Below are 72,089 nucleotides of genomic sequence, written 5' to 3' on the forward strand. Positions count from 1 at the left end.
CTAGCACACTCTCGAGCTCAGCTTTGCGAACACAGAGACTTGGTGCTCCGGCACCTAGCCCGTTTGGGCCTTCGGGTCAACCGGGAAAAGAGCAAACTTTGCCCCGTGCAGAGGATCTCTTTTTTCGGCATGGAGATAGACTCGGTCGCCATGTCCGCGCAGCTCACGAACGAGCGCGCGCACTCACTGCTGACTTGTCTTCGACAGTTCGAGGGCAAGAGTGCGGTTCCACTGAAACTATTTCAGAGGCTCCTGGGGCATATGGCATCCGCGGCCGCGGCAACGCCGCTCGGTTTGCTTCATATGAGACCGCTTCAGCTGTGGCTTCGCGATCGAGTCCCGAGGTGGGCATGGCATCGCGGCTCGCTCCGAGTTCCAGTGACTCCAGCGTGCCGCCGAACCTTCTTCCCGTGGTCGAACCTCAGCTTCTTACGGACCGGCGTCCCTATTCTGCGAGTTTCCAGGCATCTCGTTGTCTCCACGGATGCATCTACCACGGGTTGGGGTGCCATGTGCAATGGGCATGCAGCCGCCGGTTCCTGGACAGGAGCCCAGCGCCTCATGCACATCAATTGCCTCGAGCTGTTGGCAGTACGGCTCGCCCTACACCGCTTCCGAGCGTTGCTCAAGGGCCAGCATGTGCTTGTCCGCTCAGACAACACTACGGCAGTAGCGTACATCAACCACCAGGGGGGTCTACGCTCACGCCAGTTGTCGCAGCTCGCCCGCCACCTCTTGATATGGAGTCAGAAGCACCTGAGGTCCCTTCGTGCAGTTTACATTCCTGGAGACCGGAACTGGGCAGCCGACGAGCTGTCCCGGGTCCGCCCCATCTCCGGCGAATGGCGACTCCATCCCCAGTCGGTCCAGCTGATTTGGGACGAGTTCGGGGAGGCACAGATAGACCTGTTCGCCTCTCGGGACTCGTCCCACTGCGCCCAGTTTTATTCTCTGACCCGCGGCACTCTCGGCTCGGATGCGCTGGCGCACAGCTGGCCACGGGGCCCACGCAAGTATGCGTTTCCCCCAGTGAGCCTCCTTGCACGGGTGTTGTGCAAGATCAAGGAGGACGAGGAGCAGGTCTTGCTGGTAGCCCCCTACTGGCCCACCTGTGGTGGCGGCAACCATCACTTCCGCAAGAGCGTCGTCCACGAGACACCTTTATGCGTTGAAGTGGAACCTCTTCGTCAATTGGTGCTCTTCTCGCGGAGAAGACCCCCGGAGATGTTCGATCAGTGTCGTGCTTTCCTTCCTGCAAGAAGGGTTGGAGCGCAGGCTGTCGCCCTCCACCCTTAAGGTTTACGTCGCGGCCATTGCCGCTTCTCATGAAGCAGTGGAAGGTAAGTCCTTAGGGAAGCACGACCTGGTCATCAGGTTCCTGAGGGGAGCGAGGAAGCTGCATCCGCCTCGTCCTCCCCTCGTACCCTCTTGGGACCTCTCGGTAGTTTTAAGTGCTCTGCAGAGGCATCCCGTTGAGCCTTTGCAATCGGTAGAGTTAAAGTTTCTGTCCATGAAGACAGCACTCCTGGTTGCATTGGCCTCCATCAAGAGGGTGGGGGACCTGCACGCATTCTCCGTTGACGAAGAGTTCGGGCCGGCTTACTCTCACGTGATCCTGAGACCCCGGCCTGGATATGTGCCCAAGGTTCCCACCACTCCCTTCCGGGACCAGGTGGTGAACCTGCAAGCGCTGCCCCCGGAGGAGGCAGACCCAGCCTTGGCACTGCTCTGTCCGGTACGTGCTCTCCACACCTATGTCGACAGAACGCAGTGTTTCAGGACCTCAGACCAGCTCTTTGTCTGTCATGGAGGGAGCCAGAAGGGAAGGGCTCTCTCAAAGCAACGGCTGTCCCACTGGATTGTGGATGCCATTGCTTTGTCTTACCAGCAGCAAGGCCTTCCGTGCCCCCTTGGTGTGACGGCCCATTCCACTCGGAGTGTGGCCTCCTCTTGGGCTTTAGCGCACGGCGCCTCGCTAACAGACATCTGCAGAGCTGCAGGCTGGGCGACACCCAACACCTTCGCCAGATTCTATAATCTGCGAATTGAGCCGGTATCCTCTCACGTACTCGTTTCGGCCAGTTCTGGATCTGCTCAGGTGTCTTCGCTTGCTCGCCACTCCACTCCCCGGACTGGATAAGTGCGATATTTCCTCAGTTCTTCCATTGAAGCCTTGAGTCCTCCAGCACCGACGATGCGGGCACCACTGCTGTGGCTCTGGATGCTGGCTAGGTGCCTCCATGCGTACGGTTCCCCCTTGGTAACCGTCTCATGTGTATTATCCACTGTAAGCCTCTCTGAGCATGTGTCTTCCCTTGGCAAGCCATCTGCCACCCCTGGAGCTGAAATTAGTAGCCACCTGCGGTTGGTGCTCCAGTGATTCCATATGTGTTCCTATGTGGCCATATGTGTATTCGTAAGTCCTCCCTTCGGTAGGCAGCTGGTAGCATGTCCCCTTCGGGATATGTTTCCCAGTGTACCTTGGTAATCCTGTGTCTAAGTCGGATCCCCTAAGGAAAACAGGTAAGGCTCGGGGGTTTAGACTTTCGCAGGGCACTGGAAGACAGCCTGAAGTTGGCGTGATGGCACAGACCCCCAATCTCCGTCACTTCTGACGTAACTCGAAGTGACTACGAAAGGGAACGTCTCGGTTACGTATGTAACCCTCGTTCCCTGAGTAGGGAACGGAGACGTTACGTCTCCCTGCCACTTCTGCTGTATCGCTGGGTAGATGCCGAGTTCAGTCTCGGCTCCTCAGCGAAGACATACTGCGGTTGCGTTCACTTCCTCCTTTTATACTCACGGAGTAGGGCGGAGTACGCTATGCAAATTTCCGCAGCCCCAAGGCATTGCATGCCATTGGCTCGTGTTTAAATACTCGAAGAGGATTGGCTTTCTATGCGAAACCCCCAATCTCCGTCACTTCTGACGTAACGTCTCCGTTCCCTACTCAGGGAACGAGGGTTACATACGTAACCGAGACGTTTCCCATATATTGACATGTAAATATCGCATTATATTTTGAGGTATATTCCCATATATTTTTGTTCCGTAAGTGTCATGGAGCGTGACTGTCACTGAGCACGCCTTCACCTCTCTCCGGTCTCACCCGCTCCTTGTCACCTGAGTTCTAGAACTGCAATTAACACCATTCCCCTCTGCTATAATTTTGATACATCCCTGCCTAGTTTCTCCATTCAGTATCATCACTTCCACCTGTTAATCATCACCTACCCTTTGTCTGGACTGCTCAGTTCTTTGTTCCTTGTGAAGTCTTGTTTTGCCATGCTGCATGTTGCTACGTGTTTCTTTGATGTTTCATGTCAGTGATTCCTTGTTTCCTTACGTGTTTCAATAAAGTGCTGCAGATGGATCCGACTGCCTCTGCCCAATCATTACAGTAAGGGTCCTAACTTGCCGATTTTTAAGAAACTTTAAAAAAATAATGTGGTATCAGTCCTAATTTTAGGACTCTAATTTTTTTTGCTCGAAGAGTAATTCACAAAGCATTTTAGCACTAAAATCTATGAAAAGTTAGGAGTAGTCCGGAGGACTCCAAATTCACTAAAATCAAATCATAAACAATCCTAAAATGGCTGTTGTCGGCAATTCGCCCAAAGACACTGTACAACATTGTATAAAACTTGATTTATAGATTTTAATCTGGGATGACAAATAAAGGTTCATTTATTTGGGCAAAATGCATTGAATGGATAATAAAATATTGCGGTGAAGTTTAAAATAATGTGCTATCATCGGCTCTAGCCTTGTGAGCAGCTCGTGTGACCAGAGTTCGAGTTCCAACTAGTGAACCTTACCCTCTTTCCTCTTTTAGTGAACCTTTCTCTCTCCCACTTCGCTTCTTGTCTACTCACTACCCCATCCAAATAAAAGGCAAAAACACCAAAAACAAATCTTTAATAAATAGCCTAAATAATGTCCGATTACCTGTGACAGTTGTTTTCACGAGTTCTCACTTACAAATGATCGAATAGAGCAAAAGAACACAATAATTTGGCGTGTTGTCCGAAGGGAGGCTCCAAGCTCGGAATTTAGTCAGGGGGGCAGAGGAATGCCAAAAACTGTCAAGGTAACTAGGGAGTCGGCATTGTATGCCTCCTCTCGAGCTGGTTAGATAGAGCATTTTAACGTCAAAATTCCCTCACAAACTTTTTTTATAAAACATAATTTGTTGCTCGAATTCTGCATTCAGAGGAGAGGCTGGTAATTAGCTAAACATATAGGCTATTGTTTAAGTTAACCCTTCCCTTTCCATTCACTTAAGACTTCTCTCTATTCTTAAAATATCATCATGGCAATAATTAAGAAGTTCCAATCAACTGGAGATGTTATGAATCTGATTGGAAGAGGACAACTGTCTATAGTGTCTTAATGCACGGCATGAGGTTTGGAATGCCAGGTTCAGGCATGTATACAATGGTCCAAAACAAACATAAAATCAACCTAAAAACGAGTATACAATTAAGGTTCTGCAATGACCATCCACTGTAAACCCAAACAGTATAACTAACCTATAATGGAAAGTACCTTTTACTCAAAATGTGCCAAAAAGTTTAACTAACTAGAGTTTGAGAATTTATGTTTTTATGTGAGAAGTTTTTACAACATGCTTTGCCGATGGCACTCGAAAGGGAGAGTAAATGTTAAAATTAAGTGTAATATCATGTTTTTTTGTTTTTTGTTTTGTGTATGATTAATGTTAAGCGGGAGATTAGTGACTAATGTTTTATTATGCTAATTTAGAAGAATTTCTGTTAATGCTGATTTTAGGACAATGTTAGAATATTTTAACATAAATAAGAATATATGTCTTAATTGTGCTGCACTCATACAACAAATGTTGTACTGTTAAAATGTTAGCAAATGAGCAAGTGACCTTCAGTCAGGATGTTTATTCACATATACTTTACATTTTTAAATTTGCTTAACCAAGTTCCAGCATCTGTTCAAACGCTTTTGCATATCTGACAATATTTTGGCTTTGTCACCTAAGAGTTGTCACATTATACCACCAATGTGGTATATGTAGCAATATGAGGGAGAGAGGGAACAGGTGAGAGAATCATGAGCCATGCACATTGCCATTTGTGATCAGCTGTGAGTGGCTGCCACATGGAAAGGGAACCCAAGTCCTGACCAATTTTCCAAAACATCACTAAACTTCCAGGACTCGACAGTCCAACCATTTCACTCGCATTTTCAACTAAAAATAGATGTGTGCGAAGTAGGGATGGGACGATAACCGGTTTCACTATAAACCGTGATAAAATGTACTGACGGTTAGTATTATCGTTTAAAATTTAATTATCATTAAAACCGTGTTTGATTATCGCGATTTTTATAACTCACTGAATCCTGTCGGCCAGTCTGACGCAGGCGCGCAACACGCAATATTTTTTTTAATTACTATTCGAGAAGGAATGGCGGAAGGCAGTGACCGTGCTCAGGAGGTTTTTCAGCCTTTTAAGAGGACCAAATCTGAGGTGTGGTCATATTTTGGGTTTTACAAAAGTCCTGAGGGAAACTTGATCGAGGATGGTCACCCTGTCTGCCGAACAAAAAGTCACTACAATAGAAACACTTCAAATCTGCCGAGTCGTCTTGTGTGATCATCACCCGAACGCAAGGCAAGTTAACTTTGACCTTAATACCAAAACTACGTCTGGGAAACAATTGGGCACGAAATGTTGTTTTGAGTTGAAACATTTCATGTCACTCACTTGAAATAGACGTGAAGCTTCCACGAAGAAAAGTTCGTAGCAAGTGGCTTTGAGCCAAAGACGAACAAGCAACTTCAAACAAGACTATTATTAAGAGTGATATTTTAAGGGATAGTAAAGTATAGATACATCACGTATTAAACCGATTTTATTTTTACCACATAATTACGGGGACATATTGAATTGATAACGAGATTAGCTAATGTTTTAAATCTTACCTGTTTATGAATTCATTTTGTAAAACAATCGTCCAGACAAGATATATCACACCAATATTATCAAACTATGTAAAAAATAAATCAACTCTGATTTCATTTTTGCAATACAATCAAAAACCGGAGACGCAAGACGGCAAGTTGTATTTGAATGAAACAAGAGCGCGCGTCCGTTGTGAATGTTATGGATGTGCGCTGTGTAATAATGTGTTGCTATTGACGACTGGCATTATAAAGAAGCAAATGCCATAGAATAGAATCTTGCTTAAAAAACTGCATAGAGAGACTTGTTTTATTTGTTGTTTGTTGATTTTCAATTATAAAATGAAATGAAATGTTTTCAGTGTAAGCATCAGTTCTTTTTGAGCACTTTCATAAATTTTTAACAAAAACCGTGATAATATTGATAATCACGATTATTTTGGACACTATAATCGTGATATGAAATTTTCATACCGTCCCATCCCTAGTGCGAAGTGCGAACTGTAAAATGTAGTTTGGAGCATGTGTGCGGAAAAACAAACAAACAAAAACGGATCGGTTTTCTTAAATGTAAGATCATAAAAAGTATTCAAAACCTTAAATGGTATAACACGCAATCATGTTAAAGTGTAAATTGCAGGTTAAATTTTTCACGAAGATAATGCAATGTGCTTACTAAACATTAAGATAAAAACCGCCCACAATTGTTTTTATGTTTTTTTTATACCAAAATGCTGCTTATAATATGAAAAGTTGGCATGTTTTACAGTGGTTTTAAGCACGCCCCCTACCTTCACTAGGCTGGACGTGACATCATAAACTCCAAGCTTTTACTGTCTGTGCCTGCTCCAAGCCTAGAGTTACCTTTAGTCTAAACGGCAAGTAGGCTAGCAGTTATATTGGAGACCTAGCTAGCAAAAATGGTGTGTTTGTGCGGGATGTTTGAATACATCAAAAATGGGGGAGAGGCTTCACAATTTCCCCAAGGACAAACGACTGATTCGTGCCTGTAAGTGTTAGCATACCCGAGGTAGATCTTGGGTATAAGCCCAACTTTAGCCAAGCACGTTGTGTCCGAGCCCAGCCCGGCCCGACACATTAAGTGTAATTATGAGCTCGAGCCCGATTTAAATGCAACCATTTTTTAATATGTGGGTCATTTTTATGACTGACGTTCTCAACTACTTTCTATGTTACTTTCTCCCACCTGCAACATTTATGTTTTGTCCCGCTCGCACCTGCAAAAAGACTTTTTTTCTTTTTTCTGACCTCCAAATACTTTCAAGTCAGCCTACGTGTCGCCACCATACACATCGGCATAAATGCTCCTGATAAATTATTTTTTATTAAGGAATTAACACACAAACCACACTGCTATAACATAAAAACAAGCAGGCTAACTTTCAGTCATGCATGGTTTGTCATGACTGCGCGCAAAGTGCGCTCCTATAATAATTTCTAAAAAGCTGACATCAGTTCATTGCGATCTCACACATCTCTGTTATTATCAATGGATCTTTCATAATACCTACACTTTGTTATAATTCGAGGATTTAAGGATACATAATTCACAAAAAGTCAATTTGGAGCGGTGAGGGGAGTCTATCATAAATGCTTCTGATTGGCCATTGTGTTCCTAGAAATTAACACGTTTGTCTGTGATTGGCTACATCGCTCAATGCTGCAAACATGTTATAAATAGAAACTCTGGCCTGTAAATGTTTCTATTTTGTTTTAGTTCTTGTTGCTTTTCTGCAACAGATGAATTTGTATAGTTTTTATGTTTTATTCATAGATATTTCTAGTTTGCGGGAGTCCCGTGAATCATTTTATTCTTCCTCAACCAGAACACACAGAGTGAGTGCATTACCACCCGCGCATTCATTCATAATCAATGAATATGCACATTTATGCCAAGTGAATGCTTATTAACTAATGCTGATCATGTATTGACTGGACTCTACACACAGACTGTCATTCTCCAGAGTGCTTTATTGCTCAACATCAATTTACTAGCAACATAAAGCAACACTGCTAAACGTCGCCCTCTGTTGGTTAACTGTTACAATAGTTAGTTTTTCAGTACATATTTTTTCTTTAACCTTCGGGCAACCGACGGCGCTCTGAAGCCCTCCCCCCCCCCCCCCCCCCCCCACTAGTTTAATGTTTATGAATGGATTTAACATGAAAGAAGATCATTAATCTTGGCAAACTAAATATAATTTTAAAGGTCTAAGCCTCGGGCATCGATGTCAGTGCACTGTTTTTCGATGGAAAGCTTATAACAAATGTATTTCTTGCATTTAGGTAAGCACCCTTACGAAAAATAATTGCAGTACAATGAAGTAAAACTGCAGTAAAACTGCAGTTTAAAGCAGTATAACTGCAGTACAATGAAGTACAACTGTAGAATTGCAGTATTAACGAAGTATAACTGCAGTATAGATACAATGTGACTGTAGTATATTGAAGTGCAACTGCAGTAAAACCACAGTACAAAAAGTACAACTTTAGAATAGTGAAGTAAAACTGCAGTACAACTGTAGATTTGCAGTATTAACAAAGTATAACTGCAGTATAGATACAATGTGACTGCAGTACAACTGTAGATTTGCCGTATTAACGAAGTATAACTGCAGTATAGATATAATGTGACTGCAGTACAACTGTAGATTTGCAGTATTAACAAAGTATAACTGCAGTATAGATACAATGTGACTGCAGTACAACTGTAGATTTGCAGTATTAACGAAGTATAACTGCAGTATAGATACAATGTGACTGCAGTACAACTGTAGATTTGCAGTATTAACGAAGTATAACTGCAGTATAGATACAATGTGACTAGAGTACATTGAAGTGCAACTGCAGTAAAACAGCAGTACAAAAAGTACAACTTCAGAATAGTGAAGTAAAACTGCAGTACAACTGTAGATTTGCAGTATAATGAAGTAGTTGCAATAACTTCAGTTCAGTGATACACTTTAAAAAGTGATAGACTTTTTTTGATAGAGAAAACTAATCAATTTTTTTTATCTTTTTGTTTTTATTGGGCTCTCAGGCAATGATATCAGTTTTGCCATTAAAAAGTGAAATTACTGAACCTAAATAAAGGAGCAAAAAAAGACAGATGAAGTTTTTGTTTTTTGCATCTGAAGTCTTGGCCTACCAATATTAAACTGTACTGCAGTTCTGCTGTTTTGTGCGAGACATAGCCCATGTGACGAGCTTCCTTCGCGCGCACGCGCCGCGGGCGTTGTCCTGACAACGAGTCTCGAGAGCAGCTGATGCTCATTACTGTCAGTCAGCGTCTTTCCGCGTAGTGTCTGCTCCATAAAATATGGTTTGGTTGATTTCCTCACTGAAATTATCGTTCATATAGGTTCATATTTATGAACTATCACAATTAAAACACAAAGACATGACAGCATTACTCGTGGTGACGGTCATTAACAAGTGGAATGGAAGAGAAGCGTTTTCTGGAAGAAAAGAAGTTCATTGCGCGAGGCCTTGTCAAGTCATTCAGCTTAGAGGTGAGTAAATTATAACATCTAATGTCCTCATATTTCTCTTTTTTTTATATTTTAGATTGGTGTAAAAAAGACTTTACGTATATGTTGTTCAACCCGGTGGGAAAATAAGAGGAAACGCCGCTTCTATTCTGTAATGTTAGTTTTACCATTCTCCGGTTTAACGTTACACTGTTTAACGTTATTGTTAACTGCGTCACAGCAGATTGTGTAACTTATGTTTGCCCTTTGCAGCATATTGTCTATCACTTTTAACACATTTTTTTTTTTAAACTATCTGTATTGTATGAAGTGCTATACACGGTGACTTTACTTGTTTAAATTTAATATCAGGAATATTAGAAATATCAGACACTAACTTACTGGAAAATACAAGCAAATTATGTTCAGTAGTTTGACATTATGTGTAGAAAAGATTTTTTTTTTTTTTTTTTAAGTAGGCTAACTTACTTTTTTTGTGTGATTGCTATTTCCAGGAAAATGTACTGGTAACAACTAAAAACAGAAGACGATGGCTGGGGTGAAACAAATATGCACTCACAGACTTTAAAAATTGTGTGTCTCTGCTTTTTTCCAGAAATGCATGTTATTGGGCAAATTGTGTAGACTGTCAATGGAGTGACAGAAAGATTTCATCAAAAATATCTTCAGTTGTGTTCCCCGTGTCTTGCGGGGTTGGAATGACATGAGGGTGAGTAATTTAACTTTTTATCTGGAGTGTTCAAACTCATTATTAATGCTGAACAATAAACCATAAATTAACATAAATAGGATGTAATTCAATAAGATTAAATCTAATATGGATATGTCTAGATATAGAATAACATTTTGCTAAAGAAAACCTCAAAAAGGTTCATTATAGATACAGTAAGATACAGTAAACACCTGTTCACTGGTCATTTTCCACAGCTGTATGCAAAGGCAAGTGGGCTTCTCCTGGGAGACTAAATTAATCACCTAGTTTAGTGCTGTCTACTGTTTTAGAAGAGGAAGTTGCTCAACTGCATTTGTGAGAAAATTGAGCCGAGATCTCTTATATAAAGCCAAGTGTTAGGGACGCACGATGACATCAGCACGACATCGGTATCAGCCGATAAAAGCTTAATGATCATCGGTATCGACCGATAGTAATATCTCTGCCGATGAGCCTTGCCAATATGTGGTGGATATACTATGCGCACGTGACGACCGTGAACGTAGCATGAGCGCCAGCAACTTAAATGTCCAGCTGTGTGGAGGAAAAGGTGCGCTTCAGTATCGAGTTCTTTTTCAGGCTTGAACAAACCATAACACACACACAATATGTGCCAAAATGTCAGTTTTGTCGAGTGTCCTCATTAGAGCAGTTTTAAAGGTCCCCTGACATTTTTTTTTTATTATTATTTTATAATGTTTCCTGGGTTGCCCTTATGTTAGTATGTTTTTTAGATCAAAAATAGTCATAATTTCATAATTTCAAATGACTCAGAGCCGGTGTTGTGCCTATTTTCCACCCTCCGTCAGCGGAGCGCTGATGAGGGGGCGATCACATTAACACATGTCACCACTCACCACTCTTTTGCCATGTTCAATATTCTCCCCAACACTTTTTAAAACATCTTCGTGGCAAGGATGTACCAATACAAAATAATAAAACATCTCCAGTTAACTTTCAGACCATTCAATTTGTTTGTTTGTCAAATTAGAGTCCATCTAGCTCTGAAATGTGTTGTTTTTTTAAATCAAGTGATCACTTTTTGGCAGGTAAAATACTGCATTATAATGGTTGTATTGGCCCTTTACAGGTATTTTAATAGGTCAAAAGTACTGGGTGAGTAATAATCAGTCAGATTTAACCTCATTAATATAAGCAACACATTTCAGGGCAGAAATAACCTTTCAATCAATAAGTAGAGGCTTCAATCACTGAAGGTTGGTTGTAATAATGGTTGTACTGGGTGAGTGATGTTTATTTGCACGTTATGTCTGCTTGATCCACATAAAAGCAACTGCATTCGTAAAGTGAATGGGCGATACACCTGTAACACGCGGCGCGCGCTCCCGCGGCCGGCGATCAATCTTCGGCGGACCATCACTTTTCGGCTACGAGTCATTTGAAATACAATAAACGTACAAATAAATATTACAGATTAAAAAACGATCGGAAATGTCGTCCAATTTTCTAATACTATTGTTTGATGACAACAATACATTTGGAAAACAAAATACAGCCATTTCTGATTTTTTCTTTTAAACAAAAAACCAAGTTGCACCCTTTTTTAAATGTCATCTTTCATTCCGAAATAGAATAATGAATGAACGAAAAAGTACACGGGCCGTGCGTGTATTTTTTTATATATATATATTATTATATGGGGGGAAATGTGTATAAATATCGGTATCAGCCAAAATGAGTTTGCAAATATCGGCATATCGAATATCGGCCAAAATCCAATAATTTGCGTCCCTACCAAGTGTCTCACACTGCATTTTCGCTCAAATTGACCTTTTCACTTGCGCATTGCTTGCTTTGTTTATGAGTCGAGTTTTCCTTTAAAAAGCAGATTGAGTTTGTTTGCAAATGCTGGATTTGTTTGTTTAATTATGGCACAATATTAATTCCATTGAATAACTCCTATTTCAAAAAACAGTGGCGTGTTCCTGCATTAACTTGCAGATTCATTTTAAGCATAATACTGTATATGCCTGTGGTGAAGAGTAACTGAAAAGATTGTCTCTGATTCTTTTTGTTTGTTTATTACAGACTACTTCCAAAATTGTGTTTCCACATCTGAGATGAAGGCAGTGAAAAGAACGAAGTGGAATAAGAATAAGCTCTTCAAAAAACACAACTTCTCTGAATAATGTGGGGGAAGATGTTTGCATGATTTGTAAATAAACACTTTAAATACATTGTCTAACTCTCAGCCTGTTATTTGAAATAAAATAAAAAGAAAAATCACGTTATTTGTTGCATTGCAGTTTGAGACATTCACTGTTGTGTACCTTAATTCATTATTGCAGATGTGTGAACTTATTTGGGATATTCTGGTTGTATTCCAATGGTATTGTACAGCATTTTATTTGTATTGCATTTCAGTAGTATTGTACTTTAGTCGAATTATGTATTGCAGTGCTACCGCAGCTATATTGCAGTATTATTGCAGTAATACCGCAGTTATATTGTAGTACTACTGCACTTATATTGCAGATCTACCGCAGTTATATTGCAGTATTATTGTAGTACTACTGCAGTTATATTGCAGTACTACTGCAGTTATATTGCAATATTATTGTAGTACTACTGCAGTTATATTGCAGTATTATTGCAGTACTACTGCAGTTATATTGCAGTATTATTGTAGTACTACTGCAGTTATATTGCAGTATTACCGCAGTTATATTGCAATATTATTGGAGTACTACTGCAGTTATATTGCAATATTAGTGGAGTACTTCTGCAGTTATATTGCAGTATTACTGCAGTTATATTGCAATATTATTGGAGTACTACTGCAGTTATATTGCAATATTATTGGTATACTACTGCAGTTATATTGCAGTATTACCACAGTTATATTGCAGTATTATTGTAATACTACCGCAGTTATATTGCAGTATTATTGTAATACTACCGCAGTTATGTTGCAGTTCTACTGCAGTTGTACTCAAACTACTGTATACTGCAATAATGCAGTTTTTTCGTGTCCAAAAAACTGCATTTTCTACATGCAGTATTACTTCTAAAAAAACTGCAGTATTTTTTTGTAAGGGCAGTACACATAAAAACGCACGTAAACAAAAACGGAGTACTCACCATTATTTTGTAATAACGAGCCAGACACGCATCCACTGTTAAAAATTCCAGATTGAATGGAAAGCTGAGGGTCCACTGAATAACATCCCATAGAGCATTTTTTGTCCAAAGAAAAAATAATGTTGTAATATCCATGGTTATTCCTTTGTTTACATCGCGTTTCTTCAGGGTGAATATCATGCGGTTTTGTTATGCAATAAAATAGTCCATAGAAAACAGACTCCCGGTAGCAGACCCTTATATGGGTGTGTTGCTTAGAGTGTAATGAACAAATTACGACCGCGCACACACACACAAATACAAAGATAAGCGATATCTAGTTCAAAATATGCAAACACTGCAGTCCGTTTTTTTGACGTCATGATATGCACATCATATCATTCTGTCTTTACAACGAAAGCTAATAAAAGAAACGACATGATATGACTGGTAAAACATGTAGCCAACCAGTGCACGATTCCAACGATGCCCGGGAAGTTTGAATTTCTCACACGAACATATGTTTTTATTTGCTCTCCGTCCGGTAGAGGAGCTAAACTCAGGCTCTGCAGAGCCACACCCACCGCCGTCATGTTTTGACAGCCTGCAGTGCTATAGCTAAGAGCTAAGATAACAAGCTAAGAGGTAGCTAGTCAACAAACATCTGTTCGTGCAGACATGCAGACTGTCATAAAATGATTTGTCAAAAGAAGTATTTTTCTGCTGAAGTAGTTATTCGAGATCACTCGAAGATGGATTATGTCGACATTGATGAGAAGATGAGTGATGAGAAGATCGTGACGACGGTGATAATTATGCTTGAGGGCGGAAAAGATTATCCAATTTTCGGTGAGTTGCTTTATACATAACTTATGTAACATGCACACATTACGTATGTCTGTGTGTGTGTGGGTGGGTGAGAGAGAGAGAGAGAGAGAGAGAGAGAGAGAGAGAGAGAGAGAGAGAGAGAGAGAGAGAGAGAGAGAGAGAGAGAGTGTGTGTTTGGTTTCCAGTTGTTTCATACGGAAAATGCATTGTGTAAAGTTGTGTCTGAATAGATTATGCTACTTTATATGCATTTATTTATTTGTATATATGTATTTATATGCGTTGTACGGTTATGCAGTTGTTTGCCGTTTTTTTCTGGCACATGTGGTGTGCTATCTGAAGGATGGAGGGGCTGGACACCTGTGCAATATACATTTTTTCCTAGCACACATACTGTATATTTTTACAGTCAATATACATAATATTTATAGTACAAATGCAAATATTTGTACTGTAAATATGATGTATGTTGTACTGTAAATGTATATGTTGTATGTATATATATATATATATATATATATATATATATATATATATATATATATATATATATTGTTTTTTTTTTTTTGTTTTTTTTTTTTGCAGAAATTGGTGGGAAGAATTGCAGAAAGTATGTGCTATATAGGAAAGAGTTGTATGCTTTCAAAATGCCACATTCCTGTCTGATGGCCGGCCATCAGTGTGATTGTTGGTTCTTTGTCTGGTCATCCATATGAATGCTGTCTATATCACTGGCCATTGATTGTTGATTGAATGGATGAGCTTTAGTACGAATGCTGTGTAAACGACTGCCCATCAGTTTGATTGTTGAATGAATGGCCAGCTATATAGAAACTAAACAGAATTATTTACTTGACATGCAGTGCTAATTATCTTTCCATTCTTTCCCATGCAACAGCCATCAAGTTGAATCTTCAGATGATGAATGGCATCCAAGCACCAGCCAGAGATGCAAGCTCTCAGTTTCTTCACTATTCTTCACTTTTTCCATCCTTTTCAGAACATTGCAATTGTCAAGAGGATGGTGGCATCAAAAGCTAGGAATGGACTAAAGCAATATATGAAGGCCAAGCCAACAAAGTACAGTATTTATATCACTTGTATTTTCTATTGCAAAGAACCTCAGTTATTTATTTTTTATATTTCATAATATTTTACTTATGTATTTTACATATATATATTTTTTTGTTCTGTTGTGCAAATAAATCACTTGCATAAAGTCTAATGGTTGTGTGTATTATTTTATAATTGCATTATTTTATGAATTGACTGAAATAGCTTGCAGTGCCCTGCATAACATTTGGTCATTAGGTTGCTTTTTGATGTATCCAAGGAGGTTTCTTGGTACCTGGACATAGTCTTGGAAAAAATATTGTAGGAATCTCATTTTTCATAATATCTTCCTCAAATTTGAAATATAAACTGATGAGACTTATGTCTTTCAATCAATTACCTAACTGGATTCCTACAGGTTTGTTTTCATTTATTTTTACATGAAATTGTAAAATATTACATGCAGTATAAATTACCTTCAAGACACTTTAAATTCTATAACTTTTTGTCTGTGTAAGTTTTTTCAACTTTAACAGTTGGGTAATACACTCTAAAGTGTCTTCTTTTTAAACATGTCTAAATTGTGCATGTAGTGCAAATAGTTGAGCAACTGCAAATATTTTAGTTTGGGCATGTTATTTCTGGGGATGTGCCTCAGGCAGGGGGAGGGAGAAAGGGAACTGACATAGTCTTGGAAAAAAGTTTGCAGGAACCCCATTGTTCATTATATCTTCCTCAAATTTGAAATATAAACTGATGAGACTTGTGGCTTTCAATCCTTTATCTATCTGAATTACTCCAGGTCTATTTTTATATATTTGTACATGAAATACTAAAACATTTTTGTGGCGCACATTATTTTTGAGGCACTTTTAACTTTTATAACTTTTTTTCTGTTTGAGCATTATCAAATCTGATTGATTGTTAGTAGAGTCCCAACTGTCTTCTTTCCAAAGATACCTTAATTGTGCCTGTGGTACACTGTTCTCAGGAGCTGTATTTATTGTTATCCAGGCATGTCATTTTCAGCTGTGAGCCCCCTTGTGGAGCTGAAGGTTAACAGGTTAACTGGTTAAACTGTAACCTAAACAAGGTCTGTCAACTTTAACAGCACTTACTCATAATAACAGCAACAACAACAAAAACAAGTTAGCTCAACACAATCTTGCTGCATATTTCTAACATTAGCTGCACAAAACTATGCTGCATATATCTAAGTAAATACTCTTTTTTTCTGGTGTAAACAAACCTAACTTAGTTTAGGTTTCATTGCGTGACGTAGTGGTCTTCCCCGAACCTACAGTATCTCAAGGAAGGTGAGTTTTTCTCTACTTGTGTTTCCTCGGTTAGTCCATCAGAGATAACTGTACTTTCAATACAGGTGCTTGGCACTTTCAGCAGGTGACGGCGATTTCTTCGCAGTGCACTGTAAAAAAATATTGTTGGTTTAACTTAAAAAAATTGAAGTAACCTGGTTGCCTTAAAATTTTAAGTTCATTGAAATGGAAAATTTTTTGATACAATGAAGGAGATTGATTTAATCATCAGAAACTCAAAATATTATGTTAGGCCTATCTGAATTACATAAATTATTTAAGTTGATTTGACAAAAGTTTGTGATTACAAATCATGAAAATATTTTTTTTACAGTGTGTGTTACCATACTTAGTAAGTACCTCGTATGATTTTGGTGTTGTCTCTTTGATGACCTTTGCTACAGGTCCCCATTTTCCATCACATCTGACACGTACCGTGTCCTTTTGTTCCAGTGGACATAATTGTTTGGCATTCCTGGCATAGGCTTTGCTCTGGCTGTTCATCTTTGTATAATTTCCATGTCTCTTTTGAAGCAGGTGTTCTGCTGAGGGTAGCCGTGTTCTCAGCTTCCTGTTCATGAGAATTTCACCTGGAGACTGTCCACATTCAAGAGAGAATTTGAATGTGGACTTGATGACTTTTTCAGCCAAGCCGTTTGACTACGGGTACAGTGGACTTGATGTTACATGTTCAAACCCATAAGTCTCTGTAAAATCTCTGTAGTCCTGACTGCTGAGCAGTGGTCCATTGTGACCAGTCACCGGAATTCCATGTCTTGCAAAGATGGCTTTAGTGCCATTGTTCCTCAGTTGTAGTTGTAGCACCCCATACGACTAAATCATCCAGGAAGACTCCCACACCTTCCGTGCCATAGAACATTTGTTGTACTGTTCTGTGGAAAACCTCTGGAGCTGAGGCAATTCCAAAAGGCATGCGTAGGAAGCAATGTCTACCAAAGGGAGTGCTTTATTGCTCAACATCCGTTTACAAGCAACATAAAGCAACACCACTAAATGGTGCCCTCTGTTGGTTAACTGTTACAATAGTCAGTATAAGTACAGATCAAACTAATGGAATTAAGATTATAATCAGAGTAACCATAGTTGAAGAAAACTAGGTGCCGTACGGCAATTTTAATCACAATAAATGAGCATATAAACATCTTAATTCACATTATTACTGCTCTGACCAAAGTGTGCATGTGCACGGACTGTCACGTCAAATAATGAAGGATCCAGAAGCAGATAGACAGGAATAACAGTCTTTAATTAATGATAGAAACAAAGGGAGTCTGTCGTTAATGAACACAGATCTGGAGACAAACAGAAGCGGGAATAATCTCCTGTCACGAAGCGCTGAACAGAACCTCCTAGGCGCAGTCTCTAGGAACAGGAGACGTCTCAGTCACAAAGAGTGGACGAAGAGAGCCCCAAGCAGCAGCAACAGCAAGGCACGGAAAAATACTCTTAGTAGCCAGACTGATACGGACAAACAAGACAAGACTGTTAGCACTTGACTAAATCAGAGAGGACGGACGTACCGTGACATGAAACAATGATCCGACAAAGAGACTACTGAAACAAACGCCAGATAAAGGGTGAACACTTAAGGCGGGCATACACTGTGCGATGTCTGTGCGATTTCGCAAGGTACCTACTCACACTGAACGAGTAAATCGCATGCGATGCAAAGCCAAAGTTCAGGATTTATGTGCTCACACTGTACGGTCTGATCGTCGAGCTGCGACTTCACTGCTCACACTATACGTGTAATATCTGCGATAACCCCATGGATTGCGCCTATTTACGTGTATGTATCCAGGGATATTGTCAAAACAAGCATCTGCTAGTATCAAGATGATTTAGCATTTTCAATTTATACATTTAATTATTATTGGTATTATTGTATTATCATTATTAGGGGAGGCCTATAGGCTAATTTTATTATTAAATTGAGCCGCTATTATAATTAATTTGCCACGCAATATTTTCACAGCACGTTGGGGGGATAAAATAGTACATAATCTTACTCCTCATTAAAAATTGTCTAAAACATTTAGGTCGATTACAATGAATTATAGGCATATAAAATAACTATTAACAGTCTATAATATGTCCGAACATTGACATAATTAATCATCAATGAAAATTAAAAACAGGTTTATTTCAAAAACATTGTTTGAGAAAATAATACATCGCAGACGGTGGGTAATATTATCCATTTTGCAACACGAACTGGAGGTAAGCAACAGTAATTTGTAGCTAGTTTGAACCACAGAACTTAAAGATCTCCCTCTTTTTGTTTTATTTAATTTTTTTTTTTTGCTGCAGATGAAATCAAGTGGTCCTCGATGCAGAGCCAAATGGGAGGAGCTGGAGCTCTAGCTCCTCCCCTCGCTGGAGCTCCAGCTCCTCCCCTCACTGGATTTAATGGGGGCCGCGCAAACGCAGGTAAACTTCCGAGCACTCGGCATGATTTCAAAAGCAACATATTTCAGCGCCAGCGCGATTTTTATTTAACACAAATAAACAAAATAAATACTCTGTTAGTTAGGAAGAGTTGGCCCTGCATCGAGCACCATATCATTTTATGTGGCGTGAGAGTCACACACCACCCGAAATCCGATCGTTCAGACTGAGGCATATGTCCCGGTATTTGAATAGGATTTCAAACCACATATGGATGTAGCTTGAAACGGATTTCATGTGCTTTTCTGGGCTGACAATCTGAACGTAGCCTATGTCGGGATAAGAAATAGAAGGAAGAATTCCAGAGAAGCTAGCTCGGTCGGACATTTACCACATATTAACTTTAGTTTGTCAAAATATTGCACTCTTTCCTGCTTTATAAGGCCTTCTCTGTATGAATTTCGCACATACCACAGGGTTTTTCTGTGTTTTTTTAGTGTAACAATGTGTTCAGTAGTCAGTGTTGTGCAAGTTACTTCCAAACTGTAATACATTAGGTATTACTTGTTACTGTTATTTAAAAGTAATTCATTACCTTACAATATTACTGTCTCAGAATTGTAATGCGTTACATTACTCATGTATTACTTTTGAGTTACTTTCACCAAAATAACTAAGTAGAACTTAACTTAACTGCAACGATATGCAATATGAAACCGAAATCGCGATTCGCCACACGACTCAGATCCACGAACCTACAGAATCGCGACACACCTCTTCCAACTCCAGCGTTATTCTCCTTACCGTCCAGATCCAATGCTGCCTTATCTTTAAATTAGTCTATTAGTATTATTTGAAGTTAACATTATAAAATACGTAGACCTACACCACAAAACTAGTTGAGGATAAATTATTTAAAATTGGGGAAGTCCAGCATTATGGACATGACATTTGCAGTCAAAACTTGAAATAAAAATTCTCAGAAAATACATGTATTGAAACGTATATAGGCTACTTCCTTAAAGGACTCCAGACATTAGACAAATATCAGTCTGTTTTATTTTTAATATTAGGGAAAAGACACACATTCATGCATGACAAAAAAATAGGAGGCAAAATATATTTTTTGTAATTCTGTTAATTACACTGCGCAAATCGGATGAGGAAGGGTTGGCTCTCCAGTCTCCATAGAACTTAAAATATTCATTTTATTTTAGTTTTTGTGTTCGCATTTATGAGGAAAAAACAATGTTACAGACACGACCGCTCTGAACTGGCACTAAAAGACTGCTTTAAAACTTTCACATAGTCTGTTGCCTTTAAGAAGTAAAAGCAGACAATACACTGTAATACAACTGTAATACAAGCCTCACTGAACATGTAACGAGTAAAATATTACTGAAAATTGATTAGTAATGCCTTACACTACTGCGTTACAGCAAAAAGTAATATGTTACTGTAATCTATTACTTTTGTAATGCGTTACTCCCAACACTGTCAGTAGTACATAAACAGTGCAATCCATGCTATTGTTTACATCCGAGTGCCTCCATAATGGCCGCTCATCCGGGTTACCGCCCAGAATGTGACGTCGGTGAAAACCCTCTATATGAAGCATAAGGGGCAACATTAGTTAAGTTCAATCTTTCCGGGGCTAAAATCACTTCTCGAAAAGACGTGCACAGACAGCAACTTCATAATATCACTCGCCAGTGTGTTGACAAACGCAACACCAACACTTTCCCACGCACGTTATTGGATGAAGGCAACCAATACGTCATGCATGTCGGACCCCACACGTAGCCGCCTGCTTTATTCGCCGGGAAAATAACCTGGAGAAAGGTACCGATATTATAGTAATGTGCCAAGTATGTGAGTGGCAACAATTTTTATTAGCTTTGTTGAAAGGTGTAGTGGTTATATACAGGGGTGCACATAACTTTATCAGTGAGTTACTCAGGTGAGTACCAGAAGATGGTGTTTGGTACTCACACATGTAGCGTGGTCTTAAGTGCAGTCTTCCTCACTGTCCTCCTCAGTGTCACCACCACTGTCCTCTTCAGTGTCCTCTGCTTCAGCTTCCTGCATGGTATATGAAGATGCTGCAGATGCACCTCCCTGTCCTTGGTTGAGCCTCCGATTAGCTGTCTCCATCCACAGGTCAACAGCTTGCTTTGGGTCAAATGTCTCTGTGGTCTGCTTTGACAGGTGTATTTGCATCAGGGCTGTGAGACGAGCATGTGACAGACGAGATCTGTACTTGGTTTTAATTATGTTGAGATGTGAGAATCCCCTCTCACAAGCTGCACTGCTTAAAGGCAGCGTTAGAGACAGCTTAACCATCTTGTTGATGTTGGAGTAATCATCTGGGTTACTTGTATTTACTATTTGGACCAAGTCATACACAGAAGAGGCTCCCAGGCGTTTTCCTGCCTGCTTTAAGCGCATCCATTCTGTCACAGTGGTGTCTTTGTCAAGTTGCAATGTGGCCTCATATTTCTTGAGAATGCTACAAACTGTCGTGTTTCCAAAACTGTGGAGGTCTTGCATTTCCTGAGGCCATGTTGAAGGATCAAATACTAAAAAATGATCACATGACTTGAGGGAGTCATATCTAATTTCAAACTCTTCAATTAACCCCCTGAGTAAGTTTGTCTTATCTCTGTCAGCATCAGCATTAGAAACAGTGTGTGCCCTGTGGCCTTCACTATCAAGCAGAAGTGTGAACTGTCCAATGGCCACCATGAGTTCATCCTTACATTCTCCAATGGTCAGCTTTTCCTTCTGAAACCTAATGGATGTGGTCTTCAAAATGTTACCAATGTCAAGCATGTTTGACAAAAAGCACTGAAAACGCTCTGAGCAGATATGCTGTAAGTCACTGTTATCACTTTTAGCCAGTTGCATTTTAATGGCTGGCAATAGTCTTGATATTTTTAACAGCGTTTCATGCCTCCATGCAGACCATCTGATATTATGAAACTTACCCAGCTTCACAAAAGATATCCCATTTTCTTCACACAGCTTCTTCAGTTCAGCAGTTTTTTTTGCTCCACCTTTTTGTAAATAAAACTGCAGCAGCTTGACCACAGAACGATTAAATGTCTCACAGTAAGGAACGTTGCGATCAGCTGATTTTGCGCAGTTCTCCAGTGTGTGTGCCGTGCACAGAATGTGCACAAGGGAGTCTCCGACCGCAGCAAGTTGCCGGAGTTTTGGCACAACGCCGTTGTACATACCGACGTTGACAGCAGCCCCGTCTGTGCACACAGCCACCAACTTTGTTGTCCAGTCATCCAAGCCTGTGTCCTGGAAAAGTCTCACAAGTCCGTCTGTTATGGCCTGCGCAGTTCGGTCAGCACCCAATTCAATCAGTCCAATAAAATCTGAGGTAAACTCTCCGGTGCTGGACACAGAAACAATGTAAACGATTTCCTGCTCAGTTTTTGTGATGTCCTCAGAACCATCAAAAAGCAGCCCCCAAAATTCAGCAGACTGCAACTTGGCTCGTAACTCCCCGCTGATGGCACCGGCGATGCTTTGCATGATGCGCGAGCCGCCTTCACGTGAATGATATGCACCTCCGACATTTACTCCTAGCCGCTTCAGTAAAGGAATATCCTCAGAATAGGAAGACATAGGACGTGCGTGTTTAGCTTTATGGAAAGCGAGGAGAAAAATATTAAACAGAGCTTGTCGCTGTTCTTCATTCAGCTTGTCTCGCCATCTGGCAAGTGGGCGACTAGATATTTCTTCTCGGCTAGCTTGTTTATTAGCAATAGCTTGCGCCACATTCGTGTGCTCCTTGCTCTTTTCATGTTTGTCAAATAAAGGATGGTTGAAATTCTTTGAGCCTTTATAAAACGCACCTGTTTTGTCTGCTAGATGTGGATTTGAGCGGCACATCTTGCACCACATTTCAGTGCGCTCGTCGTTCGCTTCAAGCCACGGCACATCTTTGAGCCACTTTTCCGAAAAAAGTCTTTTTTTCGGCTCTGGCTCCAGTTGGCGTTTCTTTGAAGGTGGCGAAATGCCAAAAAAGCTGCTTAACGTCTGTTGTTTTTTGGACATCTCTGGCAGTAGGCTAGTTAGTTGACAAGCAACATGTCGTGGGTAAAGTTAGATGAGAAGATTAAGTACGCAAAAACGCGGAGTAACACAAGTCGCATTACGCATTTCTAATTATTGTTGCGCATGCGTACCTGCGTACCAGTTATGTGCACCCGTGGTTATATATAAAAAACTGGGTTATCCATCCCCACAGATCGTCTGAAAACGCGAAATCTCCCCTCGGCCCACCTAAATTGGCTCCACCTTCGCGGAATGCACCTCATTCTCTATTAGTAATCTCCCATCCCCCACAAGTGGTCATACTGTCTATGCAAGTGGTAACGTTACGTTGTTTATTTTAATTACATATTTGTTTAAACTTATCACATCAATATATGCATCAGACTATACTTTTCCGAGGACAAGACCCCCTGTGGTCTGTCGAGAGATGCACAGTGTGCTGCATAAAATTTCATTGTGCATACTGTAAATCGGTGTATAACCATTTACACGAACTCCGAAACCATGTAGCTAACCACATGGGAAATGCAGTGCAACAAGATGGTATGTAAATTATTTTAATTAGCTGTTTGTAAAAAACATGTTTGTTGAACATTTCTTATTTTGCATGTAATAGTAATTTCTTCCTAGCATTTAAAATAATAATTTAATATTTTATTTTGTTGTGAAACCTGTTGTCTGGGAAGTCTTAATTTCAAATACTTTACTTCAGTTATTGTTGTTATAGTTTTTCTGTTTTTTTTTTTTTAGTTTGAATCATTTTACAATGTTTCAAAGTTAACTTTCATTTACAAAGTTAAAAACAAGTATATAAATACTAACGTTACATGTCAATAACTCTTCAAGGGCTGATGTAGAGTCTGTCAGGTATTTGTTCCACCCACACTGCATAGTGTTTGATGGGAGTGTGGTAAAACATATAATATAAAATATAAAGATCTTAATGTTGTGCTCTTGAGCAAGGCATCACAAAACCGATTCACTGCATTAAACATGTAAAAAGACAATTGTGCTAATTTATTCTTTCTACATTTTAGATTTTATCATCATCAAGTGTGGTTTGAAGTGCAGGCAATCACCACATTTTCACTGCTGTTACTGTTTATCAACCTTAATTAGACGCGATAGTCTTATTACACATTTAAAAATGTGTAAAAAATTGGCATCTGGACAGCCTCCATCCTCAGCATCAACAGCTTCATCAGCATCAGCAGCACCACCTCCATCCCCAGCATCAACAGCACCACCTCCACCCCCAGCATCAGCACCACCTCCATCCCCAGCATCAGCACCACCTCCATTCCCAGCATCAGCACCACCTCCATCCCCAGCATCAGCACCACCTCCATTCCCAGCATCAGTACCACCTCCATTCCCAGCATCAGCACCACCTCCATTCCCAGCATCAGCACCACCTCCATCCCCAGCATCAGCACCACCTCCATTCCCAGCATCAGCACCACCTCCATCCCCAGCATCAGCACCACCTCCATTCCCAGCATCAGTACCACCTCCATTCCCAGCATCAGCACCACCTCCATCCCCAGCATCAGCAGCACCACCTCCATCCCCAACATCATTGTCAACAAAAAGATTACGTGTCCGGCAGCAAGTAAGGGTGATTTGCACACACTGTGGCTTAAAAGTCAATAAAAGGAACTTGCTGGTTCACATGAACCGAAGACACAGGCAAAGGGTAGCAGATATTACAGCAAAGCGGCACCTTTTATGCCAATGCATTGATGCCAAAAATGGCATCTTTGCTGTTGATAAGTCGTTTTTTTAAACCATGCTCTCCTATACACGTTCAAAAAAAAAACATGGGGTGCAAGCCAGAAAATAACCTGTGAATTGGACGAATGCAATGCAAATGCTGAATTTGCAGTGAGGAGTGGAATTCTACCTTATGAGTGCAATCATCTCAAGTCATTGCTCTTCTGTAACCGCTCAGAAACTACACCCATCATTTTAGATGAGGAGGCACTGACAGAAATGGTTGCTTGTAGGGTTTTTGGGGATGCAAGGAAGCAGAGTTGCTTAAACCAGCAAAAGGCATCTACTGATGCAGGTGTTCCACTTTCTGTTGAGGTGACTGTTGGAGGACCTCCATCCAAAAAGTTAATTTCAATATATGAGCCAAAAGTGTCATACCACAGCAGACTGGGCAGGGTAATAGCTGCATATGATTTAAAAAAAAGTCTTGGCACTGTCCATGTGCCAAACCAAGACAGTCATGTATTCATAAATCAATTGCAAAATGGCATCTTTTTAGTACTGAACGACATCTGTTCATGACTGCCGAGAGTGATATCAGGCCAGATGCAGTTGTGAATAATCAAGAGACAGATTCTGTATGCAAAGCAACACCAGGTGGAGATAGGGGACAAGCATATCCTCCTGACAATGCAGGCCTTCAAAGGATGGTTCACTATTTAATGCAAAAAAAAGGTCTTCCTGCCCAACTACCCCAACATTTGGTCACTGGTTCCAAATCTTTCCAAGATCTTCCAAGGCAGTTGATACCAAAAGAAACATCATGCGTGGAGTGTGCCGGGCAACTTACTGAGCCAATGCTCATCACAGCACATGCCAAACTTGTCACATATACTGGTGTTGTAGAAGGTGAGACATGTCAAAATATATATAATTCAAACCATCTTAGCCATACCAATTGAACTAATGTTTTTCTTTTCCTTTTGTTTTTTAAGGCTTTTCTACATACTGCAGGGCATGTCCTGACTGCGGGCTGATGTACAGATATCAAGAATGAAGTGATGGAATTCACAATTTCAATGACCATATGCTCATTACCCTTTATTTGTGTATTGTACTACGTACATCAATTCAGGTAAGAACACATTTAGGGTTTTACTGTTTTTATTTTTTGAATTTGTGCCTTATTATGTTTTATACTTTCTTAGACTCACCATTCTGTAAGCCGAGCAATTGAAGTGCTTGAGCAAACAGAAAATAATACCTTCCCTAAAAAAGCCACAATACTCCACGCCTACATGCACTTTGAAGCCATGACCTCACACGACTACTTATTTTCTTGTTACAAATGTGGATACTATCCACCAGTGGTGGTCATGGACCTTCACAGAAAGGGTGTATTCAATATGCCTGGTAAGCAACAGAACAAACAGATTTTGATGAATGAAAGAAAAGTTACAATATTTTCTAATACCATGGCTAAATCTGCAGTAAGTGAAATGGAGGCTCCACCAGCACACTTTGATGGCACTGTCGATACCAAAAAAATTTGGGACTCTGTGATGTCTGAAATCATTTGCAGTGGATTACTTGAATGTAAGTTTACTTAAAGTATAGGTATTGTCTGTTCTCCACAATATTGCTGTAATAGTATTATGATATAGACTTTGCATGTTACTACCACTGTTTCGTCTTAATCATAATTGTTAACTAAGGCAACATTCTTAATTGAAAACAAATTTGAGTGTGGGTTCACACAAGGCAGTTACCAACAGTTTCGCCCCATGTTCTTGTATTTACTTCTTCATTTTTTCCTGTCTTAATTTTTTTGTTATTTTTTTCAAGGTGGCCGAAAGAACCCGTTTGTGGTTGCTCCAAGTTATTCCAACTGGGCTCCTTGGATTGGACCAAAAACTAGAAGGGCTGACACCGTTTTTAACACAGAACATGAAAAGTTTCATGCACCAAGACAGGCTACTGAAATGGCAGATCTCCAAATGACAGAGGAGAGGCTTCAAGATGCACTAATTAATCTCAAGGTAATGACTGGTTACACTAATTATTTAATTCACTGTGTTTGAATTAAGCTAAATATTATTTAAATATTGTAAAATAATAGGTGGACATGGTTCGAAATCTGTGCAAGCAATGTGGCCTGGACTCTAAAGGCTCAAAAATGGACCTCATCCTAAGACTGCGGGATGAAATGAAGAACAGGTCATCTTACGACAAGATCTTTGAGAAGGTCTGGGGAGCTTCAGGTTAGATGCATCTTTCACTGAGCAGTTAGATCTGTAGTTGCATCTACAGTGTTATAAAGCCCTTCTGCCAGGAGAATGTAATGTCTGTAGCTCATGATGAATATTTGAAGACAGAAATACATTACAGGTTAGCATTTGCCACAGGATCTTAATCAAGAGCCATATTGAATAATACATTCATCTGTAGCTAAATATTGTTTATGTACATTATTATTAAATCAATTATGTGTTTTCCATAGGTGGTTGGGCAGTTGTTATGTGTCCCTGTGCAGTGGTATACTCAATCAAATATAATTTAAGAGCAGAGAGTCCCAGAGAATATGCTGACATTTTGCTTAGCTGGAAGCACTTCCCAAACATTGCCATATATGATTTTGCAAGGGGACTGGCAACACACACCAACTTGAGGGAGCCTGAAATATTGCCATTTAGACCACATGAGGGGCGGCTGGCTGAAGCAACCACAGACAATCTGCAGCTGGATGGTGAGGGAAAGCTAAAGGTGAGTTCCCTATCGAGGGAACTCAAACTGCGTCCAAGTGACACTTTGGGGGAACGCCCCTCAGCGTAGCGTCTCTGAAGCATGAATGAAACTAAGCCAATCTCCGATTGGATCAACGTGATGACGTGATGTGTGACGACATATAGGCAGAAGCATATATAAGGAACCGGCACACACAACATGTCAGCTTTCTGTTCTTCAGCTAAGCGCTCTCTGTGACTGTCAGATATTTATTGTTTGTCTGTCTAAGCAAATATATCTCCCTAAAATCTGAATAATGGCGAGTGTGAATTTCAGGCGGTGTGTGCACCCTTGCCCTCGCTACATCACGGGCGGGGACACACACCAACTGTGTACACATTGTCTGGGAATGCAGCACGCGCAGGCAGCTCTCGAGGGAGCTGCTTGCGAGCATTGTGAGGCTTTACCGCTCCGCGTGCTGCGTTCCCGGCTGGCCCTTTTCAATGAAGAGGGTCAGCCTCGTGAGCCCCGTGGTGCGGGACCCGCGTCCGCCGAGGCGGCGCGGCGACGCTCTTCATGGGGCTCGCAAATGGATCTGTCTGGGGATCCCGAGGCTGCTGAGGCACCTTCTCGGGATTCATCGGACAGTTCCGATGCCCTCGAGCCTCGCGCAGAAGCCCGCTCGGCGGCTTCTTCTGCGCGAGTCGAGGATCCGATGCTTGAGCTGTCTGCTTCCGAGGAGGTGGACGTGCTCAGGATCGAAGGGGGCGGGGACTTCGGGGATGACTCGCCACCCCGTGTCCCCGCATATGAGGAGCTGGTAGAGGTTGTCTCCCGTGCAGTGGCTCATTTAAAGATCGATTGGCCACAAGAAAAGCAGGAAGTGCAAGTTAAAAGCAAATTAGATGAGCGCTTCCTGCAGCACAGGGAACAACCTCATCATCGGGGCTTACCGTTTTTCCCGATTTGCATACTGAGGTGTGTAAATCGTGGAAGAAACCCCATTCTTCTCGTGTTTCCAATCCCACTATATTAAAATATAGTAATATCATGGGGGCACGAGAGAATGGTTATGGGATGATGCCGCGGGTTGAACAGCCTTTGGCTAATTATTTATCACCTGAGTCGGCATCATCCTTTAAAGCCCCGGTGCTGCCAACCAAGCCATGCAGAGAAACATCTTCACTGGTGGGCAGGGCATATATGGCTGCGGGTCGGGCTGGTGCGAGTCTTCACACCATGGCGCTTCTCCAAGCGTACCAGGCCGACCTTCTTAAGGATATTGATGAGGGCGAGGGACCAACTCCGGAGGATGTGGCGGAGTTGAGGAAGGTCGCTGATTTGTCTCTCCGAGTCACCAAAGAGACGGCCCGCGCTGTCGGTCGCTCCATGACGGCAATGGTGGTCTCGGAGAGACATTTATGGTTAAATCTGACGGGCATCAGGGAGAAAGACAGGGCTTTCCTCCTTGATGCCCCGATTTCGCCTTCTGGCCTGTTCGGCGACGCTGTTAATACCGTTGTCGACAGGTTTCAGGAGGTGAAAAATCAATCAGCGGCCTTCAAACAATTTCTCCCTCGCCGCTCAGTATCCAGGAAGTCTGCCCCCAGTGGGCAGTCGCAGCCTCAGCCAGGTACCAGCTCCTCCACCTACAGGCAGGTTCAGAGAGAGAGCGTCGCGTCTAGAGCCCCCCCTCAAGGAGCTTGGGGCCATAGACGGCGCTCTCAATCTAAGCCGCAAGCCAAGCAGGGCGACCTGAGGGCCGTCCTGCAGGCTAAGAAAACATCTAAGAGGTCCTAGCAGTGCTAGGATCTCTGCGGGCGGCCCCACCCGTGATGGAGCGACAGTTGTCAGAAATCGATGTTGTTCTCCCGCCGTCAAGTACGTTTCGGGACGCATCGGTTTCCAGCGATCGCAAGCTGCTTTGTCCGCCCCACGAGCCTGCGGACGGGCAGCGATTGCGTTCGCCCATCGAGAATCGTTTTCGGTCCAGTCCTGCCGGAGATCCGTTTCAGGCGGTCGAGAACGAATCCCGATTAATACCCGAAACCAGGCTCGAGAGCCTGGTTCCCTTGGCGAAATATTTCGATGCATGGAAAAATCTAGCGAATATTTCCCCGTGGGCGCTGCGCACGATACAATACGGGTACAGGCTGCAGTTCGGGTTCCACCCACCCAGATTCAACGGGGTGGTCTGGACTGTAGTCAACCCGACGCAGGGTCGGGTATTGGAACAGGAAGTAAACTCCCTGCTGGCAAAGGGGGCCATAGAGCATATTCCTCCACTAGACAGGGAGTCCGGGTTTTACAGCCGCTACTTTATAGTTCCCAAAAAAGATGGGGGGTTGCGTCCGATCATAGATCTCAGATATCTGAACCGCTCTCTGAGGAGATTCAGGTTCAAGATGCTCACTATTCCCATGATCGTGAGTCAGATCCAATCCGAGGATTGGTTCGTCACGATAGATCTGAAGGACGCATACTTTCATATATCCATCCTTCCATCCCACAGGAAGTTCCTGAGGTTCGCTTTCGGGGGCGAAGCGTACCAATATCGGGTTCTTCCATTCGGCCTAGCTCTCTCTCCCCGCACATTCACCAAATGTATGGATGTAGCTCTAGCACCTCTGAGGCTCCAGGGCATCAGGGTGCTCAACTATATAGACGAGTTCTGATTCTGGCCCAGTCTCAAGAGCTGGCGGTTCAGCATCGAGATGTTGTTCTTGCCCACATCCAGAAACTGGGGTTGAGACTAAACACGAAGAAGAGCGTGTTGATACCAGCCCAAAGGACTACGTTCCTGGGAGTGGTATGGGATTCGGTCGTAATGCGGGCACGATTGTCGCCTGCGCGAGTCGAGTCCATTCTGGCCACAGTGGCTGGGATAAAGCTAGGCCAAGCCGTCACTGTCAAGCATTTCCAGAGAGTGCTGGGACTCATGGCAGCAGCGTCCAACATCATTCCATTTGGCCTGCTGCACATGAGGGCCCTCCAGTGGTGGTTAAAAACCAAGGGGTTCTCCCCGAGGGGAAACCCGTTCCGCACAATCAGAGTTACGTGCAGATGCCTTCGTTCTCTGGTTATGTGGAAGAAAGCTTGGTTCTTGTCCCAAGGTCCAGTGTTGGGAGCGCCATGTCGCCGGAAAACCGTTTCGACAGACGCTTCCCTCACGGGCTGGGGCGCGGTCATGGACGGCCGCTTCACGACAGGCCTATGGCGGGACCATCATTCCTCCTGGCACATAAACTGCCTGGAAATGTTGGCGGTCTCCCGGGCTCTGAGGAGCTTCCTGCCGGACCTCAGAGGTCATCACGTCCTCGTGAGGTCAGACAGCATGTCAGTGGTGGCCTATATAAACCATCAGGGGGGCCTGAGGTCTCGCCCTCTATGCAGACTGGCGCATTAGATCCTCCTGTGGTCCCAGGGGAAAATGTTGTCTCTGAGAGCAACATACATCCCGGGAAGTCTAAATCAGGGAGCAGACGTCCTGTCGAGACAGGGGCTGAGGCCCGGGGATTGGAGACTTCACCCCGAGGTGGTGGAGTCGATATGTCAGAGGTTCGGCCCTGTGGAAGTGGACCTGTTTGCGTCTCGAGAGACGACCCACTGTCCGCTGTGGATTTCCCTCACCCCTCCAGCCCCACTGGGGCTGGATGCTATGGTGCAGACGTGGCCGAGGCTGCGTCTGTATGCATTTCCCCCGATCGCTCTGCTCCCGGGAGTTCTGGAAAGGGTCCGTCGCGACGGGATCAGTCTATTGTTGGTAGCCCCGTTGTGGCCGGCCCGAGTATGGTTCTCGGACATAATATTGCTCCTAGACGGCCCTCCGTGGGAGATTCCCCTCAGGAGGGACCTGCTGACACAGGCGGGGGGCTCAATATTTCACCCTCGGCCGGAGTTATGGAAACTGTGGGTCTGGCCCCTGAGGGGGCACAGTACCTAGAGGCCGGCCTGTCAGCTGGAGTAGTGGAGACCATACTCAGCTCTAGAGCTCCCTCCACGAGGAAACTGTATGGTTTAAAGTGGAATGTGTTTATTGATTGGTGTAGGAGGCGTGAGGTTGACCCAGTTAACTGCCCAGTGGCTTCAGTGCTGGAGTTCCTCCAAGATCGCTTCTCCTCTGGTCTTACCCCATCCACGCTCAAGGTGTACGTGGCTGCCATTGCGGCTTTCCACGCTCCGTTGGGTGATGGGTCTCTGGGGAGACACCAATTGATCGTACGTTTCCTCCGTGGAGCTTGGAGGATGAGACCTGCGGCTCGTACCAGGGTTCCCTCTTGGGACCTGGCAGTAGTTCTAGAAGGATTGGCTGAGGCCCCCTTCGAGCCACTGGAGTCGGCTGAGGCCAAGAACCTAACGCTGAAGGTCGCTTTTCTGTTGGCCATCACTTCTCTGAGGAGGGTGGGAGATCTTCAGGCGCTCTCCATATCTAACGAGTTCCTGGAGTTTGCTCCAGGCAACATTAAGGCCATCCTTCACCCTAGGCCTGGCTATCTGCCTAAGGTGCCATCTAATGTGGCACGGCCTACGGTTCTGCAGGCATTTCATCCCCCACCTCACCTGACGGCGGATGAGGAGAGACTTCATAGGCTCTGCCCTGTCAGAGCACTAGGGATATATATTCAGAGGTCCTCTTCATGGCGGAAGGCGGACCAGTTGCTGGTATGTTTCGGGTCGCCCAAAAAGGGGTTTCCGGCCTCAAAACAAACCATCAGCAACTGGATTGTCAATGCGATTTCCACAGCTTATCAGGTGGGCGGTATGCCTTCACCTTTGGCTGTGAGGGCCCATTCCACTAGAGGCATAGCATCCTCTAGGGCCCTTCTCGCAGGGGCCCCCATCCAGGAAGTCTGCGATGCAGCTGGATGGGCTACCCCACATACCTTCATTAGGTTTTACAGCTTAGACATTCCGTCGACACCCGGCTCTCTTGTGCTCGCGTCCTGAGTGTGCCTGTGAGCAGCTTCACACCAGGACAGGCAGGGCGCGTTGTGGCGTAGTGGGTACTCGTTCCCCCAAAGTGTCACTTGGACGCAGTTTGAGTTCCCTCGATAGGGAACGTCCTCGGGTTACGACTGTAACCCTTGTTCCCTGAGAAGGGAACGAGAACTGCGTCTCGTGGCCACGCCTTCCCCTGCCTGGGAGCGCTTGCTTCATCACAGAAGCTGACATGTTGTGTGTGCCGGTTCCTTATATATGCTTCCGCCTATGTGTCGTCACACATCACGTCATCACGTTGATCCAATCGGAGATTGGCTTAGTTTCATTCATGCTTCAGAGACTCTACGCTGAGGGGCGTTCCCCCAAAGTGTCACTTGGACGCAGTTTTCGTTCCCTTCTCAGGGAACAAGGGTTACAGTCGTAACCCGAGGACGTTTACCATGGCTCAAAACAAAGAAAACAGAAACAGATGCAAACTGCCACCCAATCACTGGGACATCTGATCACTACACCTTATATGACGTTTTCCATGAGAGGAATACAAAGGATGCTAGAGACGCCCTTCGGAGGATTGGACTTGTCCCAGAACTGGCTGGCTGGGTTAACAGCCAGTGTGCAGAGCAATTGTTTTCAGACATGAGGAAGAACAATTATTTTTTGAATACCCTCACACCATCTGAGCACATCTTCATGAATCGGAACATACTGCACCACCACAACACAAAATGCAATAACAAAACTAAAGCCAGTATCCAGAAAGTAGTGGGCAAAGATGTTCAGCTGCAGTTGGATCACAACGGTCAGATAGTAATGGGTAAATTAATTACGTCTTTTATTTTGTCAGTTGTTTAACAATGAATGGTCATCTGTATTATTATTTTATAATCTGTATTGTTTTGTTTTGTTATACTAAAGGCACAGCTGCACAGATACCAACTGAAGCAGAGGAAACAATACAATCCAGTGAGTGACAGAAAACTAAGTAATGAGCAATAATGCATCGGAATTTAACAGTATGACATTATAACAACTTTATCTTTGAGAATATTTCTTGATGCGTCATGTTTTCTACTGCTCTTGTTTTCACAAAAGTAGTTTAGATCAAGAAATTGTTTATTTTCTCGTGATTGTACACCACTTTTCTACAGCAATAAACAAGCTTTATTAAGACCATAACATATCATTTACAAATATGGATCTTCTGTTTAGACTCTCCTAGCCCATCTAACCTAGTTCAAGGTGTAGCAACAAGCCAGACAGATGAACAAGCAGGCAGGAGGATGTGGGATGTTGACTATTTACCAGCACAAGAGAATGTGGTAATGTGTTCTTATTACAGTAATTGTCATAAGTATTTTTGTATTATAACTTGTACTAATATTTTTCCTTTCCAGGAACAAATACCACCAGCTGACATGGAAGTCAGTCCACCTGAGTCGGATGTCATGGAGATCACCCCAACACCAGATATCTATGTATGTTGAGGGAATGTTTATCTATTGCGAAATTTGTTTATTTATACATTTGGCTTTCCTGTTTTATAAAAGTGTTTATGAGCAGCACTTCATTAATAACATTATTATTGGAATTATTATATGGCACACAGGCCTCTGAGGTGATGAGAAATATTCAGCTGGCCTGTGAGTGGGTGGAAGAGAGCCAACAGTACTTTACTGGAAAGATTGATCTGCCAAAGATCTTAAGGATGAAGATGGATGATGCCTTGTTGGCCATCACAATGCGGGACTTGTTTTTAAACTCCACACGTTATGAAGGTGAAGCATATGAAGAAGAAATTTGGGCTCCCTTCCTATTCATTTTTCAAAGAGTAGAGGACATGGAACTTTTCTTGCAGGAAGTACGAGACAGAAGAAAAATCTGTGTGTCTTGTTTACACAACCCTAACTTGTGAATCGCTTGTGATCAAGCGATTTCTGTTTTCTTATTTTATATTTTATGTTTGATAATGTTTTAGCTACTCCTGTTTAAGGCTGCTCTTAGCTTTGCTGCACTTATCCGTGTTATGCAGGTAATATTCTCTTTTAATTTTTTTATTTTTGTAGTTCTTTAAAGCACTTAGGTCAGTCAGTGGCAGTTATAAAATGTGCTGTATAAATAAAATCAACTTGAACTTGAATCTACCAGTGGGAGTACTATGTAAAAAAATATTGGTTGAGTTCGGTGAAGAGAAATGTTATGTGTTATATGAAGTGTGTACTTCAATGTACTTCTTATTATACCATTAAAATGTGAAGCGGATGCATCACTAATGTCAGAGCACTTTTGTTATCTTGTTTTTCCTCTAGACTAGTGTGGGAAGTCACACAGCTGGTTTTAGAGTACTGCTTGTTTCCATTTCATTCAAATAGCTTAATGCATAGCCTATAACATGAAGGTTGAGTCTATCCAATATTACAGTCAATATTACACTTTAATTTACAATATAAAAAAAAAAATACAACTGGCCTATTGGAGTAGCTTATGCTTTTACATTTACGTACAAAAAGGGCAGATTAGGTAAGCTAGTCTTATTTTTTATTTAATGAATTAATCAGATGTTTTATTTACACAATCTTTTTTTAGATTAATTTACAACAAATAACTCGCGTTACTCCGGTGGACAAAATAAACGGTTGCACAGATAGTAAGCTTTCACATTGCCTTTGTCTAGTAATTTACATAATCATATAGCAGACGCTATATTTTTGTCCAAAGCGGCTTTAAAAGTGAGGAAAACAACGAAACTGTTCATCGTAATAAAGAGAAAAGAATACATAGATACAAAGTTTTCAACAGTTTTTAGAAACACGCACAGAAAGTGTGAGCAATGTTCTTATTAAGTGTTTACGCGTTTGTCGCAGAAACGATAAATCATTTTATAATTTATCATAATCATGACAAATTTTAGAGTAAAATACAATATTATGTTTGCCAGCATCTTTCGCATCAAAACAAACTTGTCCTTTCATTACGGGTGAAACTCGCACTAACATTAACAGACTTGATAGCGCGTTATGTTCTGTCCACTAGATCCAGCGAGGGTGAGCTAGAGCTCTAGCTCTTCCCATTGGAAGCTGCAGCGAAGCCCCGCCCACTAAATTTAGCGAGGTGGAGCTGGAGCTCCAGAAAAGGGGGAGCTCGAGCTCTAGCTCCTCCCATTTGGCTCTGCATCGAGCACCATCTCGATGAAATGGTTAAACTTCTGTTTTCGCGCAGGTGCAGTGAGGGAAAAACACTGAGTTTAGGGCAATCGGTTTGTAACTTTGCTTCAACTGTGCGATATAGTCACGAGGAGCGACCAAAATTTCTGACATGCCAGAAATTCATCCGACCATCCGATTGTTGATCGTGAGAGGCTAATCGCCTCTCGTTTCTCCCTGTACACTGCACGAACACTGCACGACAAACGATCGCACGACAAAGCTGAAAATCGGTCCGACAGGAAAAAGAGTCGCACGAGTCAGAATTCGGCTCAAAATCGGACGAAAATCGCACAGTGTATGCCCGCCTTTAGGGAAAAGTAGAAACAGGTGTAAAAGCAAATCAGCGCGAGTGCTGATTGCAAAGACTAACAGGTGAGGAAAGAGAGAGCGGGTATGAGCGTGAATGTGTGTGTGTGTGTGTGTGTGTGTGTGAGTGTGTATATAAGTGTGTGTGTGAGAGAATAAATAGAAAAAAACCCTACTCATAACACGGACATACATGGATGCTGTGTGTTTTTCATGGAACTTCATGAATGAACATCATTCTGAAGTTTTCTTTTTAAATCACTAAACACAACAACACCGCACAGTCTCAGCTCCATATCTTCATCCAGATGGTGAAGAAAAATTTGAATAAGCATATGCAAACTTGCTGCATAAAAATGTATTTCGAATTTGATTTTAGTTAAACAATCAGTCCCAGGTGAAAAAGAAGTGTACTTGAGTGTACTAAAAAAACACTTAAATACAAGAAAGTATATTTGTAGTACATTCTTTCTTTTTGTGCTAAATAAAAGTGTAAAAATTGTACACTATAAATACACTAATTTAAAGTATACTTTTACTTAAGTAGTACTTAAGTGTAATTGCTTAAGTATATTAAATACCATTGATATTTTAAATGTATTTTTAGTGGAATGTTTTTGCATTTTAATATATTTCTACCAAGTATATTAGAAGTAAATTGGCAATACATATATGCTTAATTACACTTTTAAGAAATATGCTAAACACAAGCATAATTTTAATATATTTCTAACAAATGCACTATAAGTACATTAGTAGTAAGTAAGTAAGTAAAATTTATTTATACAGTGCCTTTCACAGACTTAGTCACAAAGCGCTTTACAATTTACAAAAATTGATAAAAAATAAAATAAAACAGATAAAATCATCAACATATAAAGTACAGAGATTACCCAAAAGCTAACCTGAACAAGTGAGTCTTCACTTGTCCCCTAAAACTGTCCACATTCTCAGCCAACCTAATACTGGTAGGCAAAGCATTCCATAATCTGGGTGCCATAGCGGCGAAGGCTCTAACCCCACATGTCTTTAAACGAGTGCGTGACGTAGATAGCAACTTTTGATTATTAGACCTGAGAGACCGGAGAGGAGTATGAAAATGAATTATGTCAGCAAGATAAGCAGGGGCCTGACCATGTAAAGCCCTATAGGTTATAGTTAGTATTTTGAATTGGATCCTGTAAGTAACAGGAAGCCAGTGAAGGGAGCGGAGTATTGGGGTGATATGGGTGTGTCTATTTGAACGAGTAAGTAACCTAGCAGCTGAATTTTGAATGGATTGCAGTCGATGAAGAGCAGATTTATTAAGCGAAAAGAAAAGTGAGTTACAATAATCAATACGGGAGGAAATGAAGGCATGAATGAGCATCTCCAGTTCTGATTGAGATACCACAGACTTCAATTTACTTAAATTACGCAGGTGGAAAAAACAGGATTTAGTCAGCGATTTGATATGGGTTTCAAAGGATAGAGATTTTTCAAATGTCACCCCAAGGTTCCTTAAACTAGTCCGGACCGCAGATGACAACGGTCCAATGTTTTGCTTGATCAGATGGATAGCGCTGTCTGGCGCTACAATTAAAACCTGTTTTATATGGATTAAGCTGCAGATAACTTTCAGCCATCCAGCTGTTTATGGTGTCTATACAGTAAGCATTGTAAGTTTGGATGACTCATTTTGCTAGAAATCAAAATGAAGCTGAATGTCATCTGCGTAGAAGTGATAAGAAATGTTAAAATCACTGATGATCTGACCAAGAGGCAACAAGTATAAAATAAACAATATTGGGCCCAACACTGAACCCTGTGGAACACCACAAAGCAGGGGTGATGATGTAGAGTGGGAATCATCAATATAGACATTAAAACTTCTATCGGAAAGATATGAGGTAAACCAATCTAAGGCCACTCCCGATATGCCCACACAATCACGTAGTCTCCTAATCATGATATGGTGGTCCACAGTATCGAAAGCAGAACTAAGGTCTAGAAGTACCATCAGCTATGCTAATTATCTCCCATCTGCCTTTCTGCTGTTATCTCGGGACGCTTGTAGAAAAATGGCATTCGTCAGGTCCAGTTTTGTATCCAGCCTCTCACAGGGATTTCGGATGCCCCAACGCCTGTGACGAGAAGACCAACGCCTGTGAAGAGACGACTCAATGCCTGCGATATGTTATGGAGCCGTTTTATATATAAACAATATTTATATTTGATATTTATATTTAAACAATATGAATGTAAGCCAGAGGAGAACTGGCCCCCGACTGAGCCTGGGTTCTCCCAAGGTTTTTTCTCCATCCAATCTGATGGAGTTTTGGTTCCTTGCCACTGTCGCCTTGCTTTTGGCTTGCTTAGTCGGGGTTATTTAGTATTTAATATTTAACAGTATTATTGATCTGTGTTGTACTACTTTCATGTTATCACTGTGAAGCTGCTTTGATAAAATCTGTATTGTGAAAAGCGCTATATAAATAAATGTGACTTGACTCGACTTGAACATAGACCTGCGTCCGAGGCCATATGAAGGTCACCAAGGCCGTCTCAGTAGAGTGTCTCTTCCTAAAACCTGATTGAAATTTGTCATACAACTCCAAATTCTCTAAAACATCTGTAAGTTGATTAGCAACAACTTTTTCAAGAATTTTGGACAGCAATGGCAGCTTAGATATTGGCCGATAATTCTTCAAAACTGTAGGGTCCAAATTAGGCTTTTTAAATTTAGGTTGAATGGTGGCATGTTTGAGATAGGATGGGACACAGCCTGTGGCCAGTGAGGAATTGACAATAGCTACTATACTAGGGCCAATGACAGGGAGTGCTTTTGAGAATTTATTTATTTATTTATTTATTTATTTGTTTATTTCGAGCAATATGTAGTTACACATGACAAGGCAATACGCAGCATTTTGGTTAATCTGTACAAGCCTTTAAATTCATAATATTTACATCGACTTTAACAAAACCTAAATCTATTGCTCGAAACGGAGTGGATAGAAGTCAAACTTATTTGAACCCACCCCGGTTACCAAAAACAGGAAAACAAAACAATAATAATTACTTCCTTACACATTATCATAACATTCAATAACAATTCTGAACATAAGTACATATATGAAAACATGAGAAGGGAAGGAAGGGAAACCCTTTCTCCCTCATCAAAGGCCAAACAATACCAAAACAAAACAAAACATATCCTAAATACACACCATATATGATCATGAACTCAGGTAACAATTATAATAATACCAACAATGGTAATCAATTACCTACAAGGTAAAATAAAACAGAGTATAAACACATGGATACATCTAAGAAAATACCAACAATGGTAATCAGAATACCTACAGGGTAATATTAACAAAATACAATGAATACAACAGGAAATTAAACCATTTCCGACATGTATTGCGATAAGACCTTCTGTTTATAATGTACTTTAAATTGATGAATATTTTTGCTTTGTTTCAGTTCCAGCCCCAAACTATTCCAAAGTTTAACTCCACATACAGACACACAAAAACTTCTCCTAGTTGTTCTGACCACAGGCATAACAAAGTTCCCATAACTCCTCGAACTATACGACTTCTCACTATGTGTAAATAACTTTTGTATGTTAGAAGGTAAAAGGTTGTGAAATGCTTTAAATAAAAATTTTGCTATATTAACTTTAACTAGGTCCTGTATTTTTAATAATTTAGATTTAAGAAAAAGTGGATTTGTATGATCAAGATAATCAGCCATGTTTATAATACGTATTGCCCTTTTTTGTAGAATAAATAGTGATTGTATTAAGTTGTTGTAGTTATTTCCCCATACTTCAACACAGTAAGTTAAGTACGGTAAAATTAAGGAACAATACAAGATACGTAGTGCATTCTCATCAAGTACCTGTTTGGCTTTATTTATTATCGCAAGGCTTTTGGAGACTTTGGTTTTTATGTGCCTGATGTGAGTTTTCCAAGTTAGTTTGCTGTCTATTATAACTCCTAAAATTTTTATTTCAGAGACATATTCAATTTGTAACCCGTCTATCTCAATCATCTTATCCATTTTTTCCTTATGATTACCAAATAAAATGGCTTTAGTTTTATCTAAGTTCAAAGACAATTTATTACTGTCCATCCATTCTTTAATATTCCTTAATTCCGTATTTACAACATTAATAACTTTATCATAATTGTCATCACAATAGAAAATGTTGGTATCATCTGCAAACAAAACTAACAAAACTAGAATAATGAGGATGGTATTATATCATGTGGACAAGAGGATATATTTATTTTATTAATCAAGTTTAGCAAATCAAGGAGGCTGATTGGTTTAAAAGACTCAATGAAAATAGGCCTAGGTGAATGAATACAGTCCACAGGAGGGTGTGGTCCACGCAGAATATTTGATCTAATAGACTGCACCTTATCAATAAAAAAAGACAGCAGCCTATCACAATCATTTTGAGAGCATATTGTTGTCACAGTGGCTGGAGGAGATACAATGTTGTGTATGGTATCAAATAAAACCTTAGGGTTTCGCTTAGAGGAAGATATTAAATTAGAGAAATAAGCAGTCCTAGATTTCGCAACTAGATTGTTAAAATCATGCATAAGTTCCTTAAGATACAGGCGGTGCACTTCAAGCCTGGTGGATTTCCACAGACGTTCAGTCGTACGGCACCTCCTCCATCGTCCGTCATCCAAGGCACGGTGTTACAGATGGGCTTAGTTTTTATCTTTAAAGGAGCCACTTCGTCCAATACAGAAGAGCAGACATTGTTAAAAGATTGCATTAAGAGTTCAACATCATTACTACAACCCATCAAATTAAGATCACAATCAAACAGAGAGATAAATTGCTCAACAGTTGTTTGAGTAATAATGCGCGGTTTTGTTAGACGTTTCTGACAAGGAGGGTCAGCAGTGGCAGAAATATAAAAAAAAGATACACTTATGGTCACTAATCGACATATACTCACAACATATTGCATTAACATCCAAACCTAGTGTGAAAACAAGGTCTAATGTATGACCACCAGTGTGGGTCCATGAACATGTTGCTTTAGATTATGTGAATCCGTAATGCTGAGAAAATCTTTTGCGGCATGATTATCAGCAACATCAGTGTGCAGGTTAAAATACCCAACCATTAATGGTTTTTCAAAATGAATAACAGATGATATAAAGTCCGTATACTCTGTTAAAAACTGTACAGCAGGACCAGGAGGACGATAAATGAGGATGCAAAAGAACGGCTTTATCCGGCTGATCCTATAGAGATTTGCAGTTCAAAAGAAGAAAAAGTTTCCATGCTCACCAGCTGACAGGAATAGCTATTTCTCCATACTATGGCAAGTCCTCCACCGTGGCCAGACAGACACGGGGATCCAATAAACGAGCAGCCAACGGGACACAGCTCATTTAAACAATAAGTACATTGGCAATAAATGTATGCTTAATTATACTTTTAAGAAATATGCTAAACACAAGCATAATTTTAATATATTTCTAAAAAGTATATACTATAGTACATTGGTAATAAATATATACTTAATTACACTTATTAGTAATAAATATATACTTAATTGTACTTTTATGAAACAAGCATATAGTTTTAATATATTTCTAAAAAGTATACTAAAAGTACATTGGTAATAAATATATGCTTAATTATACTTTTAAGAAATATGTTAAACACAAGCATATTTTTTATATATTTATAACAAATGCACTATAAGTACATTGGCATTAAATATATGCTTACTTATACTTTTAAGAAATATGCTAAACACAAGCATAATTTTAATATATTTCTAAAAAGTATATACTACAGTACATTGGTAATAAATATATACTTAATTACACTTTGAAGAAATATGTTAAACACAAGCATATTTTTAATGTATTTCTAACAAATGCACTATAAGTACATTGGCAATAAATCTATGCTTACTTATACTTTTATAAAATATGATAAACACAAGCATAATTTTTATATATTTCTAAAAAGTACACTATACATTGGTAATAAATATATGCTTAATTATACTTTTAAGAAATATGTTAAACACAAGCATATTTTTAATGTATTTCTAACAAATGCACTATAAGTACATTGGTAATAAATATATGCTTAATAATACTTTTATGAAATATGCTGAACACAGGCATATATCATTTTAATATATTTCTAAAAAGTATACTAAAAGTACATTGGTAATAAATATATGCTTAATTACACTTTGAAGAAATATGTTAAACACAAGCATAATTTAATATATTTCTAACATTTGCACTATAAGTACATTGGCAATAAATGTATGCTTAATTATACTTTTAAGAAATATGCTAAACACAAGCATAATTTTAATATATTTCTAAAAAGTATATACTATATTACATTGGTAATAAATACATACTTAATTACACTTTTAAGAAATATGTTAAACACAAGCATAATTTTAATATATTTCTAACAAATGCACTATAAGTACATTGGCAATAAATGTATGCTTTATTATACGTATACGATTTCAAAGATTGTTCATTATTAATATCCTTGTTTAAATGCTGGTTATGGTTATATAGTACAATCCTAACAATATGAATAGAAAAAAGAATGAAAAAAATCCATTCACATATTGGCTGTATAGCCGCAGAAAAGTTGACCAATATAAGCTGTGCGGCCGCACAGCTTATATTGGTCAACTGCTCTCATCCAATCACCAGCTCCACTTGAAACTCCGCCTGGCGCTCACGTCTCCCACCCAACCGCACCCGCCCCCGCCCCCCTCCGTGCGCGAGCAAACAGCTGACAGACTGTCTATGGTAGCTAGCTAGTAGCGTCAGATCAGCAATGGATAAAGCAATGGATAAAAATATAAACGACAACAGCAAGCGGCCCCTGCTTGCCCCTACTGTAAAGTTTGGACGAAAGAGAAAGTCTGTGGAGGAAAGATCAGAGATTAAATAGAAATGTGAAGAACGGCGGACTCTAAGTAGGATAAATATAGCGTCCTTCATTGACCGTTGGAGAAAGCTTCAGGGAGATCTGGGACTGAAAATGACGCTGACATGGATGACTTTTTGTTGAGCAGGTAAACATTTACTTATTCTTTTATGGTGTGACGTGTTACATGGCTTTTTATCAGTTTGACAACTTGCTCATGCTGCCGGTCGGCATTGGAATGTTAGCCGTTTAGCATCGCCTATCACGGGTCAAAGTAATTATATTTCTTGTTCGAGGTTTCTGTTCGAGCCGATCGGAATTTGAACAAGATGCGCTGCGTGCTACAATAACAGTTACTGAAAACCTTAGCAATACTAATAGTATTATAATGGTGGTGGGGAGTTTAGAACATTTCATGTGTTGCTAATCTTGCATTGACGTCTTGCGTTGACGTGAACTCAAATGTGACATACGTCAGCTGGGATCAGGTAGCACAGAGGGGAGGGGGGTGTGTGTGGAGGGGCGGGAGGAGTTTTTTAAAACTTCCCTACCGTCTCGACCGATTTTTAACATCGTATACCATAGCTTTAAGAAATAGGCCTATGCTAAACAAGCATATCGTTTTAATATATTTCTAAAAAGTATATTCTATACTACATTGGTAATAAATATATGCTAAATAATACTTTTACGAAATATGCTAAATACAAGCATAATTTTAATATATTTCTAAAAAGTATACTACAAGTACTTTGTTAATAAATATATGATTAAGTAATATACGCTTAAATACATTTTTAAGAAATATGCTAAACACACTCATACAATTTTTTTTGAAGTTTTTGTGTAGGCCTATTTAAAGAAAACATTATGCTGCTCTTTGTGTAAGAACATAGCAAAATGGTTAAGCTTTTAGTATGTGTAATGGCTAATTTTGCATTTACATTTATACAAGTTTCTTTTCTTTCATATATGATCTTTATTTTCTTTTATATGTTTTCTTTTATTTCATTAAGATGTGATAGATGTGTGTGTAACTTTTACTAACGTTGGAAAAGAGGTATTCATGAGCATTTAAAGGGAAATATTCATATCATCTAACATATACTCATAAGCATTTAAAGGAAGATGTTCATGTAATCCAAAGGACATTGTTAAAGATATAACAAGCTGTTAGAAATGCATAAGTTAGAGTAAGCTTAAGGTATAACTAAACTGAAATGCATAAGTAATGTAAGCTTAGTGTGAGGACATATTGTTCTGTGTTTAACAAAGAAGCAAGCAGCATGGAAACATTTTAATAGCTCATTGTATCTCAAGTGTGAATTATATTTGTGCAGGGTTTTGATCAAACAAAAGATAAAGCAGAAAGGTGTGAGGTCGAACAGAACTTGCAACCAAAAGATAAATTGAGGTGTGAAGTCAAGCTGTACTTGAACACAGGAAACTTAAAACACAAACGTCATTGTGCTGTCCAGATTAAATATACGGTCTACAAGAATAGTTAAGAGCAGCGCAAACATGTTTCCTTGCTAGACGGTGTAGGAGACAATCGGTAGCAAAACCAGACATAGCCTGCATGGTTTCCTGGGTTTTCAGGTATATAAGGATGATGAGAAGGACTAGCCTTCGCCTTCACATGTAGACACTGTTCTGTATGTTGAACGCCAAAGATTGGATTTATTTTCTTGCAAGAAAATAAACTTTTGATACTTTGACTTTTGAAAAGGTTTCCACTTGTCTTCTTCCTCCTATCTTTTCGAATAACAGAGAATCATTTCCACAACATATGTTTAAAGTACTTTTTAAACACTTAGGCCTACTGCAATATATTTTAATATTTATATAATTATAATTTGAATATTTTTTGGGGGGAAAATACATTTATAATGTAGAAAACTTATAATGTATTATGTAACAAATTTTGTTGTGATAATTCTTCTCATTCATTTTTGTATACATTTTTGATAGTCCTGTTAGTTTAAATTAGGTTTAAGAAATTTATTTATCTTATTAAAGGAACACTCCAACTTTTTGGGACTTTAGCCTATTCACCTTATCCCCCAGAGTTAGATAAGTCCATACATACCTTTTTCATCTCCGTGCGTGCTTAAGTCTGTTTGACGCACCCACCGCTAGCCTAGCTTAGCACAAAGACTGGATGTAAATGGTTGCAGCTTTCATACTAATCCAAATGAGTGACAAAATAACTCAAACGTTTTTATATTTACATGTTGTGATTTGTATAGTCACAGAGTGTACAAATAACAAAGTCAAATGAGACACAGACATCTTTTAACCGTATAAAAACTGGGAACTATTCTCTGCTACTTTGACGGAGTGATAACCGCATCACCTGAGACACGCCGTGGTGAGGAGCAGAGAGTTCGCTCAGAGTTTGGGTAACAGAGTCAGGAATTTATAAATAGTAAAAGCGTAGTTTACAGTCATGGGTTTTCGCTCTATTGTAAATAGCAGCGACAGTAAACAAGGGAGGTAATACCATGTTTCACAGAATTCCAATTAAAAACGCTGACTGGATGAAGAAATGGCTAACTTACTTGCTCTGGATATTGATCCAAACACACCTAAAGAGATTATCAAGGGACATTATGTTTGCTCGGTACATTTCAATGAGGACGACTATTTTGAAAAAAATGGAATTTGCCACACTGATCATAAACGTGTGCTGAAGGATACATACGGCCATCCCATCTATAGCACAGACAGGACAAAGTGGATCACCTGCGGCTGAGGTAAGTGTTCCGTTATGTTTTTAGATGACCTACTATAACAGTGCCATTAGGCAGATCTAATGTAACGTTAGTGACACTATGATTAGTACAGTGGCCGAGAGAGCTCACCACGCTGCAACCTGATGAAGACACATGCGAATAGAAAAAAACTCTTGCAAATACAAAAAAATGCATACAAACAGAAAAAAACACCCACAAATTAAGAAAATCTTCATCAGTCTCACAACATAGGTTCTCCAAATACTCACAACACCACCAAATACAGAAACGCGCTGCAAAAGCTCACAACACAACCAAATACAGAAACGCACTGCAAACGTTCACAACACAACCAAATACCATAGACAGTAAAGGAAATGGAACTCCATTGAGACGATTGAAGCCCGTTTTACCTTATCCGGTAAAACGGAGTTTTGGGGGGGGGATCATTGCCCCCCCGGTGCCTGAAACGGGTAGTCGCATTTTCTTAAAAAAGCTGTAAAAAAAAAAAAAAAAGAAAAAATACCTAACGTTGTCCCAATCTCAACAGTTATCGCTCACTCTGTCGATTGTGTCATGAGAGAAGCTTCTCTGCGATGAGGAGGATAAGGAACTGGCTGCCAGGTTGAGCAGCCAGGTTTTCGTCTCTTGCGATCCTTCACATTGAAAGCGACTGTAACAAAGTTCAGGGAAGAAGGACGCAGGAACCGGATAATAATCAAAAATAAAACTTTATTTAAACAAAATAAACAAATTACCTGCCAGCAGCCCCTCACCGACGACTGCTGGCTACCGAAAATAAAATATAAAATACAAACAAAAGCAGGCCTGTTCCTCTCTCGATCATCCACTCCGTCGCTCCCCCTTTATGCCTCCGCTCCTTCATGAGAGATGCGAGACCGGTGTGCTTCGCAGGTGCTGCTCATTAGCAATCGCACCACCGGCCTCGCGACTTTCTCTCACGTCCCTCGGCCGTCCTGCTCACCACAGCGACATTACGGCCAAGCTCTCACCTGGGACCATTATCGATGCATATGCAGTACGCAAAAAAACTAAAATTACTGTTGCACTAGTCTGGACAATGTCTAGGTCTGTAAGTTTTTTTTCTTTCTGCCAAATAACTGCTTAAGCTGGAGAGACAATGTGCTGTCAATATGTTTCAAATGTGGAGAGTAGGCTAGCATATTTTGTGACTGTTCATTTTTCCCGTGTCTAAAAATGTTTTAAATGTTTCATGAAGTATAAATGCGAAATATAAATAGTTTTTTTAATCAATCTTATTGCCACAATGTGTTTTGAAAAAAGGAAAGAAAACTTTAAAAATCTTGTCGATTTGGTTGAAGATAATATTTTAACAGGGCAAAAGTGGTCCGCGTTTCATGATCCTATTCATGATCCTTCATGAACTGTTTACAATGAAATAAAGGCAATCAAATATGATTGTATTGTTTTACTGTTTTTTCTTGGGTTAAAAATAAATGTTTTTTTAGCATGTTTTTTTGTCCATATGTGCTACCATGTAGGTCAGCTGCTACAATGAATTTTATTTGGATTACTCATATACGCCAAATGCGCACTCATTTGAATTAGTATGCCAGCTGCAACCATTTACATCCAGTCTTTGTGCTAAGCTAGGCTAGCGGTGGGTGCGTCAAACAGACTTATAGCACGCACGGAGATGAAAAAGGTATGTATAAATGTATCCAACTCTGGGGGAAAAGGTGAATAGTCTAAAGTCCCAAAAAGTCGGAGTGTTCCTTTAAGGAGGGACTTTTATTTTGACGGGGGCGAAAAAGGAAGTAAGGGTAGAGCACGCGGTTGATGGCAGGAAAGCAAAGGGGGAGAGCAGTTTTGAAAGTTATTAAAGTATAACAGTGATAAGCACCCCCCTGGAAAAGCACACGGTCTGTATACATTTGTTTATGGTTTGTTGTTATTAATATCTTTATTTTACTGTATGTTATTGGTAATATAACGGAGAGTGAGTTTGTACGAGTCGTTAATGCAAGCTTTTGTATTTTCTTTGTTCAGCTTTTACAGTGATTTGTGAGGTGATTGAGATAATTATTGGAGTGAAACGGACTCAACAAACTTCATCAACATCATTAAAGTTTTGTCCATTATTCGGGAGGGGTCTGCTACATTAACGTTTGTCAATTGCATTGCAATAAGTCTACTTAAAATGCAAGTTTTTCACTTTTGCTTGTAATTCCCACAAACTATCCTTTGAATAATGTTTAAATGGACAAAAAGGAGCGCAGCCGAGTGCATACCGGTTAATTTCCCCGTCCACTCTCTAGCACTTGCCCATCAAGCCGGAATGACAACAAGGACATGACGTCACGTATGATGCCTTCCCAGCTGACGTGCACAAGCCACATTTAAAGTCCCCATCACTAACGTTAAATCGCCCTCCAGTCGTGTGTTAATAAGGAGCGTAAATGCATACTGCTACATATGGGTTACATTTTCTTACAATAAAAAAATTGAAGCTGAAATAGTGTGTTAAAAGCATATTTTAGTTCATCTTCAGTGTGTCTAAAAATAGCATAGTTAAGTTGATCTTAAGTTTATCTTAAGAAGTACTAAAGAAAAACCTTTAATCAGTGTGTGCAAATGTAGCACTTTAAGTACATTGGATGTATTTTTATACTTTAATAAAATGTATTTTAGTGTACTTTTTTGACAGGAATACACCTTAAAGGTGCCATCTGTAAAAATTGAGGTTAAAATGCCCCAAAAATGAGCTACACGCATCAAAAGAATGAGAAAAAATAAGGTTGATGATGTCATTAAAAAAATGACAAGTTATAATGCTGCCGAGATATTAACCTGAATTAGCATGCTAAATTACTAGCCCCGGCCCGGCAGGTGTCGTAATACCAGTTTTGGCCATGGGAGGCAGTATGCGGGCAGGCAACATTACCACCAGCCAAACTGCAATAGACGAGTAAGTCGGCGGCTTGTGTGTACTTGAACCTGATGTCAGTCGTGTGGAAAATACAGCCCACTACTACATTTCAGTTCAGGGAAGAGTTAAAAAAAATGATTGGTCGATATTATGCATGAGGAATACATTTTGGTAAGTTGTAACCTACTGTAACAGTGTTCGTGTTCTTTTACCATTAGCTAGTAGAGATTATCGGTTCACGTGCGTTAGGGATCTGTCGTGTAAAGCGCCAATACTGTATTTATTGTTTGAATTACGTAATAAAATTAACAGAATCTGAGAGCTGACATCGGTCTCCGTGTCCTTTTCTGTGCATGACAAAATTGATGTGTGGCTTGAGAGTGTGTGAAAAGTGTTGTGAGAGTTGGCAGCACTGAAAGACACTAGCTTGGTCCACATCAGGGAATGCTGTCTGTCAAATTAATTAAAACTAATGATAAAAATGTAATATGAACAAAACGAATATCATAAAACTAGAAATAATAGCCTGGGCTTTAATTTTCCCATATTGTGGAAATGCACCGACTTGTCTATGAGACGGCCTTTATAATTTAGTATTGAGATGTTGTTCATTTAGCCTCTAATCTGTAAAAATCTTCAAGTGCTCCATGTGAAACTGCGGTCTTCCAACCTTTTACTATCGTGTCAATTGATTTGATTATGCACGAGGGAGACAGAGCAACACGCTCGCCCCAGAGCCATGTATTGACTCGCCCGTGTTGTTTGAAGACATGAGAGTGCGCGTGGCCGTGGAGGTATTTCTGGAGGTATACTGGCCCCATCTGGTATGGAATATGTTGTATGATTTGATTTTAAATGCCAGAGGGCACCTTTAAGTATAATTTTTATATATTTATAATATGTTAAGTTATTAATATAATTAAAATACATTAAAGATGGGTTTTAAGTTTATTTGCAGTGTGTCAAAATAGTACAGTTGAGTACACTTAATTGATCTTAAGTTTATCTTAAGAAGTACTGCTTTTAGTATATTAAGTACAAAATAAGTGCGCGAAAATAGAGCACTTTAAGTACATTATGGAAGTGTACTAAGTGCACTTTAACAGTATGTTTTTAGTGTACTTTTTTGGTCAAAGGAATACACCTTAAGTATAATATGTATATATTTATAATATATTATAAGTATATTTTTAATAATTTATTAGTATAATTAAAATGCATTAAAATAGGCTTTAGACATACTAAAAATGGTAACAAAATACATTTTTTTACAGGTTGAAATAGTATATTAAAAATATAATTGAGGTCATCTTCAGTGTGTGTCAAAATAGCACAGTTGAGTACACTTAGTTGATCTTAAGTGTATCTTAAGAAGAACTAAAGTTTATCTTTTAGTATATTAAGTACAAAATAAGTGTGCGAAAATAGAGCACTTTAAGTACATTATGGAAGTGTACTAAGTGCACTTTAACAATATGTTTTTAGTGTACTTTTTTGGTCAAAGGAATACACCTTAAGTATAATATGTATATATTTATTATATAGTATATTTTTAATAATTTATTAGTATAATTAAAATGCATTAAAAATAGGCTTTATACATACTATTAGTGGTAACAAAATCCGTGTGTTGCACAATTCCTGTCAGATCAATATAGACGGCACAGCACCGTTCTTTACTCTTAATCGGTCTGCAAATCCAGTCTTGTTTACAAAACAATCCTCAGTGAAATGAAGCGAACAGACGACGATGTTTTACCAATTTAAAAACTAGCGAGCGATCGGTTGTTTGTGTTTGTAGCTCCGGAGAATTTCTTCACAAATCCTTGATTTTCTTCTTTACCACTTATTTATAAACAAGCACTTTCTATTTTTATATTATGTGAACTTATCCTCGATAGTATTCCTTATAAAAAACAATTGGATTGCTTTGATATCGCTAGTTCGCTACTTATATCCAACCTCCCTAAATCCTGGCTACTAGCCTTAGCCCGCTAGCATTCCACGCGTGCCCTCTCGCCTATTTGATCGTCTCATTTTACACCCGTTTCACTGAATCCTGGTTATTTCCGACATTTCAATCCTAAATTAGTAGTGATAGTTGTAGTATCACTACTAATTTACTGATCATCCGTTATAATGGCGAACATATCAGATGCGTGTCTAACATTACCTTTGAGTGCAGATGAAGACACATTCGAGCTCTTCACGGTGAAGCAGGAGCTGGAATACGTCGAGAAACAGATCCGCGGTCTGCTGGTGAAGCAAGCCGAGCTGCTGGATCGGCGCTCAACGCTTGAAGCATCACGCGCCGACGCTAACAAATCAAATCACTCTTTGACTCCGAGTTCATCTACGCCGTACGTTACTCTGCCGAGGAAGATGCGATCATCTAAGGCTTCATTCACTCCGGCACCGAAACAACATGGACCATGGATCACACAGCGGAAGACTCGAGCCAGAGCTGCCTCTCCGCCCCTCCCGGTCTTCGAGATCTCCACCCGGAACCGCTTCTCCCCTCTTCGCGAGCCGGAACGCGACGACGCCGTGATCATCGGCACATCCATAGTCCGCCATGTCCGCGCTAATTCGGATAAAGGTAAAGCGCGCACTCACTGCTTTCCTGGTGCTCGTGTTCTTGATGTTGCTGCACAGGTTCCCGAGATCCTGAACGGGGACGAGCGCGTCGGAGCTGTTGTGCTGCACGCGGGAGCGAACGACATCAGGCTGCGGCAGACGGAGGTTCTGAAGAAGGACTACAGGAGCCTGATCGAGACGGTACGCAGCACAGCGCCTAAAGCAGCGATCATCGTGTCTGGACCGCTTCCCACGTACAGACAAGGACAGGAAAGGTTCAGTAGACTTTTTGCATTAAATGAATGGTTAATGTCATTGTGTAATGAACAGGGGCTGCACTTTGTAAATAACTGGCATCTGTTTTGGGAAAGACCGAGGCTGTACAGCACAGATGGTCTCCATCCCAGCCGAATCGGAGCGGCTGTGCTGTCGGACAACATTTCCAAGACATTACGCACCAGATGACTAATGAGTCAAAGTCCAAATTACAGCCTTTGCGGTCCAAACTTAACTAATAAGCATAGTGTGGAACATTATATAGAAACTGTGTCTATTCCTCGTTTAGTGAAGCCAAACAATAAATCTAGTGTAGGATCTAGCAAAAATCTTATTGTAATTAAACCAGAAAATCTAAATATCAGTCAACAAAAACAATTTCTAAAGCTAGGTCTCCTAAACATTAGATCGCTCACACCTAAGGCGGTTATCGTAAATGAAATGGTCACAGACAATAACTTCGATGTTCTGTGCCTTACTGAAACCTGGCTTAAACCAAATGAGTATTTCGGTCTAAACGAATCTACTCCGCCAGGATACTGTTATAAACATGAGCCTCGTCTGATCGGTCGTGGCGGCGGTGTTGCAACAATCTATAAAGATATTTTTAATATTACTCAGAAAACAGGTCACAGGTTTAATTCATTTGAAGTACTTGTGCTAAATGTTACGCTCTTAGATATAAGAAGGAAATCTATATTATCTCTAGCCCTGGCTACTGTATATAGACCTCCAGGGCCATATGCTGAATTCCTAAAAGAGTTTGCAGACTTTCTCTCGGATCTATTGGTAAATGTCGATAAAGCAATAATTGCTGGAGATTTTAACATACACGTAGATAATACAAATGATGCTTTAGGGGCTGCGTTTACAGATTTATTAAACTCCTTTGGGGTCAAACAAAACATCAGTGGTCCCACTCATCGTCTAAATCATACACTAGATTTAATTATATCATATGGAACCGATCCAACTGATATAGATATTATACCGCAAAGCGATGATGTCACTGATCATTACATGGTGACTTGCATAATACGTACTGCTGAAATATGTCATGTTACGCTGACGACACTCAATTATATATTTCATCACGACCAGATGAAAACACTAACTCATCTAAAATGACAGAGTGTCTCAAAGATATAAAATGCTGGATGACGCGTAATTTCCTGCTATTAAATTCAGATAAAACGGAGGTATTACTTATTGGTCCAAAAAACTACTCACAAAACCTCTCACAATACAACTTTAATATAGACGGACGTCCTGTTACTTTATCCACAACAGTAAAAGACCTGGGTGTTATACTAGACCGCAACTTGTCGTTCGAAAATCATATTTCATATGTTACAAGAACAGCCTTTTTCCACCTTAGAAACATTGCTAAGCTACGTAACATGCTATCTATTTCTGATGCAGAAAAATTAGTTCACGCATTCATGACCTCGAGACTAGATTACTGTAATGCTTTATTAGCTGGTTGTCCTGCATCCTCAATAAACAAGCTACAGTTAGTACAAAATGCAGCTGCTAGAGTTCTTACTAGGTCAAGAAAATATGATCATATAACACCGATTTTATCATCTCTACACTGGTTACCTATTAAGTTCCGCATCAACTACAAAATACTACTACTGACCTATAAAGCCCTAAATGGTTTAGCACCTATGTACTTAACGGACCTTCTTTCGCCCTACAATCCACCGCGTTCCTTAAGATCACTAAATTCAAGGCTTCTGGTCATTCCTAGGATATCGAAGTCCAGTAAAGGAGGGAGGGCGTTCTCGCATTTAGCTCCAAAACTCTGGAATGGCCTTCCCGATACGGTCCGAGCCTCTGACTCGCTGACACAGTTTAAAACTAGATTAAAGACGCATCTCTTTAGTCAAGCATTCACATAATGCTTACCTTCTAGTCCTCTGTTATGCCATACGGAACCGTTTGCCACTGAAACTGCTTAACGCACCAGTGGGGCTCGACAGCCTTTTAGACAAACGGGTCGGCGCGTATGGTTGGGTTGCGGAGAGTTCGGGTTACAGAGAGTTTGTGAGTTATAACGGAAATTATTATGAACATCAGCTATGCTAATTATTTCCCATCTGCCTTTCTGCTGTTATCTCGGGACGCTTGTCCCGAGAAAAATGGCGTTCGTCAGGTCCAGTTTTGTGTCCAGCCTCTCACGGGGATTTCGGATGCCCCAACGCCTGTGATGAGACGACTCAACGCCTGTGATGAGACGACTCAACGCCTGCGATATGTTATGGCGCCGTTTGATTCATAAACAATATTTATATTTAATATTTATATTTAAACAATATGAATGTAAGCCAGAGGAGAACTGGCCCCCGACTGAGCCTGGGTTCTCCCAAGGTTTTTTCTCCATCCAATCTGATGGAGTTTTGGTTCCTTGCCACTGTCGCCTTGCTTTTGGCTTGCTTTGAGCTTGCTCAGTTGGGGTTATTTATTTAGTGTTTAGCAATGTTGTTGATCTGTGTTGTGCTACTTACATGTTATCACTGTGAAGCTGCTTTGATACAATCTGTATTGTGAAAAGCGCTATATAAATAAATGTGACTTGACTTGACTTGACAAAATAATTTTTTTTTTACAGGATGAAATAGTATATTAAAAATATAATAAAGGTCATCTTCAGTGTGTGTCAAAATAGCACAGTTGAGTACACTTAGTTGATCTTAAGTTTATCTTAAGTTTATCTTTTAGTATATTAAGTACAACATAAGTGCGCGAAAATAGAGCACTTTAAGTACATTATGGAAGTGTACTAAGTGCACTTAAATAAAATGTATTTTAGTGTACTAGTTTTTTCACCTGGGGTAACATGCATAGGCCTACTGAATACCTGTGGCAGGGGCGTAGCCAGGACATTATTTCTGGGGGGGGGGGGGGGGGCAGCCTGTGCTAGTCTTTTATTTGGGGTGGCACTTGATTGTCAAAAACTACTATTACTAAAACTCACGCGCGGCTCGTCAGGCCATAAACAATGGATTGAACTCCCTTATGACACTAATAATGTCTAATTGATAAATGTGCGAGTGCAATGTGTCATCATTATGTGAGGGGTTAGGGACCTTAACATGAGACAGGGATGTTTTTAGTGCAAATGACAGAAAGACACAATATGAATTGTCATATTAGGCAATAATTTATTTAGGTAAACCATTGCATTTTAAGTGCATGCGCGAGAACTGAGACGAGGACGTTCTCATTCGTCTACTTCTTGTTACCGGCTGCTCACCGCTTAGGAGTTTTACCACCACCTACCGTTTAAGATGATATGCTGATATAGCTGGAAGCGCAAAACTTTCTGTTTACAAGCAGAGGAAGATGCGCGCTATACATACGCTTTTCAATTTGCGTATTTTCCGCACTATAAGGTGCACTTAAAAGCCTTTAATCTTCTCAAAAAACGACAGTGTTCCTTATAATCCGGAGCGCCTTATATATGGATTATCATTTTATACGGTAGGTGGCGGTAAAACTCCTAAGCGGTGAGCAGCCGGTAACAAGAAGTAGACGAATGAGAACGTCCTCGTCTCAGTTCTCGCGCATGCGCCCATAAGGAAGTAATGGCATAGTGGAATAAAGTCGTTATTTATGTTTTTTTCGCACAAAAAGTAGTCTCGTCGCTTGATAAACTTATAATTGAGCCGCTGTAGGCACATGGAATATTTAAACCTTTTCTTTAATGACTTTATGGGCTGTCAAGAGCCAGTCCCTTAGGCATTCTATGTAGGACTGATCTAGCTCTCAGATTCAATCAAAAATATCTTTATTTGTGTTCCGAAGATGAACGAAGGTCTTGCGGGGTTGGAACAGCATGGGGGTGAGTAATTAATGACTTAATTTTAATTTTGGGGTGAACTAACCCTTTAACTAAACTCACTCTATGTCGACGACACATTCTTACACATTAAACTGAGTCAGAACAGAAGATAACTAATATGATCTTATCATTTCAATTAATGTTATGCTTTCAAGTATCACCAACTTATTCACCTGTTAGTTACAGTGGTATATCCAGTGATTAGCTGCTAGTCTTCATTAAGCGCTGTCAGAATGCAGGCACATTATGTCTCGCACTGTTGATGGGGGCATGACCCAACATGTTGCTAATATGGAGCGTAATATGTAGCGTAAGTGACAAATCAATGACTTGATTAAAAAATACATTTCAGCTTCCTTTTTAAACCGTTACTGGAGTTTGTATTTTTTATTATTATTAAATTTATTTTCCCGTGAGGTTGGGAGGGGGGGCCGGCAGGGGGGCCGATCCTTGACCAATGGTGGCCGTGGCCCCCCCTGGCCACCATGTAGCTACGCCCCTGCCTGTATGACTATGACGAGTGTCACACAGAACAGAGCAAGGCGAGCATTTTCATTTATAAAACTTAAACTTTGTTATTTATTTTTGAAATGGCCGATCGTTTAGACAAGATAAGACCCTTATTCATCGTCTGGTGTCGTTTAAACCCTTTGAAGCTCCAATGAAACGGTCATTTGGACCTTGAACCTTCTGATATCAAGTGAAGTCCATTATATGGTGAAAAATCCTGTAATGTTTTCATCAAAAACCTTAATTTCTTTTCGACTGAAGAAAGAAAGACATGGACATCTTGGATGACATGGGGGTGAGTAAATTATCAGCAAACGTTTTTTTAAAAGTGAACTACTCCTTTAAACCAAAGGTTCACTTTGCGCCGGAGTTCTCCTTTAACAGAAACTGTTAAAAAAATCGTATTACTTGAAATAAATAAATGTTAGGCAAGGCAAGTTTATTTATAAAGCACATTTCATACACACTGATAATTCAAAGTGCTTTACATAGAGGGAATTAAAATAATTAAAATAAATATTAAAACTATTAAATATTAAAACTAAAAATATTTAACATGATCCTAATGATCTTATTGGTCTGTTGGGTTTATATTCAGTGAGCATATCTGCAATATATTGAGGTCCTAGCCCATTGGATGATTTATATACCAGCAATAATAATTTAAAAAAATCAATCCTAAATGTAACTGGGAGCCAGTGTAAAGACCTGAGGACTGGTGTGATATGTTCATATTTCCTGGTTCTGCTCAGAATTCTGGCAGCAGCATTCTGCCAAGTCGAGTCAAGTCAAGTCACCTTTATTTATATAGCGCTTTTTACAATACAGATTGATTGCATCAAAGCAGCTTCACAGTGATAACATGAACATAATACAATACAGATCAATAATATTGTTGAATATTAAATGTCCCCAACTAAGCAAGCCAAAAGCCAAGGCAACAGTGGCAAGGAACCAAAACTCCATCAGGTGACTAATGGAGAAAAAACCTTGGGAGAACCCAGGCTCAGTCGGGGGCCAGTTCTCCTCTGGCCAACAAAGGAACAGTGTGATTCAGGTAGCATTACAAAACAAATTGGATCGAAACATTAAGAGTATATGAAGAGTTCAGATGCAAAAGCCTCTAAATGCCATTTGAAAATTTCTTCTAAAATGACCATTTTTATCAAACTTGTATATTTAAGTTCAGCAATTTCACTTAAATAACAATTAATAGGTAATCTTCATTGCCATTTAAGTGAAATTACTGAACTTAAATATACAAGCTTGATAAAAATGATCATTTTAGAAGAAAATTTCAAATGGCACTTAGAGGCTTTTGCATCTGAACTCTTCATATGTCCATTTCCATCTCTTTGGAAGTTGAAGTAATCACACCGGTTTGGAGACGAGATGTTGAGGATCAGTGCCAATGGCTGTCTTGTTGATGAGCCCGGCACTTAAGGATGAGTCGGGATGGGTCCAGGCGCAGGTCCACCATAGAGGGTCCCTCGGGATAAACAGAAATACTAATATTAGCGTAGACACCATCCTTCTTATGATGTACCAAGTACATCAGGATTTACGGGACGTGTTCCTGATTCCGGCTGATCTACACTATGCAGCCTAATTTTGAATTAAGCAAGTCTATAGTGTGTTATGTATATTCTAGGCCAAAGAGATGTTATAAGTCTAGATTTGAACTGACAGAGTGTGTCTGCTTCCCGGACAATGTTAGGAAGATTGTTCCAGAATTTTGGTGCTAAATAGGAAAAGGATCTACCGCCAGCAGTCAATTTCGATATTCTAGGTATTATCAACTGGCCGGAGTTTTGAGATCGCAATAGGCGTGAAGAAGGACTATAATGCGTTAAGAGCTTGCTCAAGTACTGGGGAGCTAAACCATTTAGCGCTTTATAAGTAATCAGCAATATTTTAAAATTTATACGATGTTTAATAGGCAGCCAATGCAGGGTTGACAGAACCAGGCTAATATGGTCATACTACCTGGTTCTGGTAAGAACTCGAGCTGCTGCGTTTTGAACTAGCTGAAATTTGTTCATTAAGCGTGCAGGGCAACCACCCAGTAGAGCATTACAATAATCTAGCATTGATGTCATGAATTCATGAACTAATTGTTCCGCATTTGTCAATGAGAGCATATGGCGTAATTTAGATATATTTTTAAGATGGAAAATGTGGTTTTACAGATACTAGACACATGACTTTCAAATGAGAGATTGGTATCAAAGAGCACACCCAGGTTCCTAACCGACGACGAAGACTTAACAGAGAAGCCCTCAAGTGTCAGAGAGTATTCTAGGCTGTTACGTGTGGAAGTTTTTTGTCCAATAATTAGAATCTCTGTTTGTTTGTTTTTCAGAATTTAGTAGTAGAAAATTACTAGTCATCCAATTATTTATATCAGCTATGCATTCCGTTAATTTTGTGAATTGGTAAGTATCGTTAGGTTTTGAAGAAATATAGCTGAGTATCATCAGCATAACAGTGAAAGCTAATTCCCTGTCTCCTAATGATATCTCCTAATGGTAGCATGTACAGAGTGAATAGCAGCGGTCCTAGTACTGAACCTTGTGGTACGCCATACTGAACTTGTGATCAATAAGACATCTCTTCATTTATTGCTACAAACTGATAACGGTCAGATAAGTATGATTTAAACCATGCTAATGCAATTCCACAAATGCCAACATAGTTTTCAACATAAAAGAATCTTGTGGTCAATTGGGTTGAATGCAGCATTAAGATCGAGTAACACTAATAGAGAGATACAACCACGATTGGATGATAAGAGCAAATCATTTGTGACTCTAATGAGAGCTGTCTCGGTACTATGATGTGGTCTAAATCCTGACTGAAAATCCTTGCAGATATAATTTCTTTCAAGAAAGGAACACAGTTGTGAGGACACTGCTTTTTCCAGTATCTTTGACAGAAAAAGCAGATTCGAAATTGGCCTGTAATTGACTAATTCTGTAGGATCAAGTTGCGTTTTTTTAACAAGCAGTTTTATCATAGCCAGCTTAAAGGTTTTTGGTACGTATCCTAGCGACAAAGACAAATTAATGATATTAAGAATAGGATCTATGACCTATGGAAGCATCTCTTTCAGTAGTTTAGTAGGTATAGGGTCTAGCATACAAGTAGTTGATTTAGATGAATTAACGAGTTTGAAAAATTCTTCTTAGTGGTTTTGCGTATCCTAGCGACAAAGACAAATGAATGATATTAAGAATAGGATCTATGACCTATAGGCTATGTGCACAACCGTAGTTTCGAACTTCCGCTTTTGTCAGAAGTTGGCGTAACAGTTTCTGGTCTACGACTGGTCATCCGCATCCACTAATAAACAAAGAAGATGAGTGCTGCTGTTGTACGAAAAAAAGAGTTCTTAAACACATCTAAGTTTCTCAGAACTGTAGTGGATCTAACGTCCGTTTCACACCCGTTTGCAGTGTGTGTGTTGCGGTGCAGGAGCGTGCTGTTAGTGCGTTCACATATTATGATGAGTTTGCGCTGAGAATAACTGATCCGCCGCTGTACAACAAACACATACTTAATATTTTTATTTAAAGTCCAGAAGTTATGTTGCAACTTATTTTTAAAAACAAAAAGTTGTGTCAGCATTGCGATTCTTAGTATGCACGTTTAAACACAACTTAAACAATGTAAGTTACTCCATGCATTACAAGTTGCTCAAGCAAGTGGTCAAATATTTCCTATAATAAAATCGCAAATAATTTAAATTAAAACTTGAAATTGACAAAAGCAGCCGACTTGCCTTTTCGTTTGCATCTTAATTTTAAAACACAATAGATCTTGCATGTCACAAAACTTATTTTTCCACCTCCATCGAGACGAGTTCATTCTGTCGCCTGGTTGAAGTAAATTGTAGTTTTCCTTGATTAAATGTGCATTTATGGTGAGATTACTACATTTTATTTAATTAAACGCATTTATGGTGAAATTACTACATTTTCAGGTCAATCATTTTGACCACCAGCGTTTGCAGCACAGCAGAAATAGATTCGGTGTGGAAACGATCGCTGTGCTGCTGTTATATGTACTACATCAGTGAAAAGTGAAAGCCCTAACCTGTTTACATGGTGCGTTAGGAGACTGCTGTGCGGCACTTCGCTCTGCTTCAAGTCGCTAACAGCCATTTGAGCTTCTACTGCTTCCTGATAAACACCAAACTTTGTGCGCAGTGGCTGCACAAAATAGACATTTTGATCGACGCGCAAAAAATAATAAAAATATTAAGTATGTGTTTGTTGTACAGCGGCGGATCAGTTATTCACTGTGCAAACGCATCATAATATGTGAACGCACTAACAGCATGCTCCTGCACCGCAACACACACTGCAAACGGGTGTGAAACGGACGTTAGATCCACTACAGTTCTTAGAAACTTAGATGTGTTTAAGAACTCTTTTTTTCGTACAACAGCAGCACTCATCTTCTTTGTTTATTAGTGGATGCGGATGACCAGTCGTAGACCGGAAACTGATACGCCAACTTCTGACAAAAGCGGAAGTTTGAAACTACGGTTGTGCACATAGCCCATGGAAGCATCTCTTTCAGTAGTTTAGTAGGTATAGGGTCTAGCATACAAGTAGTTGATTTAGATGAATTAACGAGTTTGAAAAATTCTTCTTAGTGGTTTTGAGACCCTTTGCCTTTCAGACGAGGTTCATGTTTATAACTGTAATCTTGCGGGGTGGACTCATTTAAAGTAATGTAATCGTTTGTTTTTAGCCAGATTTCTGTCAAACACAGCACATCTAGATTATAATCTGAAATCATATCATTAACTATGAGCGATTTTGAAGTAAGGGATCTAATATTCAGCAACCCAAGCTTTATCATTTGCACATCTGTATTATATCTGTTTTTTATTTGTTGAATATTAATTAAATTTTTAATCTGACGTTTTCTGGATTTCTAAATTCGGGGAACAGACACAGTCTCTATATGAAATCTAGGTGAAAGAGGCTCTATGTGATGGGATTTATCTGACCTTGGTGACGCGAGGCCTCTAGCAGGCAGTCGGTTTAGCCAGGTTTAGCCAGTCTGTCTGCTTCCTGACCTGGTGCCAAATTTGTCATGTTTTAGCTCTAAGACTATGGGCCAAATTACTAGAGAGAAGAGCAGGACCAGCCCAGGAGGGATGAATAGGCTACCATCTCTTTTCAACAGATCAGGCCTGCCCCAAAAACTTTTCCAATTGTCTATAAATTCTAAATTCCACATTATTTTGCGGACACCACTTAGACAGCCAACGATTACATGAGAACAGTCTATCTCATTACTCCTGGGAACAGGAAGGGGGCAAGAGCAAATTACAATGCCTGACATCGTACTTGCGAGTTCACACACCTCTTTAATATTAATTTAGGTGATGTCCGACTCGTGAAGTCGAACACCATTGGTGCCGACATGAATGATAATCTTAGAGAATTTACGATTAGCATAAGCCAGCACTTTTAAATTTGCTGTGATGTCAGGCCCTCTGGCTCCTGGCAAACATGTGACTGTGGTTGCTGGTGTCTCTATTTTCGCGTTGCGTGTGATCGAATCACCAATTACCAGGGCACAATCACCAGGATTCTCAGTGGGTGTTTCACTGAATGGAGTAAATTGATTTGTTATGCCCATCTGCCCTGCTGCACGGGGAGTCATCAAGGGGGTAATCCATCGACCGGAAGTTGAAGCCTCGCGTTAGCTGACATCTTGTAGCAGAACTTCACTTGCGTTAGCATTCCCATTGACTTCCATTCATTTTGGCGTCACTTTGACAGCGAATAACTGTACATCTGAGGCGTTTGAAGACCCCATTTGTCCTTTATTTATTTCTAAAGAAACACGACAATGTATAAAAGGCTCCATTACCTTGTAGCTTATGTTATGGCCCCATAGAAGCAGTTTTAGTGAAAGTAGGCTAACAATTGCGTCATACCTACGCAACTCTCTGTCGCACAGGAGAGAGATTACCGTATGTACAGGAGGAGAAGCTCGCGTGCAATCGGGGAAACGTGGAGGCAAAATGACAAAATAATTAATCAGAATACCTAGCTAAAGTGTCTCCTGCTCCTTGCTCATGGACAGCTCTTACTCACACTCTCCGCCTCTGCAAGTTTTGGAAGGGGATGATTCAGATTTCTCATGCCACAGCACTAGAAGACAGACAGTTTGCCCTTGTCACATCTACGTCGTCAAGCTCTGTTTGAGTCTGCGTGTCAGGGACGGAAGTGCTAAAAGAAAATCGCCAAAAACGGGCTTCAATCGTCTCAATGGAGTTCCAATGAGATAGCTCTGTCCATTTCTTTTACTGTCTATGGGAGTCATGCAGAAGAGTCATGTGAAGAGTTCACCATGCTAAGCGCATCCAAAACACTATCTAAAGATCTAGCATTCTTACTATCTGTTCCGTGTTCTCCCCACGGAAAGGGCAACCCAGTGCACAAAGGATTGATACTACTCAGGATTTCACTTTATTTGCTTTATTTCACAAATAAATAACCAGGTAATAAACCTGAGAAGATAAGAAAATACAACATTTAAACTTTCATGTGTATACTAGTTAATACATAATTCAAATAACAATATGCAAAAAATAAATAACATTAATCAAAATACAAAACATTTATAATAATAATAATCACTATATAAATACACCATAATAATAACAGTAATCATCAACACATAATTTTTATGTACATGCCTCACACTTCATACACTATGCACCATAATCAAGTCCTACCAAACCCATACAAGCAGTAAACTACAGCTGGAACTACATTTCCCAGAATGCCCCACGGCAAACCGGGAAGGATAACATTACTCACATTAGATACCAGCCCGCGATTTATACTTCAAACATGTTTAAAATCAGATAAAGTAAACACAAATGGACACATCTTCTATAGCGATGTTTTAAGTAAGTCTAAAATGTTAGCTTTGTCTCACGGGTACCTCGTCAACTTAGTTAACTAAGCTTGTTTAGATCTAACGCTATCGGAGCATAGCATTATCTTTCTCATGAAACGGACACAAACACAGTACAATATAGATGCATGGGTGAAAGCAAACAACATGAAGCATGCATCATAAAGCAGACAAGAAACATTAAAATTAAGATAGCTTACCAAGTGGCTGCACACCGGGTTGAAGTCAATATAGATTCAATGAATCGCACTTCCTTTAAACATAGTGAACTCCGGTCACATGTTCCACAGCACACTCATCTCTTTAAGAGGCACTACACTATTAGGCTACAAACCTCAAAACGTTTCTAATATCTGTTGTAACTCTAGTTCAATGCACACATCTGAATTAAACATGCAAATAATAATAATAATAAATAATAATAGAAATAACAAAACTCCACTGAAAACAAAACACCTCCCACTTAAGTTCCTGATCTTACAATCCAGGGAACTTAAAACAAACCCAAATAACACCCTTTAATTATTATTTATATACACATACATTTTTTTTTCACTTTAATATAGCCCGTGGCTTTGCACAATGTCTATGTGTTAGTGTTCAATGAAGGCACAACCAGTGGAGAAACAGCTTAGTCCAATGTCCAAGTCAATCACATCCCTTTGGCAGGTGTAGTGTACTGCCCGGGTATGCAAGGTATGGAATGTGCATGCTCTTATTTCTTCATGTATGTGCAATGTGAATGGCATGGTGGCTTACACCAACCAGCCAACAGGAGGTAAGGGGAATGAGCAGAATGAGATTGTTTCAGGAAGAGGTGAGTGTCATGGTAGCTGGGACGGATGAGTTTCATTCTCCACCGGGACAAGGACAACTAGTCTTCTCACGTCTCTTCTGATAACTGTCATGGGCAGTGAAGAACTCCTCTTCTTGCGGCCACCCACCAGGGATACAGGAAGGCCAGTACATGTTGAGATGTCAGCATCCCTGACAATTCCTTTACTGTCAGGATAAGTTGTCAGAATCCGGCCCAAACGAAACTGACCTCTTAAAGCATTTGGGTCAGCAATCCAGACGAGATCCCCGACTTTGACATTTCTCTCCGTCCGGTGCCATTTATGTCGAATGAACAGATTTGGGCCAGCTAGTTCCCTCCACTTAGCCCAGAACCGGTCCACTCCGATTTGAATAGCCCTTAAACGACGCCAGGGATGGGTCTCTAGGTCAAGCCCGCTGGTGTCTCCTCCAAGCGATGCTCGACCAAGTATGAGGGAGTTGGGTGTTAAGTACTCGATCAAGTCTTCCTGTTCTTGAGCTCTGGCATCGATTGGGCGTTCGTTTGTCAGGTTGGCTGCCTGATAGAACAGCGTTTGGAGCTCCCCCCATGTGAGTGACTCTGTAACTCCTCCGAGGCTCATGAGTGCCCTCTTCAAAAGCTTTACAGCAGCCTCCGCAGCTCCATTCCTGTGAGGTGCATCTGCCGGGTGAAAATCCCACTTCCACTCAGTCCCGTTCTTAGCGGCAACATTTTCTATTGACGTAGCCTGCAGGCAAGCCAGATTTTTATACAGCTCATGCAGAGCTGACTTGGCGCCAATGAAGTTGGTGCCTCTGTCGGACCATAGTTTCCTTGGATGCCCTCTCAGAGCAACAAAGCGGGAATATGCTTGGAGGAAGCTTTCTGCCGATTGGTCATCAGTGAGGTCCGCATGGACAGCTCTTGAGGACATACAACAAAAAACAATACCCCAAACCTTCTTACTTGTCCTTCTTTTAACAGCGTCTTTCACCTCGAAGGGGCCAAAAAGGTCAAGGGTTGTATACTCAAATGGGCTTGCTCTTTTGGTGCGCTCTTGAGGGAGCTCACTCATTACTTGCTGACACATCTTGGCTTTTTGCTTTCTGCAGGTGACACAGTTGTTCAGCACCTTTTTAACTGTTCTTCGTCCCTGCACAATCCAGGCTTTCCTTCTTGTCCATAGAAGGGTAGAGGCAACACCTTCATGATTTTCTTCATGTGCCTCCCTGGCCAGTAGGATTGCAAGCCACGACTGGCATGGAATTAAGGGTACAGCCACTTTATCCTCATTCCAGCATTGGACTCTCCCTCCGCAGAGCAAGAGTCCTGTCATTTCCTCCTTCTGAACAACCAGGCGATCCAGAGTTGTGTCCCGAAACTCGATACCATCTTGAGCTTCGAGAGCTAGATCTTTGAAAGCTTTTGCCCTTTTTTCCACAGATAGGTATGGTCTTGCCTCCAACTTTGACCCAACTGGGGCCTGGCTGTTACCTAGCCAGATTTCTACTGCTTGTCTCATCCATGCAATGGTTCCGCATAACCGTGACAGTGAACTGAACCTTCGGGGGTCGACAAGGCGCACAAGTGCTACACTGGATGGACTTGACCATTTCCTGGACTGGGCCTCTGCTGTAACTAGAGCTGAGAACGCCTTCCTCCGAAGTCCCCCATCTTCTCAGCAACAGAGGGGTTGATCTCTCTGGCAGTTTTAACAGGCCAATCTGATTCAGGCAACTTCAAAAATTCTGGGCCTTCCTGCCAGACTGATCCTTCAGCAAGCTCCTCAGGGGATGCCCCTCTCGTGATGAGGTCGGCGACGTTCTGTCTTCCTTCGACCCACCTCCAGTCTTCTACTGATCCGGCCTTTTGGATTTCTCCAATCCGGTTTGCAAAAAATGTCTGATAGCCATAACTATCCTTTTGGATAGCTCCCAGGATTGTCTGGCTATCGACAATATGGATCCACCGATCGACCTTGATGTAGCAGTGCTTCTCGAAGTATGTCTTCAAGCGAGATGCAAAGACAGCCCCACACAACTCAGCTTTAATAACATCACCTTTCTGGTCTAGAGGAGTAAGCTTAGCCTTTGACTCAACCAGCCTTGCTGCGACTCCATTTTCTGTCTCCCACCGTAGGTAAAGAATGGCTCCGTAGGAAGCTTCACTACCATCGGAAAACGTGATCCCCAATGGGCGACCTATGGCTCCAAGGGGTGTGAGACTCCTGTTGAATCGAAGTTGGCCAAGCCTTACATATTGCTCAAAGAGTTTTATTGCAACCTCTCGAAGACGTAGCGAAAGAGGATCGTCCCAGGTGTCTTTGGAGGGATAGTCTCTTCCTGCTTCCTGAAAGGACTCTCTTACGAGCATCACTCCTCGTTGCTTGGCAGGTGAGGCCAGACCGATGGGGTCATAAAACCCTGCGATCTGACTCAGCAGCATGCGTCGGGTAAGAGGGTCGGGGGTGCTGCCTCTGATCTCCTCCTCTCGTAGATCCAGACCGGTCCTCATCTTTCCTCTCCTTCTTGAGAAGTTCACTGATGTCAGCACACGAAGTTTATCAGATTCGGGTTCATATCCCAATCCCAATGCCTTGTTCTCCTCGTCCCGCATCTGGTTGGGGAGTATCAGAGTTTTGTTCTCTGTTGACCTGACATTGCTGGGGTCAGTGGGTTTTCTACTCCTCCCACTTTGGCCTGTCAGGATCCAGGGCTTGAGGTAAAAGCCACCCGCTTTTAGGATCTCTTCCACTCCTTCAGTCAACCTATGCAGAGTTTGGAGATCATCATGTGACGTCAAGATGTCATCCACATAGCAGTCCTCTGTCAGGATCCGGCGCTCTTCAACCATGGATGTAAACTGAGGCAGATTTGCCGTCTCTCTCATGGCAACCTGAGCGATGCATCCGGCAGGCTTGTCGCCGATGTTAACTCTAATGACAGCAAACTCACCGATTTCATCTTCGGGGTCATCCCTCCAGAGGAACCGATGGAGATGAACCTCCTCGTCCTTCAGCCACACTGAATTGTACATTTTTTTAACATCACCAAGGGCAGCATGCAGTCTGCTCCTGAATCTAAGCAGGACACCTTGGATCGGATTGAGGACATCAGGGCCTTTGTGCAGGAGGTTGTTCAGGCTAAAACCTCTGAACTCCTGGCTACTGTTCCAGACTATCCTTACTGGCGTTGAGCTAGAATGAGGGTTCGGGGCAACCAGATGGCTGATGTACCAGATTGGGCCGTTCCAACCCATAATATTTTCCTTCGTGAGTTTTATAGCTGCTCCTCTTGAGACCATCTCACGGATCTGATCTCCATATGCCGCTTTCCACACAGGTTCTCTTGCCAGCCGAGCCTCTGTGTTCTTGAAGGTTGCTTCCACCGCTCGGCGGTTATCTGGGAGAATTGCTGGACTTACTTTCCATGGGTAGGCCGCATCCCAGTGTGGGGCATCGCTGTGTTTATCCGCTAGCACATAAGAGAGGCAGTCCTTTATCTTTTCTAAGCCCCTTTCTTCTCCAAGGGTCATCTCTTTGCCTCCCGGAGGGCACTTGCTGCACTTGCAGCTCCCACATTTCGGGTCACATGCTGCTCCAATACTATCCCACTTGAACCACTCAAACACCTCCTTATTCGTGACAGTGGTGTTGCTGAGGGTTACTTCTTCCATTGTCATTGAATTCTCACTCAAAGCTTTGGAGTCCACAAGGACTTCCTTGTACACCATTGAGGAAGTTCTCATAGACCTCGCAAAGTGAGTTTCAGACTGGTGCAGCATTAGGTCGACCACCTCAAAGAGATCAGGGTGAGTCCCGCCAACAGTTTTGCCCAATGGGCCATCCCAGAGTACTAGATCCCCTTCCAACTTAAACGGCTGTGGAACTAAACGACCTTCCCTGTGGCTGATCAGAAGATCGATGTTCTCAGGACGGACCAGCTCTTCAGCAGGGACGTCAGGAAAGATCTTTTGAAGTTGTTGCGGAGTGACAGGCCGACTTATCTCCGCAATACTCTCCAGGCCATAGCAGAGCAATTTGTGTTCTGTTACCTTCCCCTTGATGGTCTTCACTCTTAATCGCAGGGAGTACCTCTTTGTTATGACTGTCATTTTCATCCCTCCTATTCCATGGACAATTAACTTGATGCGCTCACCAATAAATCCAAGGCGCTGAGCAGCGTTATTTGTTATATAGTTGGTGTCAGAGGCAAGGTCAATAAGAGTGCCTATCAGCTGGCCTGAGTTAGTTGTCACTTCCAGTAACATCATTATAACTGGGTACTCTTTCAATCCACCTCCAGCAGTACAGATCGTGGTTGATGCTTTGTTGGAAAAAGCATTCCTGAATTCTGCTCTTAATTCCGGATTGACTTTCGCCAAGAGCTCTTCTTGCTTGCTGGTCAGCCGAGGCCTTTCCTCTCGGCCCTTTTAGTACCTTGTACCTCGCTGCCAACGTCTTTCTCTCGAGCGATGTAATTTGAGCACAGCAGATAGTGGTGAGGCTCTTCCTTGCGGCAATTCATTTTACTGCAGATGAACTTCGGGTTGCAACGGCCATCCTTTTGGTGGAAGCACAGGCAACGATTGCATATTTGATGGGTCTTTAGATGGGCTTTTCTCCTCTGGAGATCCCACTCCCTGAAGGTTTTGCAGGCAAACAGCCTGCCAGCATGTGTCTCATCAGCACATGCAGTGCACGAGCTCAAGCGTGGTTTTGACTGAGACTCTCTTCGGCCTGAGGTAGCTTTGGAGAATGCTTTCTTGACTCCTCCTTCTGGCTTGTCTACCAAGCCCTTCACTGAGAAGCTTCTGTCCCTAGGGCTTACCTCTAGCTGATCCAGCTCCTCCAGGATCGCCTCCTGCTTCTTCAGGAATCGCAGTAAGCAGCCGAAGTGGTTATTCGGATCAAACCCATTCACAGGCTCAGTCTTGTGCGCAATCCATTTCTCCTTCAGAGCACTTGGTAGCTTGCATTCAAGGGACTGTGCTACCCAACGATTCTTTATTACCTCCTCTTCTCCTAGGATCACAAGGTTACTCAGGGCCCGCTCCACCGCTTGAATCAGCTCAATTGCTTTCCTAGGGTTGTCTCCCTTTACAGAGGGTAAGCCCTGAATCTCCTCAGATATCTTCAGAACGATTCTTGCCTTGTTCCCGAAACAGTTATCGAGGCGCCTGAACATTTCATCTGCCGATGCACAGCTAGATAGAACTAAGCCTTTCTTGACCCTGTCCTCGAGACTTTCCAGGAGGTGGAACCTTGTAACACCAGTTGTCCTCAGTGGGTTTCCCAGCTCTTCCAGTTCTTCCCACTCAGCCTTCCACCGATAGTAGTCGGTCATGTCTCCCGAGAATTTGGGCAGGCGTGTTCTTTCAAGACTGATCTGTGGTCGGAAGCCGTACGCCCCGGGATGTAGGTCAGGGATACTTTGTCGTGGTGCAAATGGAAATGCAGCCGCTCCAGTACTGGATACAGATGGTACGATTGGAATTTGTGTTTTTTCAAGACTGATCTGTGGTCGGAAGCCGTACGCCCCATGATGCAGGCCAGGGATGCTTTGTCGAGGTGCAAATGGAATTTGGGGCTGCGAGCTATCTCCAGTGGGCTCCTCACCGGACTCGCTATGCTCTTCATTCGTAACTGCTCCTTCATCCTCTTCTACCCGCTTTAACTTACGCCAGCTCCGTACCCAGTCATGCAGTCTGTTGCCCAGATTGTATAGTTGCTGCTTATACGCTGTTGTCTTGGCTCCAGGGACAAGACTTTCCCATTCAACCACCTTCTCCTCTAGCATTTTGATTCTCTCCAGCAGACTCTCTCTCAGGACTTGAAAGTCGTCCTCCGACAAATCCTTCACATTGGTGTCCTCCACTTCAGTGCATTTTTCCTCTGCACAATCGGCGTACAATTTAAGGTCGACATATGCAAATTTAGACCATAACGTCTCCTTAGCAAGCCGGAGCGTTTCTATATAGGTGGCAAGACAAGTCACCATTTTCTCTTCTACACGAGCCACTTCTTTTTCTGTTTCTTTTTCGCCATCCACTTCTCCTAGAGCGTGAACATATTCGAGTCCAGTGTCGTGCAGCTTTCCAAAATCCACACCAAGAGCTCTGATCTCGTCAATAAGCGCCTTTTTTTCTAGGAGGTCTATAGTGAGTGACAGCTTTTTGGCTCTCTTGAGCGCTTTCCTTTCAAGGCCACTAATTCTGCCGAATCCATCTTCCTTTCCTGCACTAACCAAGGTGCTATTTCACAGAGGGGTCTATTCGGCCTGTTCCTCTTCCCTTCGAGCTCCTTCACTGGTCAATGTAGATAAGACAGTGGCAAATTTGGCTTAATGCTCTCGGGCCGTTGGTTTATTACTGTTCCGTGTTCTCCCCACGGAAAGGGCAACCCAGTGCACAAAGGATGGATACTACTCAGGATTTCACTTTATTTGCTTTATTTCACAAATAAATAACCAGGTAATAAACCTGAGAAGATAAGAAAATACAACATTTAAACTTTCATGTGTATACTAGTTAATACATAATTCAAATAACAATAGGCCAAAAATAAATAACATTAATCAAAATACAAAACATTAATAATAATAATATTCACTATATAAATACACCATAATAATAACAGTAATCATCAACACATAATTTTTATGTACATGCCTCACACTTCATACACTATGCACCATAATCAAGTCCTACCAAACCCATACAAGCAGTAAACTACAGCTGGAACTACATTTCCCAGAATGCCCCACGGCAAACCGGGTAGGATAACATTACTCACATTAGATACCAGCCCGCGATTTATACTTCAAACATGTTTAAAATCAGATAAAGTAAACACAAATGGACACATCTTCTATAGCGATGTTTTAAGTAAGTCTAAAATGTTAGCTTTGTCTCACGGGTACCTCGTCAACTTAGTTAACTAAGCTTGTTTAGATCTAACGCTATCAGAGCATAGCATTATCTTTCTCATGAAACGGACACAAACACAGTACAATATAGATGCATGGGTGAAAGCAAACAACATGAAGCATACATCATAAAGCAGACAAGAAACATTAAAATTAAGATAGCTTACCAAGTGGCTGCACACCGGGTTGAAGTCAATATAGATTCAATGAATCGCACTTCCTTTAAACATAGTGAACTCCGGTCACATGTTCCACAGCACACTCATCTCTTAAAGAGGCACTACACTATTAGGCTACAAACCTCAAAACGTTTCTAATATCTGTTGTAACTCTAGTTCAGTGTACACATCTGAATTAAACATGCAAATAATAATAATAATAATAAATAATAATAATAGAAATAACAAAACTCCACTGAAAACAAAAAACTGTCCTCAATTAAAGTTTGGATGCGTGTCTCTAATTCTGAAATCTTCTCCGTCAGCCTGACTGTCTCCTTGCATTTATCACATACAAATCATTTATTGCCGTCGGAGAAGGCTATACTAAACATGTTACGTGACACAGGTGACAATAACAGGACAAGACATTACTCACCGTGTTTGTTGATTGATTCTTACTCACCGCGTTTGTTACTCACCGGGCTTTTTTTGAACTCAAAGGCACGTGCGTGCGAGAGAAAATTAATAAATAAATGAGCGCACGGGTGGAGGGTTAACAGGCTAGCGAGTTACTAGTGTGTTGTTCTAACAATAACGTAAGCTAATCTGAAATGTTGGGTAAAATGTATTTAGTAGTATAAACAACTAGAAATGATGGTTAAAAACAGAAAGAAAAATGAAGCTAATACGAGGTTTAAACAGAGCGTACAGCCTTGGAGTAAACCAAACACACAGCACAGCAGGCAGCGAGGCAGACAGAAGCAAACAATCAGCGATCAAACGATCAGCGATCTTCAGAAAGCCTGATCAAAATATCAGTGCTGGAAGATTTGCTTTGGCAGCAAGTCAAGACTCTTTGGCAAGAGTCTCCTGTTCTGTATGAGCTGCAACTGTCTTATGGCATTTTTAGGAAGGCTAGTAAGGAGTCCATTACAGTAATCCACCCTGCTTGTGATGAAAGCATGCACAAGTTTCTTGACTGGAAACAAAGCATCTAATTCTTGAAATATTTTTCAGATGATAGTATGCTGATTTAGTTACTGCTTTAACATGACCACTGAAACTAAGTTCTGACTCTAGAGACACACCAAGATTCCTGACTTGATTTTTAGTTGTTTGACCCCTAGAGTGAAGGTATGCGTTCACCTTGAGAACTTAATTTTTGTTTCCAAAAGCAATGACTTCAGTTTTGTCTTTGTTTAACAGAAGAAAGTTTTGGCACATCCAACTGTTTACTTCATCAATGCACTGGCATAGGGAGTCAATGGGGATGTAGTCATTAGGCGACAGGGCTAAGTAGAGCTGTGTGGTAAGCAATTTGGTTCTTTCTCATTATTTGGCTCATTGGTTGCATATACAGGTTGAATAGGAGTGGGAGGCGCAAAAATTGAGCCTTGAGGGACTCCACATGTCATGGATGTCCACTCAGACTTAAAGGAGAACGCCGACGAACAATGAACCTTTGGTCTAATAAAACATCAGTACATAGTCAACCGTTCTCTGAGATTTGGTTTCATGATAATCGAATGTAAAGTGTTTTATCTCTAAAAACTGTTTAGCGTATAATGCTAGTAATGGGGACATTGACTAAGTAAAAAGAAATCACTAGTTTATACCACTAACAAGGCTCAAAATATCCCCACACTAACACAG

The 72,089-nt window shown here is 40.9% G+C and overlaps 3 long non-coding RNA genes and 1 pseudogene across 3 annotated transcripts; 3 read left to right on the plus strand and 1 right to left on the minus strand.

Moving 5' to 3' along the window:
* The first annotated feature begins 8,990 nt into the window (after nt 1-8,990).
* On the plus strand, nt 8,991-12,368 carry LOC148973648 (uncharacterized). Its single transcript, XR_016146457.1, has 3 exons — nt 8,991-9,471; nt 10,046-10,159; nt 12,212-12,368. It is a non-coding gene; the product is annotated as an uncharacterized LOC148973648 (long non-coding RNA).
* An 860-nt stretch (nt 12,369-13,228) lies between these two features.
* LOC148973649 (uncharacterized) lies at nt 13,229-15,426 on the plus strand. The gene is made up of 2 exons (XR_016146458.1): nt 13,229-14,092; nt 14,970-15,426. It is a non-coding gene; the product is annotated as an uncharacterized LOC148973649 (long non-coding RNA).
* Nucleotides 15,427-16,196: 770 nt separating this feature from the next.
* On the minus strand, nt 16,197-17,417 carry LOC148973650 (uncharacterized). The gene is made up of 2 exons (XR_016146459.1): nt 16,801-17,417; nt 16,197-16,550 (listed from the first exon to the last, which is right to left on the minus strand). It is a non-coding gene; the product is annotated as an uncharacterized LOC148973650 (long non-coding RNA).
* Nucleotides 17,418-23,438: 6,021 nt separating this feature from the next.
* Nucleotides 23,439-34,369, plus strand: LOC148973651 (uncharacterized; annotated as a pseudogene).
* Nucleotides 34,370-72,089: the final 37,720 nt, after the last annotated feature.

The sequence above is a fragment of the Pimephales promelas genome, chromosome 14 (genome assembly GCF_988280905.1).
Source record: "Pimephales promelas chromosome 14, fPimPro1.hap1.1, whole genome shotgun sequence".
NCBI lineage: Eukaryota > Metazoa > Chordata > Actinopteri > Cypriniformes > Leuciscidae > Pimephales > Pimephales promelas.